The 60948-nt window shown below is 36.4% G+C and overlaps 1 protein-coding gene and 1 long non-coding RNA gene across 2 annotated transcripts; one reads left to right on the forward strand and one right to left on the reverse strand.

The window, feature by feature from the left end:
* Positions 1–28692: 28692 nt before the first annotated feature.
* Positions 28693–38536, reverse strand: LOC145109215 (uncharacterized). The gene is made up of 3 exons (XR_013708819.1): positions 38506–38536; positions 38006–38058; positions 28693–28772 (listed from the first exon to the last, which is right to left on the reverse strand). It is a non-coding gene; the product is annotated as an uncharacterized LOC145109215 (long non-coding RNA).
* A 768-nt stretch (positions 38537–39304) lies between these two features.
* LOC145108759 (polygalacturonase inhibitor-like) lies at positions 39305–40404 on the forward strand. Its single transcript, XM_079045839.1, has one exon. The coding sequence runs from the start codon at positions 39347–39349 to the stop codon at positions 40331–40333; it is 987 nt and encodes a 328-aa protein (XP_078901965.1). The 5' UTR covers positions 39305–39346; the 3' UTR covers positions 40334–40404.
* Positions 40405–60948: the final 20544 nt, after the last annotated feature.

Below are 60948 nucleotides of genomic sequence, written 5' to 3' on the forward strand. Positions count from 1 at the left end.
GCGGTTATACTTACAAGTTTAAGTATAATTCTGAAACATTGGAAAAGTTTCAATGTATGGCAGAACGAATGAGAAGAATCAAATTTGGCAGAAAGATAAAAGTTTCTCAAATCTAAAAAGATGGGAGAGTACTTTAGTACCTTGTTTTATGATCATCTTAATGATTGTGAGACCATATCACAATTCATCCTCTAAGGACATCTTAGTGCATTATATGGCTAAGAAGAGGAATCATGAATTGTTGAAATGGTTAAATCAAGAAGATGAGTCATACTTATTTCGAAAACAAGTCCTAGAGTCGTACTCCAAGATTGTAACTTGAGTGATATATCTTAAAGAATGTTGATAACACTTGTCAAATGTAAGAGTAAATTGTGTTTCTACTCTTGTACATTTTAAATTGGTGAGTTGTGATGTTTTGGATAAAACAAATACCAACGAGGGCCAATTGTGTGAAGTGTTTTGTCTTGATAAAGAAACCACACTATCTCTTGAATATTTGGCAAGCGAGTCTTATATGTCAAGAGGACAGTGGGAGTCTAAAAGATCTTGAAAGGATCTAATCAAGAATAAAAACCTGCAGTTTATCACTAGCACACGACTTGAGGTATATAACCTATCGTGTTGACATATTCCTATTTCTGTGCCCATTCCAGTTAAAGTTGGCTTAGTGTATACATTAGGGTCATTTATAATTAAGATTTGTAGATTTAGAGCGAGTGATCACGCCTCATTTCCTATTCCTTGTTTGGTTGTGGATTTAGGGCAGGGTTGCTCAGTCAACTGTCTTACCAATCTTAATTATACATAACTCGTGTACACCGAGTGATTATAGAGAGGCCTACTAGGAATCATTCCATGAAAGTTCATTATTCCAAATTATCAGAACCCTCGTATTCTTGGTACCCATGCGAGGGGTACCACACCTTCTAGCCTGCTCAGTAGATAGAAAACTCGAATCGAAATGCACCTAAGAAGTCTTAGAGGTCAGTAACCACCGAAGTATTCTCAATAGATCTCATAGGAAGATCATTTGTACCGCAAGTCAAGTTCAAGAATAGAGACTAAGAATTCATTAGGTTAATCTATCACTGCTAAGTGTATACGCAAGAGTGGTATATAATTTAGACTCAACAAGATTTAGGATGTGTGATTCCGCCCTAGTTCCTATTCCTTGTCTGGTTGTGGACTTGGGGCAGAGCCACCCATCCAAACGTTTTGTCGATCTAAATTATATACGACTCGTATACACAAGGTGATGATGGATGAGCCAAGTATGAGTCTTATCATGAAATTCAGAGAAAAAGCTCGCATGCTTACTATAACAACCGGAGATACCTGAGTGGAAGTGGTAGCGGATTACAATGGGCTTCATAATCAAGTTACCCAAGGCAACAGGTGGACTTGATGCCATTTTGGGTGATCGTCGACAGATTAACCAAATCCGCGCACTTCCTACAATTTTAAGGAATCAGGCAAAATAGAGAAGTAAACTAGAACGTGTGTCCGAGATATTAGTTAGACTGCACGGTGTTCTAATATCTTTTATCTCTATTAGAGATAGTATAATCATCTCCCAGTTCAGGCAGTCACTTCAGAAATCTCTGTGAAGTAGGCTAGTCATGAGCATAGCCTACCATCCTTAAACCGACAGACAGAATAAGAGAACGATTCAAGCATTAGAATTCATGATGAGAGCATATGTGATCGACTTTGGTAAAGCATGGGATACCCATTTACCAATTAGTCGAGCCCTTTATCATACTTGCATTTGAAGTTGCTCCATTCGAAACCTTCTGTGGCCGCAAGTGCAGATCCCCTCTGCGCTGGACTAAATTAGGTGACAAGCAACTAGCTAGAGGTTAAATTTCCAGACAGCACCTTCGCTGGTCCGGAAATCTTCCGAGAGACTACCGAGAAGAGAGTACAAATCTAGGAGCGACGTGAAGCTCCTAGAGTCAGATAGAAAAGCTACATCTTCGATAAGAGAAAACCCTTGGAATTCCAGGTTGGTGACCTCGTCATGTGAAGGTCTCACCCTGGAATGGAATGATACACTTCAAAAAGCGTGGAATACTAAATCCAAGGTACATAGGACCATTCGAGATTCTTACTAGATTTGATTCAGTAGCTTATAGACCCCGATTACCTCGAGAATCCAATAATGTACACTCTACCTTCCACATCCGTATCTTTCAACCTGTTTGTCCGACAAGACTCTTGTTATCCCACTCGATTAGATCAAGGTAAGAGAGATCCTCAACTTTGTGGAAGAATCTATGGAAATCCTAGACAGCGAAGTCGTTAGGACTAATCAAATCCTTACTCCCATTAGTGAGACTTCGCTGAGATGCATAGTGAGGACCTGATTTCACTTAAGAACGGGAATATCAAATGGAACATGAGTATCGGTACCTTTCACATTCGTCCATGTATATTCTTTAGACTTAATTTCGGGACGAAATTCCCTTTAACGGGGGGATGATGTGACAACCCATTATTTTTTTCTTGAAAAGTCAACCCGAATGAGTCAAAGTCAAACTTGGGTCAACTAAAATCAACTTAAATCTAATTCTATTTAATGGATTAGATTAATGTTTTATAAATGTGTACACCTAGTATTCAAGGTGTTATATGTTTAAGAGGTAAAAACTTGAAGTCCGAAATCCATTCTTTCTTTCCCTTCAGAAACCAACCTCGCAACCGAGAAACTTCGCATGGGGACCGCAAACGAAGCACGGACCGCAAACACACTCCGAGTCGTACTCAGGCTTCGGCTGCAAAATCATCGGATCTTATCGCCTCGGAAACCAAACATTATCACATTGGGGCACGTTCTCGGTCTCAAACTACCTTTGGACCGTAAACGCTAGCCGACTTCAGACCGTAAACGGCTTCGGCCGTAATCAACTTGGACCGCAAACGAGGTTCACGGTTGCGAACCCCTCAGACCGTAAACCCTCTCATATATATATATATGAGTGCTAGCCATTTTCTCCTCATTTCTCATCTTCCAACCGTAAATCTTCCTATTTTCTCTCAAGTATCATCAGCCAAGTACACGAAGAACAACCTCTCTCCTCAATAACATGCAAAAATCTTCCTAGAAACTTGTAAGGATCGCACTTTGGGCCGTGAACTCAAGAACACTTGGTGTTCTTGGGCTGTAAACACCCAGTTGGCCGTAAACCCTTCCTTGTTGGCTGTGATCTTCCTTTAGCCTTCTAGTTTTGATTCTAACACTTCTTGGTAAGTGTTTCCTACATCCTAAGGCTATTACTTATACACTTTAAGTGTTAATCCACTAATTTTATACATATATCTGTTGTTATATATGTTAAATAGGATCCATTTGTACTCGGGACTTCATTCGGGAAACTTATCATCCTATTTCATATCTTCAATCGAATCACCAAAATAAGGTGAGTTCATACCCCTATAATCTACCTTTTAAATTATTTTAAATGCTTTTTAGGGGGGGGGGAATACAAGTTGAACACAATTTAATTGTGTAAATCATTGCATGTGATATCAATCACATAAAAGATTTCCTAATGCTTTTAAGGATTACCAAATACTTCCATGATGACTTAATGTCATGTAAACTCTTTTAAAAGTCACAAAAACTCTTTTTAGAATACCGTTAAACTCTTTTAAATGTTTTTATAACTCTTTTAACTTTTAATTGTCAAAATCATGTTCATATATGTATAAGTACATAAATAAGACTTAAAGGGGATTAGGACTACTGAGTTGCCTTATTTCCTTTTCCTTGTTTGGATGTGGGCTTAAGGTGAGGTTATTTGTCCGAAGGCCGTTTCCTTCTTAATTATATACTTTTATACATATGGGAATATAAAAGGTTATTTTAGTCAGTACCATTACTTTTGTATCATGCTGAGCAAAGGGGTACACTCATGAGAAATCATGCTAATCAGATAGAACGTATAAATTATAATAGGTATAATTTATGAAACCAATGAGAAATCTATTTTCTAGATAAGTATACAAGGTCTAAACTACTTTATCAAGAAAAGGGTATAATTCGATGTTTACTCAAACTAAAATGTGATGGTACATCTTCAGGACATAGCAATACTTGCTATGTTACATTCTTGTAACCAGAGTCTCCTGGAGGGAGAGCGGGCATTGTGTGTATAGATCTATACGAGACTGACAATCCCACATCCCGACTGTTAGCTACAGTCCGGCAAACCAGCCATGGGGTGACACATGTCACATATTCAGTTTCGACACCAGAAGGTCGTCGTGTTCATTCTAGTCCAACATGGTTACAACTTTATCACATTTTAAACCCTAATTAACTAGCTTAATAATAGGGTGGTTATTACACCAGTAGTATATTTTTAAGAAATACTACTACACCAATCATTTTCCACAAACAAAATGGAAATCTTTCCCCTTATAATTTTATGGTGAATTAAAATTATGTTATCCTTTGTTATGAATATAATAATACTTATCAGAATGGTTTTATGGGGATTTAAAACTACTTATTAGAAAGGTTTTATGGGGATTTAAAACTACTTATTAGAACAGTTTTATGGGGATTTAAAACTACTTATCAGAACGGTTTTATGGGGATTTAAAACTACTTAACTTATCAGAACAGTTTTATGGGGATTTAAAACTACTTAACTTATAGAACGGTATTATAGGGATTTTTAAAACTACTTATCAGAACGGTTTTATGGGATTAAAACTACTTATCAGTTGTAAAGCAGAAAATATAGGATTTTCTGGAACGTAGTCAATCACTTTCTTTAAACTAGTATAACATAAAGGACCTTTAGTGCTTAAATCTATAATTCCTAAGTTTATACATCAGCGTTATATATAAGTAATATCCGATTGACAGTGGAATGTGTGACCTCCGCCTTACTTCCTGTTCCTTGTTTGGTTGTGGACTTAGGGCAGATACACTCATTTAACTTTCCGTTCGATATTAGGTTATATATAACTTGTATAAACTAAGTAATTGTAGAAAGAACTATTGTGGTCATCATATTATCACGTCAAAAAATATAGGATTTTCTGGAGGAACCAGTGAACTTTTCCAAGAACTTGGAGTATACTTTATATAACTAAAATACTTATGAACTCACCAGCTTAAATGTTGATCCTCTCTTTCAAAAAAAACTTGTATTCTCAGGAATCCAGTAGACAGGTACACTCCTGAAGCTTTTGAGTAGACTGCCAAGTACCATGCTGCGTCTTTTGTCTTCTACCGTATCTACCTTGATGTTTGAATGTGTAATTTTTAAACATTTATGTAAAACTTATACTTATTAATGCAATGGTTGTTTGTACTTTTATTACTATAATGCATGTGTTGTGATACTTACATGACGTCCTCCGCCCCCGAACGTTTCCGCCGTTCAGGTTTGGGGGTGTGACAGACTTGAGTGAATAGCTGAGTTGCATAAGTCAAAAGTACCTCAGAAATTGGTAGAACCAATTCCGGTGCTGGAAGATCATCATCTTTTCGGATTGGCGAACCATGATCTATTTCAGCAATTTTAGGAGAGGAATCCCAGACGGATTTCTGTTAAGTAGCTCAGAATGCGTCAGCAGCAAGCTTCGTTTTTAACCTTTCCATTTCTTTACTTTGTTGAAACGCTTCTGCAAGATTTGATGGCCAAGCAACAGAGGACCATTTTTGCTTCTCTTCTTCCGAGATGATTCTAGAGGTTTGCTCTCTGATGGATGGTAGAGCAAGCACAAATTTCACCAAATCACTGTCATCATCACTTTCACCTTCCATTCCTTCATCTTCTCCACTTTCTTTCTTTTCTCTAGTCACCATAAGTTCTTCTTCATTTGTTGATTCGTCTCAAAGTTGAAATGACGAGCTTGGTTTCCACTGAGACATCCTTTCTCCCCCTCTTGCATGGGGAGACCTTGCTTCCGATGCAAGCAATGTTCCAGGTTGTAGATCTTAAAATTTTTCAAAGACACTTTGAAAACCAAGGCTGATCTGTTTAGAGAGTTTATCATATGCATCAGTCGTGGGAGCTTGGGCTTTGAGAGTGTCAAGTGTTTCTTCCTGAAGGATCTTGTATGCTCAAGAATCATATTAAAGTGATATTGCTAATTAACATATGACACTAATGGGTCACACTAACAACAACTTGATATAATTAATTATTTATTAGAAATTGGTTATAATAAATATTCAATAAACTCTTATAATTAATTTGAATTTATTTATTTCTAGGAAATAATAATTTTCATTAGCAAGTAACCTTACATAATTCATATGGTATGAATTAGTAAGTCATGTACAACATTTTGGACTAGATAAATTCTTTTGTATTTTACCAAAAAGTTAAATTTATATTTTATGAACTTGTTGTATAAAATATAAAATTTTTGTCTTCTTCCTTTTATTATTTTTGAAAATAAGATTGAAAAGGAAGAGCATGGGTTTTTCAATTCTTTAATTGAAAGAAATCAACCTAGTAAGCATGTTGGAACATGCTCATGACGAAGATACATGGTTTGGTCAAAAGTCTTAAGACCTTGTGGTTAAGAACCTTTATATACGCTTTAAGACTTGAGGCTTTCATTTCTCTTGCCTTTTATGAGTTAAAAACAATATTTGCATGGTGATATGCATTCGCTCTCATTTTTTGGTTCATCCCATTAAGATTACTTGCTTCTTATGCTCTCTTTGTGTTCTTATTTTGATAAGAACATAAAGCTTAAGAGTCTTAAGAGTTTTATACAAAAGAACTAGCATTCTATATCAAGTTGAGTCATTGTTGGTGTCTCTAAAGTTCATCATACTTCATCAACTTCCAAGCCTCCCATTAGGATCCAAAGAACTACAAAGGTTGTAATTTCTACATCTTCTTCTTTGGTTTTTTTTCTTTCCAAACTTTTCAAGAAGATCCTTGGTAGGTTATAAACTTGTTTTATGTTATTCAAATCATCAAGTCTTCCATTGCTAAATTTTATGTTTTTTGAAACTGATATTTGAATAAAAAATACAACAATTGGTATCAAAGCCACCTTGCAAATATTGTTAGATTTTTTGATTTTTGGAAATCTTAGTTTTTGGAGAATATGGATAACTTGGTTTTGTATAAAAACAAGTTCATACATATTTTCTATGACAACTTTATAATTGTTATTTTATGTGACAAAAGTTTTGATGCATCTTTTGTCATTTAAAATTGTCATAGAAAAACAAAGGTTGTTTAATGTGTATGTTGATATGTATGATGTGCATAAACTAGCCAATGACCATTGTGTTTGCTGTGTTGTTGTGTTGGTTGTTTTATAAAAAATGGTTGTAGTAAGTTATTTATTCATATGTTATGTAATAAATTAAATAGATTAGTTTTCATTGTTTATTTTTATAAGTAATAGATTAGTTGTTAGAAATAATTTAATTGTACAAAAATGTAACAAGAAATGAAGTTGGAGCCATTTTTTTAAGGGCAAAGTGCAATTTTCGCAAGTATATGGTGTGCATGATTTTCAGTGATAGTTTGCAAATTGTCGCTAAATGTTGTTGTTGTTGCTGTTGGCAGATTTCTCAAAGGGATGTTGAGCATTTGTGACACTTTCTGCAACACTTTCTGAAAGTGTTGCATATTGCTGAAATATTGCTTTAAAGATGTTTTTCCAATCTTTTGCAAGCAAGAGGTGTTTTATCAAGTGGGAGCTTCTACAACAACATTACAAGAAGATTTTTGGTCCCTTAAAATGTCCCTTTAGGAATGGACTTGACATTTTTGTATTGGCTCACAAAAATGTCATTAGTTGGTTATGTTTATGCACATATAATTTTATGCGTGTTTTAGTTGTTTATTTTATGCAATTATTATGTGTAGTTGATAAATTAGTTTTTCACATGCTGAAATAATTTTAGACAAAGTAAATATCACATGGAGTTTGGTTTTCAAAATTTATAATGTGGACATAAGATGTAACAAGTTATTGGTTTAAAATAAAATTTGGTTTTATAAAACGTTAATAATGTCAAATTTTAAAATACTTAAATATAAGTTTTAAAATGGTGATTTTTATAACTTATACAAAATCCAAATATAAAACTAATAAAAGGAAGTTTTATTAAAGATATAAAAGGTTCAAATGCACTCAAACTTAATACTGGTTATTAAAATTGAATCGCGCTAAATTATATAAAAACTAGCTTTTTATATAGAACCTTTAAAAGTGATTTTCTTTTGAAAATTGGTACCATGGTTTATTATATGCATGTAATAACCATGATATCATATGTTTTTAAAACTAGAATTATAAAACATATAAAAGACCCTTCTAGAAACCTCAAATCTATGCAATCCATTTTGAAGAACACTCACACATCTCTTGTATGCACTAGTGGGATAAATGATACCTAAGCGCTTAGTGTTATCTTTTGATGGTCGGGGTGTCTTCACGATTTCTATAACCAAGTTATAGGCCGATTAAACAAGATTTTCAAATTGGATGATTTGATCGGAAATCTTTTGTGATAAAGGATACCTAAGCAAGAGAATTCCAAGGCATATATGGGATCAAACATATCTAATTAAATTTCTTATTAGCGATCCCATAAATCTACGAATTATATAGTAAGATATAACTGATAATCGATATCTACTGGGTTGAATTCAAATGGATAGGATAAAGGATACCTAACCATTTATTTGTTTTGCAACTTGGATCCTAGACTTTGATAATTAATGTTTTTGGAGACCAAAAGGGTATTAATTATTAAAGAGTTTAAATATTGAAAATACTAAATTAATTTTGTTAAAATTTTGTAGTTAAATAATTCATTCTCATTACTATGAATTTTCATTTTTCTTTAGTGACTTAATGAAACAATAACATTCACTAGATATAACTTCAATGAATGGGTTCATGTCTTTAGAGACAATCTCACAAGATATATGAAATTGTATACACTTAAAGGTCCTAGTCCTAAACTATATGCTTTGAGCAAAAAGCCTGAACATGATACCTAGTAAAGGCATCACTGTGATGCTAAAGATGTTTCTAACATCAAACTAGGAATAGTTCAAGGCCCAAAAGAGTCACCTTGTGTGCAAGTTTGATGGACTGAACACCTTTAAGCCCAATAAATCCAATAAGCCCAACATAGATGGATTTTGTTTCTTTGTGGAGAAACTGGACACTAGAATAGGATCTGCTCCTCTTATCTGGAAAGAAATTCTAGAATAGACTAGTAGTTTAGGTATCTACTAGATAGAACTCATAATTTTCGTATAACATGTTGGTACTTAAATGTTAATCTAATAATTGTAATTGCTTGCAGATATTTACTGAAGAGTAACGCTGAGCACAATCAAGTTGGAACTACACTCTCGGAGTTTAGTTTATTAATTATGCTAGGAACATAATTCACTTGTATTATGAAACAATGTTTGTTTTGGAACAATGTATGTTATAATTTATCTTGCCCAAATATATGTCTAAATTTAATTTATGAATGATTGACTATTTACTTAAATTGTTTTTTCATAACGATCACCTTCATATTCATAAATGATTAAAATTCTATTTATGAGACTAGATCTCTTAATAAGAATTATAAAGTAAATATTAATGTTTTATAAATTAGAAGTTCATTATGCAAAATATTTTGACTTAGACGTGTTTTAAATCAAACTCATCTTTGACATTGTTATCTTTATTATATATAAGTGACATTCACATATTCCAACTTCAAGAAAGGGGTCCTTGAAGAAAAATAATGTAGTTTATTTGACATATGTAAATCTTATTTATATATAAAAGATTCGTAATGATATTTTCACTAAGTAGTAGAGAAAATAAATTATTAAGGAACTATACACTATGGTGTATGACTTCCTTTCTAATTAATGTCTAAGACTTAACACAAGATACCAAATCAACTTTATTAATAACTATAGTAGTTTCAATTATATTTTACATGGTAAAACATAATAACTATCTAAGGACTTAATGATAATAAAGGATGAATTAAATCTTACTTGGTATAATTTACTTTCTGAATGGTAGAAATGTCCTCCTTTTATTTCCTTGGGATAACACTATCAATTGTACCTTGAGTAAAAACATCAACTAACTAGTAGATATAACATTTTCCTCATAAGATTTTGTATGGAAAGGCTCCATTGCTATCTTATTAAAATGTTTTATGGATTTGAAGCCTATGTTGGACTAAAGCTTCCAAACCTAAAATCTACTAAATACATATTTATAGAATACTCTAAATGTGGCTTATATTATTATATACAAACCCACCAAGAATAAGTTCTATTATTCCCTTGATAGCTGAGTTAGTAGAAAGCACACTTCTAGTCACAAAGCAAGTGGGAGGTAAATGAAACTGGAAGCAGCTCAATAACCATAACCTGATGTAGTTACAGCTGGTACTAGTTTTAAAAAGGATTGTTAAACTTGAATAATATCTATTCACAAACAAAAATTGTTCAGATTAGTGGTAGAAATCATCTATGACTTGAGAAATGTGGAATCTCTCATTGATGAGCTTATATTGATGGTTTCTAGCAAATACATCAAATACCATGATGCTATGTCAGATCTCGAATCTGATTAATGACTTAGAGTCATGAACATGAGATGTAATCCATGTATGATAATCAAGTATGGTCTTGATTAAACTTCCTCTCTATAGCAAGGCTAGAAGGAGTAAGTGGTTCTTCTAGAAAGATTACATTACATGGATAACTATACACATTTAAAGCAAGACTTGTTATAAAAGGTTTTTCTCATACTCATGTCATTGACTATGGTCCTTATCAAACTAATGACAGTGAATTTGATCAAACCTTTTTCACAAGTAGCTATGATTAGATGAACAAGGATATTGTTTACTATAAATTCATATTCTCAATATGAAATATAGTAAATAGAAGACTGCTTTTCTTAATAGGCATCTACTAGAAAATATCTATATAGATTAGCCTGGAGGTTTTCGTAATCCATTTTATCCTAACAAAATGTGTAGAGCTTGATATCCACTTGTGGATATAAAGCAAACATCTCAATGTTGCAATCATCATTTTAATGTAAAACCACAAGGTATGTTTTTATATCAAAATGAATAGAACATGTGTGTTTACTAAGAACTAGTGGGAACATAGTGACATTCCTAATCTTATATGAATGAGGCATACTTAATCATAAGAAATTACATTTTGAGCAAGCCAGGATTTTTCACCTTGACTCGGAATATATTTCTACAATGAAAGACTTAGGAAGGACAATATACATTCTTGGAATGTAAAATCTATAGAGATAGATAAAATGAATGTTAAAAGTTTTATATCTTTATGCATATATGGACAATATCTTGGAAGGGATCAAGATACAAAATTCCTTTAGAAGAATCTTGGTATTGTCGTAGGGCACTAAGTTTTGAGCCAACCTCAAAAGGACCTAACTCATAGGCTTGAACTAGCTGAAATGATTTATATTCAATTTTCTTGGCAAATGAATCCATCATTTATGCCATATTATGCATAAGACTTGATATATGATAATGCTATTAGCATATCGTAATATACCAACTAAATACATGGTTAAGTCATCGGATGACTATAGAAACATTCTAAGAGTACTTTAAAAGAACTAAGAGGATGTATATAAGACATATAGTTTAGAATAAAAATCTTCATGTAAAGAGCTACATAAGATTCTGATTTCTAAACAAATATATATAGTTATGAATTATAATTGGATTATGACTTTATTGTGATATGAAGAGTAAGTTTTGTTGCAATGAGGTCCAACCAAAACAAAATGACACAATAATCTACAAAATAAGAGTACACTACTTTAGAAGATTAAATCTAATATCTTTGGATGAATGAGTTCATTGAAAAGGTATTTTGATCTCTGTCATTTAAGGATCACATAGAAATCTTTGTTACTTCGAGAATGGCACAGTCTTATGTTGTTGGGGACAGTGAAATGTTGCTAGACGTTCACCACTGTCTATATCAGTCTAATATGAGTCTTGTGCAATTGGGAGATTGAAGGATCTTGTATGCTCAAGAATCATATTAAAGCCATATTGCTAATTAACGTATGATAATAATGGGTCACACTAACAACAACTTGATATAATTTATTATTTATTAGAAATTAGCTTTAATAAATATTCAATAATCTCTTATAATTAATTGGAAACTGTTTATTTCTAGGAAATAATAATTTTCATTAGCAAGTAACATTACATAATTCATATGTTATGAATTAATAAGTCATGTACAACATTTTGGACTAGATACATTTGTTTGACTTTTACAAAACAGTTAAACTTTATATTTTATAAACTTGTTTTATAAAATATAAAAATTTTGTCTTCTTCCTTTTATTATTTTTGAAAATAAGAGTCAAAAGGAAGAGCATGGGTTTTTCAATTCTTTAGTTAAAAGAAATCAACCAATTAAAGCATGTTGGGACATGCTCATGACATAGGGACATGGTTTGGTCAAAAGTAATACCTTGTGGTTAAGAACCTTGCTTAAGCTTTAAGACTTGAGGTTTGCATTTCTCTTGCCTTTTATGAGTGAAAAACAAAATTTACATGGTGATATGCGTTCTCTCTCATTTTTTTGGTTCATCTCATGAAGATTACTTGCTTCTTATGCTCTCTTTGTGTTCTTATTTTGAAAAGAACATAATGATTAAGAGTATTAAGAATTTTATACAAAAGAACTAGCATTCTACATCAAGTTGAGTCATTATAGGTGTCTCTAAAGTTCATAATTCTTCACTAACTTCCAAGCCTCCTAATAGGATCTAAAGAACTACAAAGGTTGTGATTTCTCCATCTTCTTCTTTGGCACTTTTTTCATTCCAAACTTTGCAAGAAGATCCTTGGTGGGTTATAAACTTGTTATATGTAATTCAAATCATCAAGTCTTCCGTTGCAAAATTTTATGTTTTTTCATCGAACTTGTAATTCAAAATGTCTATGAAGTGTTGGGCATACCGAATTACCTTGATCAAAACTTGATGCCTTATTATATTCATCTTATCTTTCTCTCGGAGTTCCTTCTCCAATCTTTGAATTTGTTTTTGATGACGGACATGAGTCAACTTGATGAGTTCATTGGTAGTAGAAATCATATCGTCATGAATCTTGAGAATTCTAGAGGTAGTGGCAAGCAGCAACCTTGATCTCGGAAAGAGATGAGTTGATCCAGTTGATTTTCCCTGTCAAGTTCCGAGGGAGTAGCATATTTGATCTCAGAAAGATATTTGATCACCTAACAAATTTTTGAGTCAAGTGGTTCGTCTTTAGTATTGAAATTGTCAACTTTGGAATTAACTTTTTCAACATTGTCTTAGAGTTCCAAAATAGCAAATGGATCAGCAACTTGTTCGTCAGAGGATCCTGTGTCGGAACTGGATCCTTAAGGTTTCTCAACATCATCATCATTATCATCATCGTCGTCATCATCATCCGATTCACCAACACCTTTAGTATCATCATCATCATATTTGTTTCTTTCATTATCAATATCTTCAAACTCCATTTCTTTGGAAGATAAGTGAAAATCAATTTGTAGTTTTGAAGAGGAGGCTTGAAGAAATTGAAAGTTAGATCTGAGAGGAAGAAGGCTAGAAAAATCAACTTGAGTGTTGTTGAACTCAATCTGTACATCATCATTGGCATGGTCATTGTGAGGAGAATCATCTGAGACCAGATTGGTGATGGGAACATCTCCTGTAACTTGGTCATCTTTCAGAGGAGGCTCATCTAATATTAGCGTTGAATCGGGTACATATCCTTTCAGATTCTTCTCTGCTTTGTTGATCAATGGATAACCCGCTTTACAGGGAACATCATCGATTTTTGTCTTGGTTGAAGCTGGAAGAAGAGCATCAACATTAGAATTGGGAACGTCATCAAATTTTGGATTGGTTGAAGTCAGAAGAATAGCATCAACATTAAAATTGGTGGGGTGTGTCATTGTGAGCTTGATGTGAAGTGATCGAGTTCTCATTCTGAGGAGCACAAACTCAATTTGATCTCTTGTTAGATCTGGATGCCTGAATTGATCCCTGCCAAGCACATCATTCCAATCAATATTAATAGAACCCTAACTTCCTTTACCCATGGTGGGTATCTGTTCGGTTGTGGCTTCTGAGGTCGGATCGACAACCCTTGGCTCGAAAAGCTTAGGAACTATGGAAGAGGCCCCAGTTTGTGCTTGTGTGGAAAGAAGAGATTTAACAAAGACTTGTGTGTGTGTTCCAGGGGGTTCAAGGAACTTTGTTTAATGCCAACACCATACTTTTGAGAGGATGGGGATAGATTATGTGCAAACTCCCCATGAGTGTGTGCAGGGTACTTCGGAAGAAAGGGTAGGTGGGATAGGAAGAGACCTAGAGTCAGGTCATAAACGCGATTTGTGAATCCTTTTCAGATGATTCACTGTCTTTGGATATATTTTTGGCCTTGACTTTAGCAGGAAGAGAGGTCAGTCGTTTCTTGGTCATCTTGATACATCGTCACTTTTAGGATGATTTCTCACATTCCGAAGGCTGAACATCCGAGGTCTGGGCAAGAATTCGTGGGACAACCATTATAAAACCTCAAGGTGTTTTAATTTGAACTGAGAGTCGGAAGGGAAAGAGCCTAACATGTGTTGAGGTAAGCGTCATACATGACCAAAAGAAGATTGATTTGGTGGACGATAAGTTTTGATGTATTTAAAAGTACAGTATACCTCAGGTGGGTCGGACATCAAGGGAACCGGTTCATGTTGGTCGACGCATATATGATGAAGAGTAAGAGCCCAAAATCTCGGACTTGAGATCTTTTTAGGTTTCCGACGGATGGCAAATTTCCAAAAGTCTTGCCATTACACCTCCGGTAAGTCGACAATATTGATTTTGCTAGTGTAGATGTTGTACACCAAGGAGATAAAATCCTTACTCATGGAGTCAACTCCTCCATGTTTTCCAGACAGACCTTTCATCACCATATGCATTAGAATTGTCCATAGCCCAGGAAAAGATGATTTCTTGAATTCCTTCGATTTGTAAACCCCTTTAAACCCAATTTGGTTTAAAAAAAACTCTTGGAATTCCTATATAGTAGGTTCAACGACTTGAAAACCTTCTGGATTTGGGGAAACTACAATAGCTCTCAAAAAGGTGTCCTTGGTTACACGAACAATCATGTCATCAGTGATCGTGCATTCAAGAACATCTTTGTCGATCTTCATGCGTTCGAAGGCTTTATGAAGAAGAAGGAGTGGGAAATTAGAGTTTGGGATTTTGGTGAGTAGAACTGCAATAGTGTGGCGCGAGATAAATTCGATCATGTCTTGAACATATTCATCATAATCGCTAGGATCGAGTGAGAACAATTGTGTCGTGTCTTTCAAGATGAGTGCATCTGAAGAAGACGATGCAGAACCCTTTGACGATTTCTTCTTTGATGGATATTTGGTTATTTTCAGTGCCATTGTTGAATGCTTGAGAAGAACATGATGAACACAGAATATAGAAATAAAGGTTCTAGGCAATAAGAGAGATAAAGAGCATGAAATAGAGATAAAGATCATGAAGAGGGAACAGTTTAGGATTCAAAATCCTTATATAGGTGGGATATCTTTGGATCAGGTCGAAAAGGCAATGATGACACCCGACTCGAAAATGGGTTGCATTAAAAGCATGGGTCTACAAATTATCCCCTATGTGACAGTTACCAACCATGGTGAAAAGACTTGTTTGTGCTAAAAATGGTAACTGTCGATTCAGAATCAGATAATTACTCAGTAAATTATTAAAATGTGTGCCAAAGCATGTTTATTTGGATTAAGGTTAATAACCGTTGGATAAACATTTTTGGTCGATTCGGAAAATATAGTTAAAGATAACCTGAAAATCATATTTATTGTTATTAAAGTGATATCTCAAAATAAAAGAATTCTGAGATAGATTGACGTAAGATACTTCCGAGAATCAAAAACTTAAGTACTAAAGTTTGATATTGATCTGAGAAGTGGCACAACTTCATGAATGGATATCATAAAAAAAAAGGTTACATGGAAGATCTTAGTCAAACATTTGAAATAGATTTGAGAAATTCCAAGAACTAAAGGATTAGAGCTTGGAAAATAGATGAAATGAGATCACATTACCACGTCATATTGAAATTCCGAGTTAAGTTTGTTATAAAACAATCGAAAAATGAAATTTCAGATCTCAAGTTCTCTGACAAAATAAAATTCGGATGCAACTTTGCAAGATAATGACCATCAACTTAAGAGCTTAGCACTAAGGGATAGGTTAGACAAAAAGACATATAATGATCCTTAATTTTCCGAGAAGAAACAGTTCCTAAGAGAAAACTGTTTAGCTCAGAATTATTGGACTTTCCGATGTTTCCATCAGAGAGTAGAGATTTCTTGGAAAAACTGGGGATCAGGAATCATCATTCCCATTTTGTTCAGAAAACTATTGAATTTGGTTTCGTCTAATTCCTTAGTAAAGACACCAGCAATCTCATCGTCAGATGGAACAAAAATGAGCTCAATGTTATCTTTTAACACATAATCTTTAATAAAATTGTACTGAATATCAATATGTTTGGTTATCAAGTGATAGATCTGATTATGAGAGATCGCATTGCACTCCGAGAGTAACAGTAAATCGGAATCTGCTGAAATCGGAAACCATAGTCTAACAGATGAGATTTTATCCATAGAACTTGAGAGGTGCAACTTGCAGCAGCAATGTATTCCGCTTCGGCTGTTGAAAGAGCTATCAAGTTTTGCTTCTTAGATGACCAACTAACCATATTCCACAAATAAATCAACAACCACTGGATGTGCTCTTCTGATCAAGTTGAAGTCCAACATAATTAGAATCAGAATAAGCTTGAAACAGGGAATTTTCATTTGCAGGATACCAAATTCCGAGGCTCTTTATTCCTTTATGATATCGGAAGATTCGTTTCACAGCCAAAAGGTTCGATATCTTAGGATTAACCTGGAATCTAGCACAAAGGCATGTCGAGAACATAATGTATGGGCAACTTGCAGTGAGGTACATCAACGATCTAATCATTCCTCTATACTTCTTATGATCAACAGCTTCACTAGATGGGTACGAGAAGATCTTGTGTCCAAAACATATTGGAACTTTTGCAGATGCATAGGTGTCTGTTGAATATTTCTTCGGAAGTTTGGAAATGTATTTTCCTTGGTGAATAAAGATTCCTCGATTTTTTTGTTTCACTTGCAATCCGAGAAAGAAGCTTAATTCACAATTCATACTCATTTGGAATCAGCTAACCATTAGCTTGGCAAAATCAGCAACCATCGTCGGATCAGTTGATCCAAAGATGATGTCATCGACATATATTTGAACTAACATGAGATGCTTTCCGATCATTCTTCGGAACAAGGTCGGATCAAGAACTCATGTTTGAAAACCAAATCGCTTCATAAAACTTGTGAAAGTTTAGTACCAGGCGCGAGGAGCTTGCTTCAGGTCATACACAAATTTTTGGAGTTTGTAACAGTAGTTTGGATAGAACAAATTCACAAACCCAAGAGGCCATTGAATATAAACTTCACTGTCAAATTAACCGTTGAGGAAGACACTTTTAATGTCCATTTGGTAAACTTTGAAAGCCTTGTGAGCAGCATATGCAAGAAAGATTCTGATGGCTTCAAGACGAGCAACGGGTGCAAAAGTCTCATCATAATCAAGACCTTCTATATGTGTGAATACTTTGGCCAATAATCTTGATTTGTTTCGGATAATGACTTCAGTGTCGTCGAGTTTGTTTCGGAAAACCCAACGAGTTTTGTCAATTGGGTGATATTGAGGAGAATGGACAAGAATCCACACTTGATTTCTATCGAACTCTGATAATTATTCTTGCATGGTTGTAATCCAATCAGAATGTTCTAGAGCTGATTTGATTGATTAGGTTCAACCATTGAAATGAATTTCGAAAAGACACTCATTTTGATTGTTAGCAGCAGAACGGCTTGAACTCCGGCGTTCAGATTTCCGAAAACTTGATTCGGAGGATGATCCTTTGCCCATATATGCAATCTCAGAAGTTCTTGTGCAACATATGATCCGATGTCAACAATGGGGTTATGTTGCCCCCTGAATGGTTTGAATTTGAAGATTATGCTCCCCCGTAAACTTCTAAACCTGACACCATCGCCTGAAAATTCAAAGAAGTTGACATCATCTTCATTGTTGTTTGAAATTGGATCAATTTCGACAAACTGATCCGTTGCATCTTGGAAACCATCAACATTTTGTTCGAGGGTTGGATTGCGTTCTTGCCCTTGAGGCACGGAAGCAGAAGTATTTTCCCCCTCAACTCGAGATGGGAATACTTCAAAATAAAATGGAGGAAAAGTTGGAGTCGGACCAAATATGTTCTGAGAAATAGGAGGATTTGGCATAGAAGACAGTCTTGATGATGATTCCGGGTCAAAAGTTGTTTCTATTGGTCCGAAATAACTTTCAAAATCAACTTCATATATAACTTGAGGATTATAAGATACAGGAGGTGTAGCATCAGACTCCAGGATGTGCGTTGCAACATGATTGGGTTCTGAGTTCCGAACTAAGTTATCATCAAAATGGATGTCAAAACTTTCTTCAATTACACGAGTTTGATGATTCAGAACTCGGTAAGATTTTGATTTAGCAGAGTATCCCAAAAAGATTGCTTCATCTGATTTTATATGAAAATTAGTGAGTTGACCACGGTTGTTTTTTATGAAACATCTGCATACAAAGATATGTAAGAACGAGATACTCGTCTTCTGAGCATTCATCGCTTCATATGGTGTTATGTTGAGGCAATGATTGATGATACTCTGATTTTGAGTAAAGCAGGGTGCGGATGCTACTTCAGTCCAAAGATAAATAGGAACATTTTCAAAGTTCAACATCGACCGTGTGGCTTCAACTAGAGTTCAGTTTCTTCTTTCAACGACACCATTTTGCTATGGAGTGTAAGGAGCATAAAAGTTGTGTTCAATGCCTTTGTCCATTAAAAACATTTCAATTGTGGAATTGGTGAACTCGGATCCATTTTTACTTCTAATTTTTCGGACGGATAGTTTTGTCAGAACTTCAATCCCTTTAATGAAATTGTGAGCTCAGAATTGGTTTCTTATTTCAATCATAGAAAGAAAACCCAGGTGAATCTCGCATAGTCGTGAACAATCACAAGAATGTACTTTTTGTGATGCAAGATTTCAACGGCACACGGGCCACAAAGATCGATATGAAGAATTTTGAGAGGTTCGGAAATATATTTTTCAATCAGAACCAGATGACCTTTCTTGGATTGCTTCCCACATTCACACACAGCGAAAAGTTGATCATTTTCAAATTTCAGGAGTGGCAATCCTTAGACCATTTCACTAGAAACTAGATCATTCATATATCATAAATTTAAGTGAGAAAGCCTCCGATGCCAAAACCAACTGACATCAGGAATGACTTTTGAAAGAAGGCACATTTTAGTCTTCCCGAAAATCATGTTGATATCCAAAGGATACATGTTTTTGTTCCGATTTGATTTGATGAAACATTCTTTTTGATCTTTTATCATGATGTAGCTATGCTTGTTATAGAACTCAACCCTCCGATTTGCATCAGTGAGTTGGGCTACACATATCATATGTGCTTGAGATCATTCAAATAAGCCACGTTGGAGACAAAGAAGTTGGCATGGTAAGGATTCCACACAAAAAATCCTTCCGCCCAGTCATGTGCATGGAACAAGCACTATCAATATACCATATTTTATGTTGTTCCAAAGCACAAAAATCATGCAAAATCAGTGAGTTTCAGAGTTTTTAGGCTCTAAGTTAGACTTAGGGATTTAGCATGGGCTTTGGACTTGGCTTCTGATTTCTGATAAGCTGGAATCTCAGAAGGTTCTTTTCGAGAATCTTTTGGGAATTAGCGGAATGTCAAGGTCTTTTCATTAATCCAAAATTCATACTCGACTTTTGGTTGTTTAGACACTGCTTTCCTTAGAGGAACAGTTTTCCAAAATGGTTCAGAAGAACTGTGTTTTGAGATTCATTTGACATGTCATTCCGTTTAACTTTCCATTCAAATTTCAGATTTAAACCTTTTAGAGGTTTCTTATCAACAGTTTTCCGAGTATCTTTTCCTTTATTCATTGCTCTCATAGGCACATTGGATTTCAGAAATTGTTTTTGTTTGAAAATTTTTCCATCCGAGGTAGCAATAAACACTTGAGAAAGTACTTTCCGAGGAGAGTCGCCTTTCTTTGATGAGGTCTCAACAGTAACAGATTTTACAAAAATTTTAATTTTGTTGTCATGAGTATCCGAGCGAACAGGAATAGAAGGTCTCTTAAGAATTTGAACAAGCATTAACGTATTATGATTCCTTATAGCCGGACTGACAACCGTCTGAGACACTTTCTTATTTGATTTCTCAAGGAACCTAGAGCATTGTCTATACCTAGTTTCTTTTTCAAGGGCTTTCCTAGCCTTTGTCTTCGATTGAACAATATCCTTCTTGTTCAACCAAGGCTTCTTCTTAGAGTCAGATGTTGACTTAGAAGATTGTCCGACAGATAGATTATTGAAACAAGGCTTAAACAAAACTAAGCTAGTGTTAGAAACGAATTTTGAGTTTGAAATACAGAAATCAGACGAAGAGTCGTCATCACACTTAAATTCTTCATCAACATCACTATCAAGGGACGCCCAAAATGAGGTAGCAGTATCGTTACGTTTGTCCGAGTCATGTCCGCTTGTCTTCGGAATAATTTCCTCAATAACATAATTGTTTGGAGGACCAAAGTTCAGAAAATAAACTCCAGCATCCTCATCTTCATCTTCAGAACCACCAGACCGATACCCTTAATCATATTCAATGGTTTTTCTAGCCATAAGACACAAGTTTATACCAGAGTTTCTTTCACCCTCATCACCAGATGACAAATATCTATCTATATTCCAAGAAACTATAGTGACAAATGCCTTTTCACTTTCTGCTAGCTCTTATGCACGACGATCATAGTAGGCAGAGTCTTTAACCTTTGGTTTTTGAGGAACATCAGCCAAGCAGTCTTTAGAATAGTGGTTACTGAGACCACACTTGTGATTCACAATTTTAGGTTTGGCTGAAGTTGGCGTTTCTTGAGGTTCCGAGGAAAGATTTGAAATATTAGGTCGAGAAGCTGGTAGATTTTCGGTAGGTTTGGGCTACAGTTGAGGATTGTTTTTTTAGGAGCCTTAAATCTTTTTGGAGGAGGTTTTTGATTGGGATTCCATGGTTGTTTGTACTTCATCGATAAAAGTTCAAACTCTTGTTGGAAGCGAAGTTCGGCATCTTCAGCTTCTGAATCAAAGTTTTCTTCATAAGGGAAGCTGAGAACAGGTGGAACCGGTTGAGTAGACTGGACAAGTAGAACGGGTGGGATAGCTCTGAATGGATCCAAGACAGCTAGGTTCGGAAGAAGTGGATTGACCGAACTGACGAGAGCAAGAGGACCTCCAGAGAGTTCTCTTAATTTTTGAGCAACATTAGACTCGTGACCTTGCAGTTCGTTAAACAACTGGTAGAGATTTAGTTTCTTCAAAGATCCATTAATCTGAAGACATGACTTGACATTTCCCCATCCTTTTTCAAGACTGTTGATGAACTTGAGGTTGTACTCAAGAGGAGTTCAAACAACTCCATGTGATGTCATGTTATTCACCACGATTTTGTACCAATTTGATACAGAGGCAATAGATTCACCAGGGGTGGTAGTGAATGTGTCAAATTCATTCACCACGGATGTCAAATGCTTTCCCTTCATGTTTTCCAAACCTTTAGAAAGATCTTAAAGTGTGTCCCATATCTCATTTACAGATTTTCACAACTTAATGTGCTTAAAGAGAGATGATGAAACACCAAACACCGTATCAGAAAACATGATTTAATTAGCATGGAGCTTCTCGATGTCATTGGTTGTTAGAGGTGCAGGTCTGAGTTTGTCTTGACCCATAAGAGTAACAACATCATCTATAACCATTTGCCTAACAGGGACATGAGGACCTTCTTTCACAGACCTCCATTTTTCTTTACCTTTTTCTTTCTTAACCAAAAATCTCTCCATTCTAACTTTCCAGTATTCATACTCTTCGACAACTAGCAATGGGGGATGCAATGGCCAACCTACTCTATTTTCGATTTGCATTGAGTACATTTGTTGAGATTGATTAGAAGCAGCCATTGGTGTTTAGATATTAGAATTGAAGTGGTATACAGAATAACTTTTATACCAATTTGCACACCAATTTGCACACCAATTTGCACCGTAATACTCTGGAAGTCTACGAACCTCTCACCCCTTTACTCCCTAAACTCTCGACTACTTTAGTGAGGCCATGCGGTGTCAGATAACCGGAGAATAGAAGCTCCCGGATCATAGTTTTGTCTGTGGAGTTCCCAGTTTCATTAAAATACTTTGTAAGTTAAGTTGTACTTACTCCGCTTTAAATGTAACCTGTAATTATAGTCATAGTCGTTGTTATGAACCTATAAATAAGATTTATTAGTTATTCCAAGTCATTATATTGATTGATCTACCTACGAGAGTGATGTCTAGGTTTGATTTAATGAGGTGTTTTAGTGGGATTTCCTTATTTGATAGATCTTGATGTAAACATTGGGATTATTGAGGAATCTAGACTGTCAATATTATAGTCACAAGAAATATGAAAATAAACTAAGACTTAATGCTATATACATCTGGGTCTTTTGAAAGGATAAAGTGTTAAGGCGAAGCGCTCCCCCTAACCTCTAGTCACCTACTTTTGTCAGGTGAGTGCGTAGTTACTTTAAAAACATAATTTAATAAAAGTATTTATTAAATGCTAATTGTATTAATTATACTCTGTGCTATTTGTATAACTATAATATAATTGCTTATTAGGAAATGTGTTAGAATCATATTTGTCTTTTAGATATAATGTGGGTTAGTCTTAGACCTATAAAATGTATTTAGTTCCAAATAGGTTGAACATCATATATGTCTCATTTTGGGGTAGATTGTGAGATTAGAGTGGAGTGTAGTACCCCTCCTTTTTATGGATGACCAAAAATGGTGGGTCCAGATCAGACAAGTGGAAAGTATGTCTGGGTCATCGACTAGAGTAGATGAAAATGCTTGACTATTTAGGCGGTCTAGTGAATTACGTTGGTAGTGTGGACTTGTAACCCATAAACGCAGGTAGAATGGGATAACATATCTATCAATTACTCTGAATACTGGTTGCCTTTATATTACTTACACTGGCCAAGGAGTCCCCTAACTGTATAGTCAAACAGTTCCTTAGACAATTTATCAGGTAAGGTGATTATTCCATATAATCGTCGAACTAGGATTTGTGAGAATCGATTGGGAAGGCTAGGTAGTATTACATCAGATTATAAACACCTATATTTTTTGTTTGCAGGAATGTTATTATATATTATCATTAATATATTATGGGCTTGAAAACCCTATGCACCTCACCAGGTTTGCCAAACCTGACATGTAACATCCCAAAAATTTAAATAATTTTTTTTTGTTTTTAAATCATTCTCAAACACTCAATACTTAGGTCAAACCAACCAAAATGTAGCATATTAAAAATATCATCAGAGTACAAAATCCGAAAATCTCATAATGCGGAAATACATGGACGGATGTGGTGCGATCAGGTCGGGCCCTTCCATTTCGAGCTGGAAGTACCTGAAACATAAAGTGAAAACTGTAAGCACAAAGCTTAGTGAGCTTCCCCAACATACCCTATACCATACATAACATTCAAAACATAACAAGGTCTATTTCACCCCCCCCCCCTTCGGTCTCTTTCAACCGGTACTGGTATATATCACCCCTTCGGTCTTTTTCAACTGATATTGGGTCTATTTCACCCCCCTTCGGTCTCTTTCAACTGGTACAGGGTATATTTCACCCCTTTCGGTCTCTTTAAACTGGTATCGGGTCTATTTCACACCCTACAACTGGCATACAATCATAACAACAAGAGTCACAGAGAAAACAAGCACATACAAGCATAGATGGACATTGTCACAAAGGCAACCATCATCATCTAAACATAATTCAGTGGGTCAGCATTGGTGCCTTCAACCCACGAGTACAGTTAATGGAACTCACCATGCAAAGCAGCTCAAAAAGTCAACATGGTCTTAAAATCCCACTACAGGTGCTAAAAGCCACCTAGATAATCACATAAGGCAAGACGTTAATCTATTTATTAACAGTTGAACAATGGTCCACAAGTCAAAAGTCAACCCTTAAGGTTAACGGTAAAAGTCAACAGTCAATATTGACTCCATCCAACCGCGATGACGTGATCTTCCTTGGCCACGTCGTGGTCCTCATACGACCAAACAGTGGGGAAAATCTCACCCGCAACGTAGTGGTGACCTAGGACCATGCCGTGGTAGTTAGGGGTTCCAACAGCTCAATGAATTAAGTTGTTTTCATCTATTCCAAGAACTCCAAAGCTCAGTTCTGGTCCAAAATGTGATATAGAAGGATAGAGTTTCTAACTTTATCCGTTAGGACCCGCCGAAAGGTTGAAAATCCAAATCCCTAAGTCCCAAGAGGCTTAACAATGCATGATCTTAACCAATAAACACTTATTCCATAAAGTCCGAAGTCCATCCTTTCCACAAGTGATTCTAGCACCAAAATGAACCTAAAAGTTGGTGCTTTATGGACATGCATGTCCAATGCATGTATTGAACCCATATTAGGTCAAAATGAGGATTTGTGACCTAAATCTCATGCATGGATTGAAAACCCCATCAAACTCTAGATCCAAGGTACAAAATACACCAAATTCCCCATAGATTCATAAAAATACAAACTTTATGAGATCTCACCGTCCCAACAAGCAAACACATGAAGTTTATGGGACAAAAATCAAGATCTAGCAACCTAGCATGATAAAAACTGAGTCTTGGACACTTACAAAGGTACAGAAGAGTGCTAAGGTGAAGAGTAAAGATTTGCTTTCTTGATCCTTGCTTCCTCATTCCTCCTACTTCCTTCTTTAGCTTCAAGGAGCACCAAAACTAGCTCACAAATAGAGGAAAGTGATTAGGGTTTTCTTTAGGGTTTGAGGGCTGATGGAGTCTGAGGATGAGCAAACCCTAGCCTCCATATTCCTTTAAATAGGGAGCAAACACGGAAAAATACGGTTTTTACGTCAGCCGCCCACAACGCCATTGCCAATACTGCCACGTCGTGGTGGCTTAGATAAAACACGCGAACCCTTCTCGCCTCGCCACGTCGTGGTGGTACCTCCACCACGCCGTGGCAATCCTAAAAATGATAATTATATTATGAATAATGTACCTCAAGATCCGGGCGTTACATGACACATTCAATTTATATGCATCACATGTAGCGGAACTAGGGCTGATGGAATCTAGTTAAGATGTCGATTGAATAAGAAATGTGCATGTATCAGCATTTTAGGACCCGTTTACTTTACACTGTGACCTATGTTTGGATATTAATGGTAACCATGGTGTTTTTAATAAAATGAAATAACTTATGGTATATCAAATGTTTTAAACTAGGATTTTTCGCAACATAAATACTTAAAGCATAAAGAAAATGTTTTAATTATTTCTGAAAAAAAGGGATGTCACATTTAGGCTGTAGCAGCTGCCACGTCGTGGCGGCCATCCAGATGCACGTTACTGAAATTGGCTTGCCACATCGCGGCACTCCATTCACCACGTCGTGGCACAAAGTTTTTTTTTCCGAAAACCTTATCTTTGATCCCTGTAAGCCCTCAATTGATCTAATCTGAAAAACGGTTGTTACAGTTAGCCCCATCACCTTCTTCAACCACAAGATACACATACATATTTACCTCCAACAACATTGATTACCTGGATTAACTTTCTAATATCACGATCATCAACAATAGCACAATAATAAAGTTCCTTGCGATGTTGATAACCCAAACTAACTTTTGATTCATCTAGAATACCAGCCTTACTTTTCACCAAATAAACAAATTCAGTGAATGTGGTTGTCTCATAAAATTCCACACCTTAATAAAACATTTCCGGCATATATCCTGGTGGCCATACATGTGATAGTTTGGAATTAACAAACTCTCATCTTCCGTGAATGATAAACAAGACAAAATACTTATTTGAACTCATAATATGATTTTTGAGAGAAAAAAATTAGAGAAAAAAAACACTAACTTTTATCTAAAAAATAACCTTCTTTTATTATATACTAGTAAAAATATGTACGATATAGTAGTCAAACCAACATGAAATATTACTCAACTTCTACCAAATAGTAGTCAACGACCTCAAAAAATAAAAAAACAATATTAAAAATATACAAAACCGTAGGTTTCTATTAACTACTATTTGGGATACGGTATATTACTAAGAGGAAATCCTAAGTTTTTTCAAAACCTATGGTTTCGTATTTCAAAATGAATTTTTTTTCATACCCAACCTCCAAACCATAGCTTTCACTCGAAAAAGTAGGTGTTTTTATATAAAATACGTTTTCCTTGACTATTTTTGGCTATTAGCAACATTTTGACTATTAAGTGAAAAGTAATTAATGATTTAGGGTAGATTAATCATTTTATCAAAACTATATACAAATATAACCAGGATCGTCCCCGAGAAATTGTAAGCCCTGTGCAATTTAGTAAAAGAGGACCTTAAAACTTGAAAATTCTACTGTTAACGTATCCTTCAGAGGAAACGTCAAAAACAAAAGTCAAAGCTAGTACCGGGCTTGGCCTAAGCTGATCAGACGATCAGAGCGTCCCACACGCTCATCAGACGATCACCATAATAACCGAAAGATCCTCCTATAGCCAATGAGGAGAGGATGCAAAAAGGACGTGACAAAGGATCTCCCAGTAGGGGTCCGCCACGTCACGACCCCCGAAGGAATGTTCAACAGAATCAACTGAGGTCCACATGCCTCTGGAACCAGGTATAAAAGGAACCTTCTTCCTCGTGGGAAGGGGAGAACTCTCTTTCAAGTGAATATTCTTTCTTTTCCCTAAGAAAACACTAACTAGATCGTCGGAGCTTCGTCCCGGGAATCCCTCCCAGACGTCGACTAACGATCTACTTTTCATTTTTGTACTGTGATATCAGGAGAGGGCATCCGCACTAACCTTACAGGTAATCTCTGCACTACCATCTCATACATATCACAACATCTGGCGCCATTCGGGCGTATCTCTACAGCGATACACTCACAAAACAAATCCACAGAGAAAAAATGGCAGCTGAAATTCCAATAGTGTCCGGAACACTGGAGAAAAGTCCATTGCGTCCGATGCACTCACTAGAGGGCGGACAACCGTCCGTTCATGAAGAACACACATCAAACCTCACACCAGTTTCACAAGCGCCACTGAGCTCCATAGCAGAGAAAGCGGTGAACCCCGCAGCCAACCTATGGCGCCCTGCAACCGACCCAATCTCACAAGTTGCAATCGTAACTGCAACTCTGCAAATCGTTGCAACAAAACCAACAGGGACACCTGGTACACAACAACAGTCTCACCCGCACACCTCCGACACTGGGACTTGGATCCCCCACACTATCCAACTACAACCACAAATTTCCTCCATGATCTACCCACACACTACCATGGCAGGCTTGCCCCATATGCCGCCCTACATACCACAGCAGCCGATCTTCAACCCATCCGTGCAGTAGATCCCAGGTTTCATCCATACACCAACTCAACCACAAGTCGCAAACACACAGTTCCCGGTGGGTCAGGGATCCAGTTCTTCCGGATCTGGCATTTTGTTCTCAGTTCAATCCGAAGGCAATCCCCTCGTAGTAGCTGCTCAACCGTTTAACCCGAATGCACAGCAATACGCGGGAGCGCACCCATATACGCTCCTCACAATAGGGAAACATGGTACCCAGAAATTCGGGCCGATACCAGACATGCCTCTGTATCAGCCATATATCTCGCCGGCGACCATGCATAGTCAGATGTATGCAAACCTGTACCAAATACAGCAGCACATGGCTTACAGCGGGATGTTATCCTCGTACATGGACTATCCCATGTGAAGTCAGCTCTAATTCCAGCCGCTGTTGCAGTACGAGATTCCGCACACGGAAATGATCCCACACATGCCCAAATATGACGGTACTACAGACACAGACCATCACATCGACAATTATGAATGAACGATGACTTCCCTCAAGATGGATCGCCGCTTCACCTGCACTTGTTTTCCTTGCACTCTCACTGGCAACGCTGGCATGTGGTTCAAATCTCTGAGGCCGGGCAGCATCTCCAGCTTTGAGCAACTGAAATACCTTTTCCTCAACAATTTCATGCAATTGAGGAAATGCAAGGGAGATGCTAACTTTGTAATGGCATGCAAGCTAAAGGAGGGAGAATCAATCCGTGAATATTATGACTGGTTCACGTGTCACACCCCCGAACCAGACGATGGAAACGTCCGGGGGCTCGTGCGTGACTTCATCTTTGTATTATCATCACAGAGTATATAATTGAAACATAACATCATCATCATCACACATGTAATATAACAACATTCATAGTTTACATTGAGTATTGTAATTGAATATTACATGCCAAATAGTTAAAGTATGATGAAACAAAATATATCAAAAGATCCATTAGTTCGTTCCGCCCAACCTGCTCAACGGTTTCCTGAGAATACAAGCTAATTTTAAAAAGGTCAACATAAAAATGTTGGTGAGTTCATAAGCGTGTTTTGAGAAAATGATTTGTATAACTTTGTAATCACAAGAAAATCCTGTATTTTCTTAAAATAGTTTAGTGTGTTTGTGTCCGATCTTGTATTAATGCATGTATGTTTTTGTTTAGTAGAATCCCAAAAGTAAGTGAAGAGAATGTAAAGAGAATGCCCCCAGACAACCCTATGTTGCCTGTAAAAGAGAATGTTGCCATACCAACCCCCGAGGTTGAGTACCAGTGTGAGTGTGTTCCCGAGTAATCCAAAGAGAAAAGAGAATGGACTTCCGTAAATTTCATAACGTTAATTCCTCTAAGTGAGTCGTTATAACCATGCTAACTAATGACAATTTCGCCTGTCTTGGCGTTGTTGAACGCCGACGGATAATAGAATAAGGATTTTGGTCACCCTAGACTGATGTAGTCTAACTGTAGCGAATAGCTCAGGTGTGGGGTGTCATCCCCGTATAGATCTATACACAAACCCCCGCTCTCCCTCCAAGAGACTATGGTTATAACTACAGGCTACGATCGTACACTCAATAGGTGTCAACCGACACGTCTCACTAGATCCTTAATCGAATTTTATGCGAAGAGAAACATATAAAACTCACTCCGGGCCCAATGAACCATGTAAGCGAACCACTGAGGCTCACTAAACATGTAAGTCATTTTCAGGCCCGAAAGGAATGAGGTTATATAACATGGGCCTAAAATATATGTAAAATGACAACTAAGGCCCATTTAACATGTAAGGTATTTACAGGCCCAAATAGCACGACATTAGTATCCAAGGTCTGTCGCGCATGTTAATGGGTCAATGAGGCCCAATAAACATATAAATAGTATTCAAGACTTATCAAGTATATTAATGGGCCACTAAGGCCCAATATCAAGAAAGTGACAAAGTTAGCCCGTTTGTTATTGTTTTGCTATTATTAGTTCAATTATTTACTAAAATAGCATAAAAAGCTCACTTTTCGTAAAAATTGACATTCTTGGCCCATTAAGCCAAAAATTTACAATTGAGACCCATTTTTTGTAAAAGTGACACTTTTGGTCCCAATTTGGACAAAACTTGTATTTAAGGCTAGTTTTTGGTAAAATAACATTTTTAACTCATTTTTGTCAAAAATATCATTTTTGGCTTGATTTTTGTGAAAATATACATTTTCGGCCCATTTATAGAAATTTTCTTATTTTTTGGCCCAAATGTTCATAATTTCGCAACTTTGACCCCTTTTTATCAAAAATTTACATTTTTGATACAACTTTCTTGAAAATGACAATTTAACCCACAAAAGACCAAAAATTACCATTTTGGGCCCAAAACCGTGAGAAACCCAAATAAGGCCCATTTATAAAAATATTTACATTTTTGGTCCCTATAAGGTTTCAAATGTCGAGTTTAGCCATTGTTTAGCAAAAATTTCCTTTTGAATCACATACTAGCCGAGAGTTACATAAACAACCCTTATTTTGTCATTTTTGTCATTTTTAGTCTCTTTCATGGAGTTTTTCTTAGATTCAAGTATCCTTGATGTATTTTAAACCTTTTTCTTGTGAGATATGTTGAAATAAGTGTTATGTCATACCAATATCATCATCTTTTAGTAGATCTTTTAGCTTATGAAGTTTACATCACATAAACACATATGTAACCAAAGAAAACACACAAAATCATGCATACACACATAGATCTACACAAAACAACTTGTATTCTCCCCCAAAACCAAGTAAAAATCGAAAATAGGGGGTATGAACTCACCTTGGGTTGTTGTTTTCGGTTATGAAGAGTTTGAAGAAGATTTTTGGCCCTAGGAGTTTCCTTGAGGAGGTTTTCGAAATCTATGAAGTTCAAGAGTATAGATCATGAAATGATGTGGGTTAAGAAGAGATTTTTGATGTAATCTTGAAGTTAAACCATAGGTTTAGGCAAGGACTTACCAAGAGTGATGAACTTGATGAAAAACCTCTTGTAAATACACACCAAAGTCACGAAAATGACAAGGGAAATGAGGGAATTTTCCTTGAGCTTGAGAGGAATTATGAGAGTTTGAAAGTGAAAAGGTATGTGTTTGTGGGTCCTCTCGGCCGAGAATTAAGAAGAGAGGGGAGGATGTTGATTTTGGTTATTACATGATGGATTATGAAATCCTAGCCTAGATTACCACTAAACAAAAATTAGGTGTCAAGCTTGTAATTTACTTGATTTCTTTATTTTTTTTTACTAATATGTATATATATATATATATATATATATATATATATGTGTGTGTGTGTGTGTGTGTGGGCCGAGATTTTTGGAGAAAGGAAAAGTTTTCGGCCCTACTTGCTTGATTTCGAAATCATGAGGCCCAAATGGATGGTTCTCGGCCCATTGGGCCCTTATGAGGGTTCACGGCCCAATAGAATAAAAGGAATGGAGTTTAGGGCCCATTAGGGTTAAAATGAACTATTTTAGGCCCACATGACCCAAAATGTTTTAGTTTCATGAATGTGGGTTCAATTAGAGCCCAATTAGGGTTCCTTGGCCCACAATAGTCAACTTGAAAGTTTATTGGTCCATTAGGCCCAATAAGAGGATCCTAGTCCATATTAACTTGAACCGGGATTTCTAGGGTTTTCAACCTATAGTTGAACATATGAGATGTATTGTATTAGGTTTTGAACTTAAATCAAGAGTTTGGATTCAAATAGATGGTTTCATTTAGCATATAGTATGATATTCACTTAGAGTACAAGTCTTACAATAGTTGATGTGTACACGAAAACATAATTTCCTAGCTGAAAATGCTAGTTGTGACATCACGCTAGCGATATTAAATATTCCAGGACATGAAGAGTTCCTGGTAACAGGTGCCTTCGCCCAAGGTTTACTCCCAAGGCCCCTATCGAAGAAGATGCATGGAACCGTTCCCCGATCCCGGGATGAACTCAAGTTCCGTGTCGAAAAATACCTGAGGCAAATTGAAGGGGAAGAGCGAAAAGAGGCCAATATCAAAGTTATAGCCAATGCATATGCAAAATAGGAGGAGGCGGTGTCGCGGCCAATATCGACTCAGCAGGGAAGGCAAGATGGCGACCAACAACGGCACAATCATCACCCCCGACATATGCCTAGACGATAGAGACCCTTCTACCGGGACGATGGCAAAAGAGGTCATATCGACGTTCACGCGATCAAGAAAGCTCCAGCCAAGGAAAACAAAGACAAGCCTAAGTTCTATGAGTACCGTAAAAGCAAAGCTCACGCACAAATGAGTGTACGGTGCTAAAGAGGGAGATTGATGACATGCAACTAGTACAGAACATTCTTGATATAGAAAAAGCCCTTAGGGCAAAATTCGACAAGGAAAAACATCAGCCCAAAAATCAAAAGGATGGAGGAAGAGACCGAGTGAAAAGGGTGGAGATACTCAACATCACCGAGCCTCGCCCATGCATCAACACCCAAAGCCGATATCACGATGCAAGGTCGTACCACCAAAACGTCCTCAACATAGCATTCTCCATGAATGACCCAAGGCCGGAGCATTGGGATCCCAACGATCCATTGCACATCACCGGTTTCATTAGTCGACACCGTGTCGAACAACTCTACATCGACAATGGAAGTCGAGTCAATGTGATCTATGAGCACTGACTTAGCCAACTGCCCATAGAATGGAAGGAGTACATCCAACCACCGCGCCAGGGCCCACTAGTCGGTTTCACTGGTCACCGCATCTGGCCTACGGAAATAGTTGGTTAGCTATGACAGGGCAAAGGAGATAACAAGGGTGTATCGGTCGTCAACTGCCCGACTGAGCATAACAACCTCTTAGGACGCCCTGTGATTTTTCAGTTGCAAGCAATTCCATCTACCATCCACGGCGTCATCAAAATTAGCACAAGTGATGGATCGGCCATGATAATAGCGACTAAGCCAGCCAACAAGTGTGATGCTCAATGAGGGGCGGGACAGGAAACTCAACTGCGTCAAAGCGGCAGTCGCCAAAAGACAGGAACCTCCCGATGGAAATCTGCTAACGCATGAGTGCCGACCCAGAAATCAAGGAAGAGACGATGAGATGTGTTTAGTCGGCTCACAACCCCTCCTCCACATGAAGAAACTAACACTAATCTGAGGATTGCTCGGCCAAAATACGAGGTACGAAATACACAGCGAAGAACCGCTCGCCCACAGGCGAATACACCTGTTTGGCCGATAACCGACACCCGTGCAGAGCCCAGCGCAAGAGCAATTTCGGGTCCAGAGCAGAATTTTTTTGATGGAAAACGTGAACCAAAGCACCTCAGAACAGAGGAGGCGAGCACAAGAAACACCACCAACAAGAGAAAAATGTCATCCCCTATGGCACGCAATTCCTCCCAAATAAGGGCACCGACGAAGGCCTTTGGAAAGAAAAAGAGCTCCTCTGGTAGTTCAGCACACTACTCGGGGAGTAGGGGTGCAGAACCGCACAAATGGAACCCTCATCCAACCAAGGGCATGCGTCTTCCACGGTTGCAGTGCTCGCTGGGTCAAAGGGAATGGAAGGCGACAACAACCCCAGAGCACGTCAAGCGACACACCGTTCCCCCAACTCGGGCTCCGCCAGGGAAAGCAAGAGGATGCCTCAAACCATGAAAGCCCATCCACGCCAGGTGAATAAAAGACACCAGAGCCCAACAGGGAGTATGGTCTAACACCACACAGGATAACCATACCCCTGGTGCCGATACGAAAGTCGGCCATGCGCCCTAGCGCTTAGATACCAAGTGTCGATTGACTTATGTCTTTCCTTTTTTTTTCTTATCATTCCAAAAAGATTAATACAATTTTCATTTCGAAAGAAATTTCCGGAATTCTATTTAAATTGCAAAAAAAAAAAGTAAAGAACGTCACCGCCCAATAGGGAGCATGGTCTAACTCCACACAGGATAACCATACTCCCGGCTCTGACGAGCAATACGGACGTACGCCCTGGCACCTATATACCAAGTCTCTACTGATTTGCGTCATTTCTTTTATAACTTGCATATCGAAAGAGCCTTCCAGAATTCTGTTTAAATTTCAAAAAGAAAAGAGGTTGTGCATATTTTCCAAGTAGCAACAATGGCTGATCACCTATGCTACTTGAGCAAAATCTATGCAAGAATGCAACCTTAGGTCTTAAAAGAGTCATAATCTTTACCTACACTGTGTCGGTAACATCTCAGAGCTGAGAATGTACAAATTCCAATTAAAGGCACAAGAAAAAGGGGTTCTAAAAGGTTTATAACCTTTCCCCTGATAATACAACCGTATAAGGCCTCGAGATGACAATCTCGGCCTATGTATTGGTAGCTAGACCATACAGTAAAGCCCTCAGTGGTGGCTAACATCTCGTGGTTTAACACATTAAGCTCGAATGATCAAACGAAGCACAACTCAGTAGTAGTAGCTATGCGACGTTTGTGGCACACTAGCCAATACGACGTACACCCTAGAACAAGGGAAAGTATACAAAAAGCAAATCACAATAGAAACAACCATAACATGAATTTATTACAGGAAAGATCTAAGTGTACATACACGCATGACAAAAGTAAAAAGGAAGAGAGCACTTCCACGACAATACATGACAAAATGTACACTCCCTTCCCTTGCAAACAATACATGGAAAGGCATATCTATTTCAAAAACAACTAGGAGCATATACAAATCAGTCCTCAGAGTCTGAGGAGGAACCTTCCAGGCCCCGCTCGCCACAAAACTGGCGGAAGCCATCATAATCTAATTCTCCTAAACGGAAGAGGCCAACAAAATCCATCTCGACAAAAGACATAAGGGTAGTGTTGACTTTCTTGGCTCTGCTCGCCACTTGGTCAGGACCCAGAACTTCAGATTTACCCGAAGATGTAGAGCACCCAACCAGTTGTCTCCCCTTCTCGAACCCAAGCGCCTCACAAGCCTCACAAACACCCTGGACCCCCTTGGTGAATTCAATACTCTCAATGACTCTGTAGATCGCACGAATAACTCCTTTCTCTAGCACCCATTGCAGTTCACCCCGAACAATAGCACCATCGACACGTGCTCGAGCCAGTTGACGCTGGCACCAGGCCAATCTATTCGCCAACACGTTTTTTCCCGGGTCAGAACACTTACTTGATCCTCGAGGCGCTCTGTTTGGTCTTCCAGAGTAAGCACGTGCCCCTCCAGAATGGCTCTCTCACAGGCTACAACGCAATTCTATTCAAAAAGAACGTGATGCTCGGCCTATGCATCCCGGAGCTCATCCTTCAGGCTTACAATGGTATTGCGCAAAGGTCTCAGCTGAACCTCGGTCGCCCCGACATGGCAAACCTGGTCGGCGGCTGCAACCATCAAAGCAGAAGCCTGGACTGCAGTATAACAATGGTCACCAACAGCTTGAACCCCAGATTTGCCCGCAAGAAATCTCATCGTAGCCGGGGAGTGAGCATAAAGACTCCATTCCTGGGCACTGGCATCATCCGACAATAAAGAATGCCCAGTAATCGTCCAACTTGGGACATAAGTTTTGGAACATGAGGAGCTAGGTGCAGTTCCTATTCTGCCCTCCGCTAAAGGCTTCTTTGACTGAACAGAACCTCCCGGTGAACCCAATGCACTTCCAAATGTGGGGTCAGAACCAAGCCCAATCGGGGAGGCTGTGGCAAAAAATAGAGGGGGTGACATCGCAGAGCCAGGGATCACCATTTTATTTCTCTACACAGGCATTGTGAACTTGTTGCCAAGAACATCCCCGACGCTTCCAAGAAGCTTGCTCATAGATACGGTCCTGCGTACTTTTCGAGGACGAAGACCCACATCATCGAATTCTGTCTCCTCCTCTGATGATGGCACCACACGCACACTTCGCCTTTTTCGGGCAGGAACAGTAACTTCCCCAGCTTGTGCGCCTATAGACGGACAACAAGGAACAAGATTCAATGGACGAGCCGGGGAAACGACTTCGACGGCCGGACGGGATGGCAATACTGGCCCGCTAGAACCAACATTTCCCCATTCCACGGAGAGTAATCTGGCTAGCTCTAGCATACGCCTTTCAGATACGGGAGGGGGAAGAACATCTACAAGATCAACCTCCCGATGATAAAGCTTACCCCGACAGTGGCCACGCAAGGCCATCTCCAAAGAAATCTTAGCTTTAGCACCTGCACAAATAAGAAGTGAGTATAAGGACTCATCAGATACCTTACTCCTCCTCCCTTCTTTCTTCAAAAAAAGGGGGGAGGGAAAAGAAGAAAGAAGAAAAAGAATACCGCATCTCACAAAGAACAATTGGGCATCTTCCCACGGGCTCACCAGGCGGCACTCATACCAGCCGCAGCAAGAACGAAATCCTCCCAATTTTCTCCAACAACAACAATGCCACCTAGTCGCTTGCAGAGGGTTAGGTTGCTCCCGAATAATTTGGGAATGCGATCAGAGAAGTCTCGTGTTTTGCGATACCCGCGCCCCACAAGGTCCTGGTTAACCCAGAGCCATTGGCGTTGCCAATTTTCTTCGGGACGCCTTGTTCAGAGATTAGCTGGTGAATACCCTGCCTTTTTGCCAAAGTATGAACACCAGAATTCGTAGTCGAAAAAAGAAGTAGCTGAAAACCCAGAAGGTGGGGATATAACCTAAAGATCGAAAAATCAGTTCAAAACCGATAATTTTATTGACGACGCTCGGAGTCAATTCGTCGACCGAGAAGCCATAGTGGTCCACAATCATGTTGAAGAAATCAGACATCGGCAAGCACAACCCCGCTTTGAACAAATGGGTCAGAACTCCTACTTTCCCTTGAGGGCAGTCATGGATTGGTACCCCCTTTGTCGGGATCATTACGCCATGCTCCGGTAAGAAACCGAAGCGATCCTGTAGGAGCTGGAATTCCTCCACACTAGGGACTTTACCATGATGATCCATGGCCTAGAACGAACGAATGATAAAAAAGGAAAACTTGTAGAACACCCAAGATGATGCAGAGGAAGCAGAGATAGACAATGAGGATGGACGACCTTGAAAAGGGGGGGGGGGAACTTTAAAGACAAAACTGGCAGCACGAACTGTCCCCATTTTCTCGGGGCTAGCGTACGATGACGGTACTATCAAAAACCCGTTTCAAGTTAGAAATAATCCCTGGCGTACACGTGTTGAGATATAGGTTCGAACGTCGATGCTATCAGAACTACACAAAAGCCTACAAGCCTAAGGGACTTGCTAACGTATCCCTCAGAGGAAACGTCAAAAATAAAAGTCAAAACTAGTATCGGGCTTGGCGTGAGCTGACCTCAGCCGGATCAAGTCCAAGGTCAAGGTCGGGACTTCGCCAACACGAAAGACATAAGCGTGACGGTTATAGCGTAGAGCAGCGCTATAATCTCCTCACCAAGGGATAACATCCCGGCGGGCGTGAGACCATTCAGAGCGTCCCACGCGCTCGTCAGACGATCACCATAATAACCGAAAGATCCTCCTCTAGCCAATGGGGAGAGTATGCAAAAAGGACGTGACAAAGGATCTCCCAGTAAGAGTCCGCCACGTCACGACCCCCGAAGGAATGTTCAACAGAATCAGTTGAGGTCCACATGCCTCTGGAACCAGGTATAAAAGGATCCTTCTTCCTCGTGGGAAGGGGATAACTCTCTTTCAAGTGAATATTCTTTCTTTTCCCTGAGAAAACACTAACTAGATCGTCGGAGCTTCGTCCTGGGAATCCATCCCAGACGTCGACTAACGATCTACTTTTCATTTTTGTACTGTGATATCAGGAGAGGGCATCTGCACTAACCTTACAGGCAATCTCTGCACTACCGTCTCCGACATATCACAACATCTACATATCATCCGTTTAATATATTTATAAAAAACAAAAATTCGTTCAAAATAGTACACAAAAATTTAAACTCGTTTCTACTTAAAATTTAACATCCTTTTAATATTTGAACTCAACCTCTCTATAATAGATGTATCAGGAAAACACCTTATGTGCAATTTTCTTTTTTACCGCCCTTGAAAAATCAATATGAAAAGTGAAATGTAAAATTCTGATACACAAAGGCAAACAAATAAAAAATTGATGTCTGGAATTTAAAATCCAAAATTGATAATATGATATAATCAGAATTGTTAATTACCTTTTTAAAATTTGTAAAATATGGAACTACTAACATTATTTGTGGTTTACCTCTTAAAACATATGTAAATCTGGATTTTGGATGACCGACTAAAACTAAAATTCTGTAAAAAAGAAAACCAAAAGAGATGTTAATATCAGAATCATATACAACATTTATCTCTTATGAATGATAAAAAAAACATATAATACCTCTAATTATTAGAAATAATGAAATAAGAAATTCTTTAACTCTTGAGAAACAAAATGTATTGCTCTAAGAATCTATAAAAAACTGAACTAGAAACATACTCTACAAAGTAAAAATCTTTCAAAGGCACAAAGCATACTCGGTTATTTGAAGGTCGCGATTCAAGCTCGAAGGTTGTGACTTTTGAACAGAAGGTTGTTGTGTTTGAAGGTTGCATTTCATGAACAAGAAAGGTGTTGAATGATGTTACTTTTTAAGAACAAAAGAAGCAAGATGGAACAATTTGTTGTTGTCTTTTTGAAGACTTGAAGGATGCGATTTTTTAATTCTAGATATATCCTAGGGATTATGATATATTTACCAAGAATTGAATCGTTTCATGCCATCAATTTTCACGCGTATGAATGAAACGTAGTCTGCGCAAAATCAATTTCAATCATATTCCCGCTTTCAATTTTGATTTCACACTAACGTGTTCTGGTTTTAGATCTAAACAAGAAATTGGGCCCTAAGGGACAAAGCTACTAGTGTACTACTACGTAAGGCTAAAAATATTGGACCCCTAATGGAGGATGAGTCCAAATCATAGGCATCTCTTGAACTTGTCTTGGACCGACGGTGAATATAACATTGGTTAAACTTAACTCCAAGCGGCTCCAAAGAGTCAAACACAATGAATGACCACCAACTCAACATCTTATCACGATCTTATCTCCTTATAATAATACTTTTTAATATTTACACATTTTATATGATATACAACCTTTTTGAAAAGTAAACATATTCTTATTAGTAAAAAACCTATAACCCAGTTTATCTTTAATTTATAATGAAACATGAATAAGAAAATAAGTAATTGGCGAATTAAAAATTTTTCTTTCTTCCAAAAAAAAAAGAATTAAGATTTTATAAGTAAATTTAATAAGTAAAATGTATTCAAAGTTTTTTCAGATTTTGATGTTACAAAATAAAAAAAGAAATACCAGAACACAAATAAAATATTTTTTTTATCTGTATTTTGATTTAAACAAAAAAACAAAAAAAACAAAAAACTATAACTAAAGTCAAAATCAAAGTCCAAATTTGCAGTTCACCAATTTTGACTTGATCCAATATATGAACTAGTCTGTAAAGGATTAAAAGGAGTATGGCCTTCCATTTCAATTCTATAATTCCTCTGATCATATCATCAACTCACTGCTATGTTGATACTACTTTTCTTCCTGTTGTCACCAGCGGTTGCAGTAGCCGAACGTTGTCACCCGGACGATAAAGCAGCAATTCTTAAATTCAAAAACAGCTTTTCAAATGGGCCTCAGCTCTTGCCAATGTGGACGTCAGATCGTGACTGTTGTGACATATTTGATTGTGATGAGACGACAAATCGCATTATAGACTTCTCCCTCACCAACTCCAACCTTGCAGGCACAATACCCGATGTCATCGGTGATTTGACATATCTGAAGACACTTCGCTTGCACAAGATGCCATTTCTTGTAGGCGAAATTCCCCGAGGTGTGACAAGATTGAAATACGTCACATTTTTTGATATAAGTTGGACTAACGTCTCAGGCCACGTCCCTTCATTTCTTGAAGAGCTCAAAAGTGTCATGATTCTTGATCTTTCATTTAACAATTTATCAGGTCCAATTCCATCCTCTCTAGCTACTTTGCCAAATATGATTGGGCTAGACATTAGTCGAAATCAACTCACGGGGTCAATCCCCGAGTCATTCGGTCATCTTGTCTCTCCAGCCTTGCAAGGCCTAAGTTTATCTCATAACATGCTCTCTGGTGAGATCCCTACATCGATTGGGAAAATGAATATCTATCAGATTGATCTATCGAGAAACAACTTATCAGGAGATGCCTCGATGTTGTTTGGTGCAATAAAGAGTACTAGTGTAATTGACATTTCACGAAACAATTTTGAGTTTGATTTCTCGCGAGTGAGTTTCATGGAGGAGACTTTGGTAACATTGGATATATCACATAACAAGATATATGGGAAGATACCGACTCAAATACTTAAAGCGTTCATGTTACAGTTTTTAAATGTAAGTTACAACAGATTATGTGGAGAGATTCCTTCGCCGTGGAAACTAAGGTATCGATCTGAAGGGTTTGATAACACTTCATTCATACACGATCAATGTTTGTGTGGATCGCCCCTTGCACAATGTAAATGAGATGGATAGTAACTTTGTGTTAGTTACCATCAAACGGGAAGCAATAAAAGAAATTTCAAGTATTCTCGACACATCTTTCAAATTAAAGTTCTGGTTTTTGATAAAAAAAAAAATCAGTTCCGTTAGTTTTATGTGGTTACATAATAATCAAGAAATACATAGTTGTGGATGACAACAAATTCCCTATCTTAAATGTTGTTATCTCGATAATTTAATGTCTTTATAATGAAACAAATAATTTCGGTTTGTTATGTACATCTACAAGACTACAACCACACAGCTTGAATAATGAATATGGTATTCAATTAGAAAAAACGCCAAACAGACGATATATGAGGTTCAGCACCGTTGTAGCCAAAAGCTCGAGTGTGAATAGCTTTGACATAGTGTCAAGTGAGCTAGGTGCTAGTGTTGGTTATTTTGATAACCAAAAATATAAACGCGGAAGAATAAACATTGGATCTTTAATCTCGAATCTGATTAAAAGAAAACTTAAACATGAAAGAACGATTACATACCTGATTTCATTATAATCTTCGGATATGAAGAACTAGGGTTGGGTTTTCCAGTTGATATCAAGAACTCTCTCTAAATTCCCAAGCAAACCCTAAAACGAATTTCTTGTATGTATTTTCGTCTGTTTTGTAAATCTGCTTCTCATCACGTATTTATATAGATGAAGATATAACCGAATGTGAGAGGTATTAGGGATTTAGGAGATCTTGAGTCAAACCGGGAACTCAACCCACAAGATAAACATGGTAAGTATATATCTTTATTTATTAATAAAATCGGTTCATCAACAATTTTATATAATTTCCATAATAATATAAAATTAATGATAACATTATTTATGTACATTTATTAGTGGTCCCAAAATATCCAACAATCTCCCACTGGACCATGAATGTATAAATGTATATATAAATGTATAAGCGCTTTAATGAATGTTATCATAGTATTGGTAACCTTAAACAACAATCTCATCCACTAATCATACAAGTATAAGATCAAATCGGTCTTCGTTGCAATTTACGCAACTCAACCCATCAATGGTCACATATACATAACTAACGACATAGATTAAACATGATGTGTGGTTTTAAAATCAAAATAGATTTCCAACGAGTTCCTCTTTAACTTGAAGTGAGATCAAACTTCAAATAAGTGAAACTAATAATGGAGTTAACCGAATTCTTAATTCTGTACAGAAAAGCATAATTGTTCTTAAACAAAACATAAAGCACCATAAAACTCCCACTAAAACCAAATATCACACCAACGTGTGTAGTACTACTGTAGTATGCTCATGAAAGACCTAAGGAGGTAATCCCTTTATGAGCGGATCCGCTTTTATGGAGTTTGTTTATATATATATATATATATATATATATATATATATATATATATATATATATATATATATATATATATATATATATATATATATATATATATATTTCCATTTTGCACTATTGTATTAACAGAAGGAAACTTATTATCACAACTTTAGTGGTCTTTCAATACCAATAATGTGTAGCCTCGTGACAAATTTCCGCAACCATATTCCATGCTACAAATTATGCTACTATTATGGAAGAAGCTACCGAAGTCTATTCCATGAAATGACTCATCATGCTAAAATGTAAAAGTATCCTGATATGGATCGATAACCATTTTGGCATCTAATAAATCAGATTCCTAATAAAAATGATCTCCAAAACATCTGATTTCCTAGAGTTAAGCATATAGCCTTTTGTTATATACAGATATCTCAAAATCCATTTTGCTATATCTTATGATCCAAACTTGGGTTGTGTAGATATGTGCCCAAAACCAGAACGATAAATTTACTCCCACTTAATATGTGGTACACAAAATCATCTATTGTATTTACCTCAAAACCAAAAGATACATAAAATTGATGAAAAATGTGGTACCACGCATAGGATATCCAAAGTTGAGGTTGTTGAGTTTGTGTATTCTGAATAGGAGATTGAATAAAATTGTTGATCATTGATTCATAATTTGCATACTATCGCAAGCCATAACAGGAATCAATATTGATTCCTCCTTAAGGACAATGTTTTAACCTTGTTTCTCCCCCAAACTCAACATCCTCAAAGAATGTTGTTTTATCCAAAATGCAAGGTAATATCCATGCAATTGAGAACTAACATAATGCACTCATTTCATTCCTTAAAGTTAATCTCATTGAGTACATGAATCATAAATGTGATCAATGTTAGCAAATATAATACCATAATTCAAACATAAGCAAATCTATTTTTATGCTCATTAATCCATAAACCGTAATCAATAAATTCAATTTATAACATCATTTACAAGGTATCGACACAACATTAATATCAAGTCTTTGGACAGTAATACTAACTTGCTAGAGATAACCTTGTTTTATAGATAAACATTGACAATAAATCATGTCAGTTAACAAGCTCCTCTTTGGATTGACTTATTAATCACATGGAACCAAAAAATCACCAAATGTTTATCACTAGGGATGAGCAAAAGGACCGAACCGGCCCGAACCGGACCCGACCCAGGAACCGGCTTCGGCCAAAATCAAGAACCGAACCGGCTCGGCGGTTCTACCGGTTCCGGTTCTACCAGTTCCCGGTTCTACCGGTTCTTGTCGTGTCTTCAAATGTTGGAACCGGTACTCGAAAAATAGCATCATACGGTTTTGGTTTTTGCCGGTTCTACCGGTTCCGGTTATATCGGTTCCGGTTCCTACCGGTTCCCGGTTCCAAAAATCCACAAAAATAACGTCCCGGTTCCGGCCCGACCGGTTCCATCGGGTTCCGGTTCCGGTGCCGGTGCCGGTTCCGGCCGGTTCCCCGGTCCATATGCTCATCCCTATTTATCACCACATATATGTTTATTCGGCCAAATATCAGTCTACCTTTGGGTCGGCTAATACCCGCATTAATAAACACATAAACTATAAATTTTGATAATAAGAATTGACAATATATCATGTCAATTAACAAACCCCTCTTTGGATTGACTTATTAACGACATGTAACCTAAAAATTATCACATATTTATCATTAAACATGTGTTTATCCGACCAAATATTAATCTACCTTTGGGTCGATTAATATCCGCATTAATAAACACAAACCATAAAACTTTAAGTTCTTTGTAAATTAATTTTCACAAGAATATATTGTGTCAATTAATATACTTAGAAAATAAATTAATGTCATAAATATAGTTTATTGGCAACCTAAATATTTTGAAACGAACACATTTCGTATAAGCACTATAAGTTTTCATTAATTACTATGATTAATCAAATCTTTGCAAAATTTTGCCAATAAACATTAACCAATCAACCCTCTATATAAAAATATACATTTGAATTGACCCAGGATCTAGAGTCAAATTGCTTTTATGTACATGAAAATAATGTTTATTAAATATCATGAGTGATAAACTTTATTTTTTCTGTCATGGACTTATGTTTGTAAATCTTTGCATGCCAAATTAATATAACCAAGTGAGCGTTACACCCTTAGCCGATTAGTTTTCGCAACTAATGGATATTAGTTTGTGACATAGATTATGGAAAACCGTACATTATAAAAACTGTAAACAATTAAGTCACGGATTCATGAAATAGGCTCTTTCATTAGGTGGCAATAGGTAGAAAATAATTAACCTATATAATATTTGATGCCAACACCAAAACAAGCAATTATGTGAAACTGATTTGAAAAGAAGCCTAAATTAAACAATATTATCCATGATATATGTATATACGGAAACATAATCGTAAATTTAATAAACATTATTGTTTCTTTAATGAAAAATAAGTTACAAAAATGTAATTAAATATATATTACTTATAAATGATCACGTCATTGGTTAATAACTTAACATATATAATCGCACATAATTTCAAGAATTATTTAAATAGATCAAACATTTAAATAATTTCTATTAAACCTCCTTTTATAAATAAGAGATATATAACAAAAAATTGTATTGATTTATGAAAGTAAAAGACAAAGAAAAATATTATGGGTGTGATGAGTATCGTGGATAGTAAAGCTGAAAAGCTTTTAAAACCAAAATCACAAATCAACTAAACAAAATACATAGAGGTGTTTTGAGACCAAAACTTATGCATGCACTTTAGACAAAAAGAAAATAATATTGCAATAAAAGGAATGCAAAAGAATTATATAAAAGAAAATTCATTTTCCTTTTAAAAACCTTAATTATTGCATCAAACCCTATGTGAACACCGCTTAAATACATAAGTAGCAAATCCCAAAAAATATATTAACATAATATATCTTTATTTTAAGAGTTCCACCCAAAAAAAAATTTGTATGCATATTTTAAGGAGGAAAACTTGAGTACAAGCAAAAGCAGCTAGTGGTCTCAAACCAAAAGATTAAATTAACATATTATATTCAAGAAACAAATAATTTTCTTGAGAAACGAATGCCCATACTGTCTTACTGTCATCGCCGATAAGAAAACAAATGCGATCTCGACGCAATGATGAAAAGAAAAGCTATGTTGGTTTGAAAAAAAAAATTGATGCTTTTAAACCGATCAAACTTTTTCTAGTAACAGATTCGAGTAAGTTCTGATACCAATTGTTGGTTATTTTGATAACTAAAAACATAAACGTAGAAGAATAAACATTGGATCTTTAATCTCGAATCTGATTAAAAGAAAACTTAAACATGAAAGAACAATTAGACACCTGATTTCAATATAATCTTTGGATATGAAGAACTAGGGTTGGGTTTTCCAGTTGATCTCAAGAACTCTCTCTAAATCCCCAAGCAAACCCTAAAACGAATTTCTTGTATGTATTTTCGTCTGTTTTGTAAATCTACTTCTCATCACGTATTTATATAGATGGAGATATAACCGAATGTGAGAGGTATTAGGGATTTAGGAGATCTTGCGTCAAACCGGGAACTCAACCCACAAGATAAACATGGTAACTGTATATCTTTATTTATTAATAAAATCGGTCCATCAAAAATTTTATATAATTTCCATAATAATATAAAATTAATGATAACATTATTTATGTATATTTATTAGTGGTCCCAAAATATCCAACAGCTAGCCCAAATAAGCAAACTGTTAAAATATACATTAGTTTGGGGTTCTACCAAAATGGACCATCCAAAAAGCAAATCGCTAGCTACAACCTACAAGTTGGAGTTTAATTTGACGTATACATTGGAGTGGAGGTATAAAATATCATTTATAGCCTTAACGAGCTATTACAAGTTGTATGTTTCTTCTACCAAACAATAAAAACGACATTTCTGATAGACTCCATAGTGGTATCCTTTCTTTGCTTTTTTAACACTAAAATGACGGGTATTCCGATACCTCCAAATGATGATAAAAGCTGCATAAGAATTGTATTTTGTTAATTGAAAAGTGGAATATTATAAATTCAAGTGATCAAATCTAACAACTTACCTATAGTGGGATTCTACTTATCAAGTAGAACAGATGTCACATTGGAATTCTTACAACCACTTCACATTTAACTAAAAGATGGTCACTATTCTTAATGCAATTTCAGCAAAAAGGACAAAAGACTGAGACTGAAGACACATCAATAACTCAATACTATAAGTTAAGTACAGTAGAAAGTCTGTTCAATAAAGCTTTCCATTAAAAAATATTAACTTTTCAAGACACAAACAATTTCATCTAGTTAGAGAATTACAAACTTTAAGCAAAAACCCATCGATCCATTTTCTAGTAGCGTCACCATGAACTCCTGACAATTATCCAAATCCTAAAACCACCCATCTTATTAAGTTGACAAGTGCAGATCTTCTAGTAAATTTGAAAGACCCAAAATTTTATTTTGTTTATACTATCAAACCACAAAACGAAAGTTCTTTAATAGACTCCGGTATGTTATCATTTCTTTGCTTTTTAGCACTCAAATATCTTTGCTTTTTAGCACTCAAATAAGGTACTTCCGATACCATCAAAGCATGGGGGCGTTGAGGGGGGGGGGGGATTGGGCAGCTGCATAGGACCCTATTTTTTATGATATATTTTTATTTAAAAATAAAAATTTATAATAACGATTAGGGTCATTTTTTTCTTGTTCGTCCTGGACCATTGAGGAAATTTAATTCCTCAGGACCAGCCCTGCATCAAAGGATTCAACAATGCATGATAAAATATTGCATTAAGAGACGTTTTTTTATTAATTGAAAAGAGATCATTATCTATCCAATAGATCAAATCTAACAACATACCTATAGCCAAATTTCGAGCCGTCTTTTATATGTTAGAATGATTTATTATCTTTGACAATCTTTGGTTTTTGGAAAACGAACATGAAATTGTTTTGGCTAAGAAATGTCAATATTTGTTTTATTTAACAACTTGATGATTAGAATTGTTTATTTTTATATAACCATTTTCCATGAATTTTGATTATTTAAAAGTTGTCTTACAAAAACAAAATTTCGGTGATGTCATGTATAAATAAACCATTAGGACTTTTGTGGTTGATTATTTACTTATTCATATGATGATGTATAAATAGTTATTATTTCATTTTGTATGTAATATAGTAGTTTAAAGTAGTTTTTTTTACATAAATGTAACAAGATGGAGCTCATGAATACATTTGCAAGACATGGTGTTTTGAGGACCCTAGATGTGTCCTAATAAATCCCTTAAGAAAGTGGCTTAATAATTGTTGTGCTGACTCACAATAATTATTACTAGAATGACTTTGTTTATGCATTTTATAATGCATGCTCATGATGTTTATTTTTTTTTGCTATAAAATGTTTTATGTATGAAAATATGTTTACCATAATAAAAAACATTTTGACAAAAATAACATCAACTTAGAGTTTGGAAATTTAAATAACAAAGTTCAACATAAGATGTGTAAAATTAAGGTTTTTTTTAAGGGGTTTTACTTTAAAACTCTTATATAACCAAACTTTTAAATATTTAAAAAATATTTAAAATGATTTTGAACTAAATCTAAACTCCATAACTTTGAAATAAATGGAAGTAGATGATTGATATATTAATTAGAAATTTAATATTCGATAAACATTTGAACAACTACAATTGAATATATGATATTGTTTTAAATGATATCTTTGGAACCTCATATAATGTACCATGAAATATTTTATGCATGAAATATTCATGATATAAAATGTTTAAAAGATAGAATTATAAAACTTTTATTAAATCCCTTTTTGTTTAAAAATTTCAAATCTATGTCATCCACTTAAATATTGTTCGTCCATCTTTTGTGCAATCTTCATGGATTTTGGGTCACTTTATCCATTTGGATTGTCCCAAGATGGCCGAGGTGTTTTATATTTACTAATGGGATAAATGTTATCTAATCGGTGGTAAAGTGTAATTCACATGATATTTGAATTGGATGATTTGATCAAGAATCTTATGTGATAATTGTCACCTAAGCATGAGAAACTTGAGACATAAATGAGATTAACACGGAATTAGAAAAATGATGTTTTTGGATCTCATTAAATTCTAAGAATTGTATAAGAGTTGTAATTGATTATCACAACCGTCCAATCAACATAATCACTTGTGTTGTGGGAACCGCCTCAAGTAATTATGTGTGATGTGGATCTTAGCCTTAAATCTTATTTTAAAGGGTAAATATAATTAAAAGGAATTATATCAAAGATATTAAAATGAAACTTAATTATTTTGTAGATGTCTACCCCGACTGTAACCTCTTATTCTCTCATCATCCATTCCATCCTCGAAAAAGGAAAACTAAGTAGACCCAACTTTCTTGATTGGTTCATACAACTCAGGATTGTACTCAAACTTGAGAAAAAGGTTATGTCCTTTATGAACCTATGTCAGAGGATCTCCCAGCCAATGCCGCCAAGGTATTGACAGGCGCTCGAACGAAACATGTCAATGATTCATCTTGGGTCTACCCCGAATGTAACCTCTTATTCTCTCATCATCCATTCCATCCTCGGAAAAGGAAAACTAAGTAGACCCAACTTTCTTGATTGGTTCATACAACTCAGGATTGTACTCAAACTTGAGAAAAAGGCTATGTCCTTTATGAACCTATGTCAGAGGATCTCTCAGCCAATGCCGCCAAGGCATTAACAGGCGCTCGAACGAAACATGTCAATGATTCACTTGAGGTGATTTGCATCAGGCTTGCCACAATGTCTCTTAAGCTTCAGAAAACTTTTGAGCTCCATAAAGCACTCAACTTGATCGAGCAACTGAAAATCATGTTTCAGGTGTTGGCTAAGCCGACCTTGACTGCTTTCGTTGGTTGCAAAATAGCCAAGGGTTCTTTTGTGAGTGTGCATATACTCAAAATGAAAGCTTACACTAAGCATATTTATCACCTCGGATTCTCGTTTAGGAATGAGGTAGCGACTGATGTGATCCTAGCCTCATTTCTAAAGTCCTTCAATCAATTTGTGATGAACTTCACAATGAATAACTGGGAGAAAAAAATTAATGAGTTGCATTCAATGTTGAAAATTTCCAAGGGAATATCAAGAAATCTTAAAATCAAGTGTTGATGATCCGCAGTGGTCAAATCTCCATGAAGAAAACCGGTAATGCTTCCGGTAAGGGGAAAACAAGGTCTTTAAGAAAGGCAATGGCAAAGGAAAGATGTAAGGTCAAGCCTTATGATCTGATGAGTCAAAGTATAATAACACACTAATAACCAGCGCCAGCGAAAACATCAACGCAAGACTTCAAGTACCAACATCAGCGTGTAACGATTTGTACAATTATATTTTTGTTCTATGTAACTATAGTATTATATTGTATTTTAGATAATTGATACGATATCTTAGTGATAAGGATCTGTTTGTATATTTAGAATAGATTAGAATCAATCCCTTGATTGAAGGAATTCTACACCAACAAGATCCAGTTATAAATTTTTTTTGGAATATGATTTCCGTCTGATTATTTTTCTACACCTTCGTTACTTACATAATTTTCCAAGCTTACTTGTCATTGACTACACTGGTCAAACAAGTAATTTCGTTTACAATAGGTCACTCTTATGTTTAGATGTGTATTGTAACGAAATTTTAAGCCACCTTCGAAACCTTGATAAAAGAAGCCCTTCGATACTTCTCCACAAGTAGTCGATTGTAATTCACGGGAAACCACACAAGCAGTTTAACTTCTCTCTTGATGTTAAATGAAGTGATCTTTGCCCGGGATCTAACTGCCTTTGTGTCAAAAATTTTGACACCACAAAACCCAAAATTTTCTTAATTTGTTTCTTATCTTTTCATTTGGTACAAATTGCACTCACGAAATCCTTGAGGTTCTGAGTAACACCAACTCAGGCTGATGATTTCGAAAGTCTGGCATATGACTTCGCTTTTCAACCCAAAAGTGAAAGAGCCCAACCTCCATTCTGAAGGTTTCCGACGGTTCTCATTCTCGTGGGGCATGTTAATAGGCTGTGGGATGTGACGTTTTGTGTTCCAGTCCGGGTTTCAAGGAAAAAGTGATGATCACTTTATCAGACGTGGCTACTTTTCAGGAGTAATGGTACGATTTTCAAGGAGACATGTCGGCTGCAATTAATGCTGAAACCGCTTCAATTCAAATTTACGATCACCTATAAAAAGGGTTTTTGGGATACATTCCAACTTTACACTTTCAGAAGATCCCCAATTATATAGAACTATTTGTCTTCTTCATTCCTTCATCAAACCCTAACAATGGCTGCTCCTAACACCACCGTTGATCCGTCTCAAACCACTGATGATATTACTTCGCAACCACTGATGAAGATACAGAGTACCAATTTCCAAGTTCAAGTTGATGTCTTTGTGTATCTTGAGGAATTGAAGATGCTCATCGTTTCTCTTCAAAATTCCGTACTGTCCAAGGCAATTTTTAATGCTTTTGTCGTACCAGTTTCATGGTTATCTCTTGTCGGGTCTACATCAACTTACAGCAAGACTCTAAACACGGTAACCTTTTCCCTGATGAATGCAAAAAAAATTTAGACTTTCGAAGAAGAATTTTGCTCAAATACTTGGTATCCCCAATACTGAACCTTTTTACAAATTCACCAATGAGCAAGTGATTCACATGTTTAATGAGATGGTTTATCAGCCTCCTCTCACAAAAATCAGTGAATTCAAGAAGTCCAGTTTGCCATGTTTATGGAACTTCTTCTTTGGGATATACCTTCGATGTCTAACTGGAAGAACAGTGGGGTTAGACAAAGGGAGATTGGAGGTATATGCGATGGTAGCGGGGTTGTATTATGATCTATAGGTGGATTATGCGACTCAGTTGTGGAACGAGTTCGTTAAAAGTGTTGGGAACACTAATGTTGTCGATGGTATTTCATGTGCTCGATACTGGAGCATCATTATCAAATTTGTGTATGAAAAGGATGGGATTGATGTTCCTGAGAATGAAGACACTGCTGAATTTTCCCTGTTTCAGTTCCCTAAAACAGTTGAAGATGATGAAGAAATTTTTCCCATTGTTGCTCGCATTCCTGATGCGATGCTTTGAAAGGTTGATCCTTCTCACCCTGTGTTGTTGGCATATTTGCAAGTTGTTAATCCCGATATTCAAACTGGAGTGTTGTTACCTCCTACTGTTGGTCCTTCGAAGACGAAGAAGGGATCAAAGAAAAGCACAACTGAGAGTCCTTCGAAGCCATCACCTACCAAAGTTGAAAAGGTTGAAAAACCTAAGAAGAAAGCTCAACAAGAACCACCTCCGATTGTTGTCAAGAAACCTGTTTCGAAGCCTCTTATAACTGATGTTTCTCAACCAGAAATTGAGGTTATACCTTCGAAGACTGGGATATTACGGAAATTGAAGAAGATGTCTCATCGACCACCTCCTTCACCAGAAACATCAGATACTTTTTCTCGCAAGTTTAAAAAGAAACATCAAGTCACTCGACAAGGTGTTATTATTCGGGAAGTTCAAATCCCTGCTTCACCTGCTTCGAAGAAGAGGTTTGCCAAGGACATCGCAAAGAATATTTCAAAGAAGAGGCGAAAGCTTATTCTTGAAGATTCTCAAGAAGATATTGTGGTGCCAGAATCACCAATTCAAGAGATGCATATTTCATCACCTCAGAAGAATTCTCCACTTAAGTCGAACGTCGAGGAGACTGGAAATTCTGGTGGCAATGTGGAAACATCTAATGTAGACACAACCACCAATTTGGGTGATTCAACAAAAGTCTCAATTCCGGAGCAAACAATGATCATCCCACCTGAGGTGACTCACGAATCTTCAAAAGATCAAGGCAATTCTGATATTATCATCTCTTCCACTGTCGAAACTTCAACCATTGATACTTCCACTACGTTACCTCTATTTGTTTCCACAAATCCTACTAATACACACTCACCCACATTCGATAATATCATCAACCAACCTATTACCTCGTTGTTTTCCTCTCAATCCACTGATCCACTTATCACCCACGAAGAAGATGAAGATCATAATGATGAAGAAAATGAATTTGATGGTACGTTTTCTGATATCGAGTTTGATCCGGTGTAGGAAAACATTTCGGATAATATGCTACTCACCGACAAGCAGTTTAAAATCCTCAACAGAAAGCTAAATTCGCTTCTGCAAATTCAAGTTGATGGAGGAGGTAAGCATTATGTCTCAAGTATCGAAGTTGATGTCACAACTAGCATTTTTCTAGGAAATTCCACTCTCATATAATCATTCAACTAGTATAATAACTTGTACTCTAAGTGAATACTATACTCTATTCTCGTTCAAATACATCTCATATGTTCAAATAAGGGTTGGAAACCCTAGAAATCCCGACTCAAGTTCATTATGAACTAGGATTCTCTTATTGGGCCTAATGGACCAATAAATCTCCAACTTCACCATCTTGGGCCTAGGAACCCTAAATGGGCTCTAATTGGACCCACCTTCATGAAACTTAACATTTTGGGCCATAAGGGGCCTAAAATAAATTTGTTTACTCTTAATGGACTTTGTTGGGCTCTAATTGGACCATTAAATCCATCTATTTAAGCCATTTGGACCGAGAAATAACTATTGGGCCTCATAATTTCAAGCACAGGCAAGAAATGGGCCAATTTAATTCATCTCCTTTCTCCTAGCCCAATTTTCGGCCCATGTTTGCGTAAAAAAAAAGAGAAAAAAAGGAAGGAAATGGATAATAAATCCTAACCTTGCCACCTTAATTTTATTTAAAGGTTAACCAAGCTTAATATACCACATACAACAATGCAAATCCCATATATCCATGCACACCTTCCTCTTCCCTTTTTCTTCTACCTTCGGCCGAGAGCAACACAACACAACACACACTCACACATTTTCAAACTCTCTCACAAACACTCAAGAATATCCCTTCTCATCTATCAAAAATTTTGAGATCTCTAAGTGCTTCAAGAAGATCCTTCACTAACATCATCAACCTTGAATCATCCAAGTTCAAAAACCTCTGCAAGAGGCTTGCTAAAGTCGAGATCTCTTCATTTCTTCATCAAAAACCGAAATCTTCAAACAAGGTGAGTTCATACCCCCTATTTTCGATTTTTACTTGGTTTTGGGGGAGAATACAAGTTGCTTTATGTAGATCTATGTGTATATGCATGAATATGTGTGTTTTTCATGACTTATTTGGTGATTATGTGCTACTTACTTCATAAATCTAAAAATATGTTAAGAATATTAAGTTTATCACTTGGATCTACATGAAAACCTTAAAAAAAGTATGTGTTATCACATATAATAGATGTAAACTAGCAGATCTGGGATTTATACACTTAAAATAGCCAAAAAGGAGTGTTGTGTTCAAAGATCTATAAACTAAACTCAAAATTTTAGCCCTTGACAGAAACGTTTTGGTCCAATATCGAACTGTTTTGACCACCTAAATGATAATATTTTTTTTCAAAACTGTTTTACATGCAAAACGTTTAGGTTTATACCTTTAAAATAACTACTCTCACGTTTTCATACGATTTTTCTACAATTTTTGGCGAATTTTACAAAACTGCCTATCAGATTTGAAATAATTTCGGACCAGCCTGTGAAGGTGAGCAATTTCACACTTGTTAGAGGCCATTAAAATTTATGAGAAAAATTGTGAACAAAGTAGACAAAATTTCCAAACTTCCAGAATTTACGGATCCAAATTTAGACTTACGATGATTTTTCTACAAATTTTCCAACAACTAGGTCAGAAAAGCCAAAAACCAGAAAAATGTGTGTTTTCAAAAAAATCAAGCCAAAAATGAAATTTTTGACAAAAATGGGTTTAAAATGTTATTTTTACCACAAACTAGTCATAAACACAAGTTTTGAACAAAATGGGGACTAAAAGGTTATTTTTACAAAAATTGGGCCTTAATTGTAAATTTTTGGCTTATTGGGCCAAGAACGTCATTTTTACAAAAAAGTGGGCCTTTTATGCTATTTTAGTGAATACTTGAACCAAAACCAACAATAAACTAACAAACGGATTAATTTTGATCGTTTTCTAGGTTATTGGGTCTTAGTGGCCCATTTATATGTTTGATTGGTTTTGTATACTATTTGCGTGCTATTTGGGCCTATAAATACCTTACATGTGAAATGGCCCTTAGTTGTCCTTTTACATATATTTTGGGTCCATGTTATATAATCTCATTTATATTAAGTTTTGAAATGACTCACATGTTTAGCGATGCCCTAGTGGCTCACTTACATGGTTCGTTGGGCCTGGAATGAGTTTTATACGTTTATCATCACGTAAATTCGATTAAGGATCTAGTGAGTTTTTGTCGGTTGACACCTATTAAGTGTTCGATCGTAGCCTGTAGTTATAATCAGAGTCTCTTTGAGGGGGAGCGGGGTTTTGTGTATAGATCTATACGGGGATGACACCCCACACCTGAGCTGTTCGCTACAGTTAGACTACATCGGTCTAGGGTGACTATAACCTTATTCTATTTTTCAGTCGGCGTTCAAAAACGCCAAGACAGGTGAAATTGTCATTATTTAGTATGGTTATAACGGCTCGCTTAGAGGAATTAACGTTATGAAGTTTGCGGAAGACTATTTTCTTTTATGTTAGATTACTAGGAAACTTATTCACACCGGTACCCCACCTCGGTGTTGGTACGGCAGCATTATCTATTTTCTTTTATGATTGGATTACTCGGTAACTTACTCACACTGGTACCCCACCTCGGTGTTTGTACGGCAGCATTAACTATTCTTCTTTTACGGGCAACATCGGGTTGTCCGGGGACATTCTATATACATTCTCTTTAATCACTTTTGACATTCTATATACATTCTCTTCAATCACTTTTGATATTCTATTAAACAATAACACACATGCATTAATACAAGATCAGACATAAACATACCAAACTATTTTAAGAAAATACAGGATTTTCTTGTGATTACAAAGTTATACAAATCATTTTCTCAAATATACTTATGAACTCACCAACATTATATATGTTGACGTTTTCAAAATAACTTGTATTCTCAGGGTCTCGTTAAGAAGAAGAATCAACAAGAATAGGGGATTTTGTTTTGTGTACTGTCAAACATCATACATTGAATGTTTTGGTCATGTTATTTAAAAGATTGTACTTGATGTAAACAATGACAGTTATATTATATTATGCATGGTAATGATAATGTTATGTTTCATTTATATTCACTGTAATGATATTTCAAGTGACAGTTGACTTATTGTTGAAACGTCAAGAAAGTAGACTTTATGAAGCTATTAATGATGTGGATCACAATAACGATAAAAGAGTGAAGGCACAGTCTTCTACGTTTAATTCTAATTTGTTAGAATTAATGGCTGCTGCAAGGGAAAGGCATATCTTGTTTGTTCAAGATGTGAAGAAAGTTCGCGAAGATGTCAATTTCAAACAAAAAGAAATAAGGGAGGATATGGGACGAGAGATTGCAGTTTTCAAACAAGATTATTCATCTCTTCATCAGGAGGTTGATCTCATAGCAGATGTTGTCACAAAATTTGTCAAGTTGTATGAGGCTCTTCATCCGAAGGTCGACCAAATGGCTGCTGATGATGTTCAAAGCTTTTCAAATATTAATCAGTTGTTGGTTGAATTAAAGGGTATGGTGTTGAAGAACAGTTTGGTGTCATCCTCGTTAATAATTCCTGAACTTCTTTCTAAGAAGTTTTCGTTTCTTGAATCGACAATTCAAAGAGAGTTGGCTCCTTTTGTCGAAGTTGCTCAATATTATGCCAACAGATGCCCCACCTGTTTACACAAGGGTGCAAGGGGGAGAGAAGATAGGAGTTGGCAGGGGAGCAAGGCTCGGAATAGGGGGAAGCTCTTCAAATAAAAATGATGAAGATGCGAAGGTTGTGGGTAAAGTTTCTTCAACTCAGCTTCCTACTTTGTTGGTAACTGTCTCTACAATTTCGACTTCTACTACAAAAACAACGAAGCCTATCTTAATTGGAATCGTTATTGGTGGGTCTGCTGGTGGAGGGTCAAGTTCGAAACCTCATCCTACCACAGAGTAGTTGCAAAGTAAGGGAAAGGGTATTTTGCAAGAACTCTCTGCTAAAGAAAAGAAAGAAACATTGAATAAAGAGATAGAGAAGCAAAGACAGATTCAAAGTATACTCCGAGTTAGAGAAAATGATCCTCCTGGTTGGAACAAGGGTGATCCTGCTAAACATTTTAACTATGAGTACGTCGAAGCCACGATTTTGTCGGGTGAGATGCATTCGTTTAGCAAGACTCCTAAAAAGAGTTATGACATTGAGAACACTAACATCAATCAGTTAGATTTTCCAATAAATTTGATGATGTTTCGTGATGAGAAATTTGAGCTAGCTAACAAATTCGAAGATAAGGAAGAGTTTAGAAGAATGAAGTATCGATTCCATGCTGTACTGGGAAAGAATGGAGATGCAGTTTGGTCATCTATCAAGATAGTTAGAATTCTTAATGTATCCAAAGATGTCTTATTTGAGGGTATGTTATAGAATTATCGATACTTTGCGGCCAGGGCAAACAACGTGGTGTTCGACTTCTCAGTTGCTGACTTTCCTCTAATGAATCTATATGATCTTTTGATTGTTGCGAAGATCTTAAAGTCAGTGGATTATTCAAAACATCAAACAGTTAACAAGGAAGATTTCATCATTGGTTTCGAACATTTGAAGGGCTTCATTGATGGCTATTATGGAGCTCTTGCCTTAATTGACATTGATCTAGCTACAACGTTGGGAAAGAAAGTGACTGTTCCTAAGTCTATGATCAAGGATCAGTCGTTTTTGAAGAATTACGCAGATGGGGAAATATGCTTGAAGCCTTTGGGGATTGTTTTTTGGGGAAAGAATAAGAAGGGTACATTGACTAAGTTTTTGTTCTAGATGAACGACATTGAAAAATATACTTCTTCGCACTACACAAATTTGCTGATTCGAATGAATAGTTGTGCAAAGAATAGCGACAATGAGAAGGCTGAAGTAAGGAAGATGGTCAACTGGTACTCAGAGATAAGAAGAGTTTTACATCAAGCTGCTCAACTGTTCACAACCTAGATTCGACACTCATCACAAAGGGGGAGAATGTTGGGGTTCGAAGGTTGTGATGTGTCGAAGGTTTCTAGTTTGTCTTGTATGTCGAATAGCTGAATGTATTTTATTTTAAGGACTTACTTGTAGTTTCGAAGCTTTAGTATCGGAAGTCCTTATACTTTTTGTGCTTTCAGTTTTCCCTATAAATATGGGAAGGATACTGTTAGGGGTTAAGAACTTTTCTCTGATTGTAATTGTTTTTCTCTCTGAACCTATTGTATTCAACTGATAAGCAATAACAACGTGCCAAACAGATTATATTTAGAATTCGTGTTCAAATCTTATCATACTCTGATTCTGTTTTTAAACTCGATTCAATCAACACTTCAGATATGACCATGGAAGGTTCACGTCGTGGTGTCAGCTATTAGGTTGCCCGTGTCTGAGTTAGATGAGTTGGTGTGAGGTCGATTTGGAATCGGGTTGAGTGCATTCTCACGACGTGACCAAGGGTTGGTCATGATGTGAGGGTCAACTGTTAGTATTGTTGGCTTTTGACTTTTACTTTGACCGTTGACTTTTTGGCATGGTTGACTTTTGATCAACTAAAGTTTTTGGAGTGTAAACTGAGAGGGTACTCTTTATTTCTGTTAGGTGCCTTGTAGGATCAATCGTCGCTAGGAGAGAGTTGTGGTGTTTAGATGTTACTTGCAAGGTGAGTCTTCTCACTATACTTGCATGTGTGGTAGTATATGCTTATTGACCAGTTGGGGATTATTTTGTTGATTGCTATTATATGTGAATCAAGTTGTTGATAACTCTTAGACTACTGTGAGTCTATGGGACTGCTGATAGTCCCCAGTGTTGCTGATAACCCGTGAGATGTGCTGTTAATCCACATGACGTGATGTTAGCCCACTGGGATCGTTGATAGTCCCCAACAACAGGGTTGCTGATAACCCTTAGCTGATTATTATGTTGTTTCGTGTGTGATATTTTGGGTAACTCACTATGCTTTGTACTTACAGTTGTTGATTAATTTTTTTGCAGGTACTTCTCGGATAGTGAAGGCGGGACTATACACATACATCAACAGATTCATAATTTGAGATTCCGAATTGTCTTCTTATTAACTCTGAATTATGAATAACGGTTTTTGAACAAATGGGTTGCCTTGAATGTAATTTTTTTTAAATGGATGTTTTATTATTTTAAAAATGAAAATTTTAGCATGGATTTTTAGGATGTTACAAATATAAATAAACTATTGTATGATGCAATGATCATAGTCCTTGATGCTTAAAAAATAAACCTTAATTCCATTATTTTAGCAAGCAATAAGTAAGTGTCGAACCATAGTAGCGTATGGTTAACAATTCGCTTCTTATGATTAACAAATGAAAACTATAAGATTGTATTGAAAACAATAAGTAACACGTGAGACTAGAAAAGGATTAACATGTGTATTTTGAAAAGGTGATAACTTAATGCTCACTATGTTTTATATTTCTTCAAGTTACATATACACACCTATACTAATGTTGAATCCAAAAGTGACACTCTGCATAGTAGCTTTTTCCAAAGTATTGAAGAATGCATGCAACTTGTAAAGTGCATAGTAGATGGTAGCTGAAGGATGCAGTGAAATGCTAATGGCATTCGTTTAGTTGGGTTTATATTTGGAGACCAAAACAATAAATATTTTCTTTGTTGTACTTCTTTGATGTATTATTGTTATCCTCTGAATGTACTAATGTCTCATTTGTGTTGGATAAGGTGTCTAAGTCCATAACTTATTTGATATATACTTGACCCGACCCGACATGGTCCATTTGGGTTGCACTTCACCCGAACTATTTATATGGATAATATTATGAGAAGAGTATATTTGCGGCCTATTAATATATTATGAGTTATAATATATTAATATGAAATTGTATTATTTAATTAGTATTGATCTTAAATTAATTATGAATTAATTTAGTGATCAAAAGGTGACTAATTAAATAATGGGCTATTATATTTATATGGTGTGGGCCAACACTCATTAGGAAATGGGCTAAGCTTAAATGGGAGTCCATGGATGATCCATGAAGCTTTTAACCCATGGATCCTTGGAATAGGAAAAGACATGGGTTATTAGGGTTTGCATGGTTCATAACCCTAATCATCTACACTATATAAAGAGGCTTTTGGTGCTTGAAAAGACACTATGTGTGTGTGCATAAGAGTGGCCGATTTCTAAGAGTGATTGTATATTCTCTCACAAGTTTTCCAAGTTTGTGGTGATTTGTGATTTCCATTTGAGACATTCACATTATTGGTTCTTGGCTCTCAAACTCCCAAGGAATCAACTCACTAGCAAATGTATGTAATTCTTCTAGTATCTTTTATGTTTAAAAGTACCCTATGCATGCTAGATAGGTTATGAACCTTGGAAAATTATTTTGCATGTATTTTAGAAAAACATAGATCCAAGGTTTCTAGGGTTGCATGAACACCTTAGGAGTGTTAGTTTGCTCAAAACCCAACAGTGGTATCAGAGCCTAGGCTTGTTTTCTTGATACTTGATGCAAACTTGTTGAAAAACTCAAGTTTTCTGCATTCTGCAGCATGAACTCGCCGAGCCCATGAGTAAGTTCATCCTACTCGACGAGTAGGTTCGTGCACTCGACGAGTAGGAGCCTCAGAATGCAGATTTTCGAGTTTTGCTGCTGTAAATGGACTAGAAACATTACCCTAAACTGTTTTGGTGTTTTAAAACCTGTTTTAGATGGTGTAATGTTTATGCTAATCCATTTACAATGGCCTATATCAAAATTGCATGATTATATGTGTTCATATGTTCTTGGAATTTTTGATATGATGTTCATGTTCTTATGAATTATTGTTAGATCATAAAAATTATTTGCTGAATTGTTTATTGATAATTCTTGATCATTTATGTGTTTTAAAGGAGTCCATAATTTGCCCTCAAGTTATGGATTTCCAAAGGTCACTTTCATTTATGCACACTTAAAACACATAAGTTACATGAAAATGAAGAGTCTTCATTTTTATGAACCTTTAATTCATAAGTTATGAAATGAAAAGTTTTGAATAGTTTCAAAAGCTTGTTCTCAAGTTTTGGAATTTGTAAAGTTACACACACTTTAATATACTTTAATTCCAAACCCTTAGAGTTTTAAAATTTAAAATTCAACCCTTATACTATTTATAACATTAATGGTTAATTATTATATATATATATATATATATATATATATATATATATATATATGTATAAGATTAAGCCGGTTTACCGTTAGTAGGCCTTATTCACGAAGCTGGTCTATAAGGGGGGTATAAGGTTGTTGCCAATAAAATGGCAGCTTAATGGGTGTCCATTCTCATCCACCGCTTCCTTGATCGGTGGAGGGTCGTTAGCCGAACGGGTAGGACAATGACTTTAAATTCTCATTAAAAGTATAATGAATATTATAAAGTAACTAAGCCTTTTATAAATTCTCAATCTTAGTTACTTTAGGAAAATGTGAATATGGTGCTAACCCATGAAATTCACACTTTGTACCTTACCAAGTCGTTGGTGGAGCGTGTGTGGTTAACCGGCACACTAACTTGGACTAGTAAGGATCACGAAGGGTGACTTGATGTTTATCATAGATCGGTGGAGCGCGTGTGGTTAACCGGCACATTGATTAGGTGATAATATTAAGGGTACCAAGTGAATTTGCATGGTTATTCACACCTTGTTTTGTGATCCTCGGCATCTCAGTCACAAAACTTGAAGGGCACAATCGAGATTGAAACATGCCATTGAAAAGTTCAATGAATCTCAAAAAGAATCTAGGAATTTCAAAACCAATTAAACGTAATAATTCATTTCGTTTTCATGGTGGAAATTGGTGAATCGTCATTCACCTACCTTCAAATATGTTATATCTTAGATTACGACATCCCTCTTCTAAGTTATGATATATTGTGTTGGATCCTAGCCTTAATATTACATTTGGGTGTATTATTAAGGATTCGA

Source organism: Lactuca virosa, chromosome 4, assembly GCF_052849685.1.
Source record: "Lactuca virosa cultivar CGN04683 chromosome 4, Lactuca_virosa_CGN04683_v6, whole genome shotgun sequence".
NCBI classification, from domain to species: Eukaryota; Viridiplantae; Streptophyta; class Magnoliopsida; order Asterales; family Asteraceae; genus Lactuca; species Lactuca virosa.

Bases quoted from the DNA above. Each gene is read 5' to 3' on its own strand.
- LOC145108759 (XM_079045839.1), top strand. From the start codon at position 39,347: ATGTTGATACTACTTTTCTTCCTGTTGTCACCAGCGGTTGCAGTAGCC.